Source organism: Artemia sp. Qi Xiang Cuo, chromosome 3 (genome assembly GCF_049724085.1).
Source record: "Artemia sp. Qi Xiang Cuo chromosome 3, ASM4972408v1, whole genome shotgun sequence".
In the NCBI taxonomy this organism is placed as follows: Eukaryota; Metazoa; Arthropoda; class Branchiopoda; order Anostraca; family Artemiidae; genus Artemia; species Artemia sp. Qi Xiang Cuo.
The window spans coordinates 2,611,341-2,683,429 of NC_142796.1; the positions used below are offsets into that span (position 1 = coordinate 2,611,341).

The 72,089-nt window shown below is 34.7% G+C and overlaps 1 protein-coding gene across 4 annotated transcripts; it reads left to right on the forward strand.

Moving 5' to 3' along the window:
• The first annotated feature begins 9,257 nt into the window (after positions 1 to 9,257).
• Positions 9,258 to 42,174, forward strand: LOC148953651 (uncharacterized). 4 transcript variants are annotated; one of them, XM_089086755.1, is made up of 4 exons: positions 9,270 to 9,292; positions 13,406 to 13,511; positions 19,545 to 19,992; positions 40,391 to 42,174. In XM_089086755.1, exons 3-4 carry the CDS (start codon positions 19,554 to 19,556, stop codon positions 41,101 to 41,103), a joined length of 1,152 nt encoding a protein of 383 aa, XP_088942881.1. In that variant the 5' UTR covers positions 9,270 to 9,292; positions 13,406 to 13,511; positions 19,545 to 19,553; the 3' UTR covers positions 41,104 to 42,174. The 4 variants fall into 4 exon arrangements, with proteins under 4 accessions (XP_088942880.1, XP_088942881.1, XP_088942882.1 ...); XM_089086756.1 differs by lacking the exon at positions 9,270 to 9,292 and adding an exon at positions 9,306 to 9,324; XM_089086757.1 differs by lacking the exon at positions 9,270 to 9,292 and adding an exon at positions 9,306 to 9,324 and having other exon boundaries at positions 13,406 to 13,500.
• The last annotated feature ends 29,915 nt before the right edge of the window (positions 42,175 to 72,089 follow it).

Consider the following 72,089-nt stretch of genomic DNA (forward strand, 5'->3'; position numbering starts at 1 on the left):
TTTATTTTTCTCTGGAGAAATTAGAATTGGACTGTAAGTTCTTTAATAAAATTCAGACTTGAGTTAACTTTTCATGATCAATGTATAACTTTTTCTATCTTCTATGAAAAATTTATAACAGTAATTTTAAATTTTTTCATCTCTTTGAGAAAAATCTGAACTGAAGTGGAAAATTTTTAAACTTTCTTGAAAAATAGAATTTATTAAATTTTTCCATCTCTTTGAGAAATTAAGAACTGAAGTGTAAGATTTTTATTTTTCTCTGTAGAAATTAGAATTGAACTGTAAGTTCTTTAATAAAATTCAGACTTGAGTTAACTTTTCATGATCAATGTATAACTTTTTCTATCTTCTATGAAAAATTTAGAACAGTAATTTTAAATTTATCCATCTCTTTGAGAAATATCTGAACTGAAGTGGAAAATTTTTCTTGAAAAATAGAATTGATCTGTAACTTATTTCTTCTCATTTGGATAGTTAGGAAAAGAACTTGAACTTTTCTTCACATCAATGAGAAAATTAGCTCCTTATCTTCATAGTGAAATATTCACGATCAATGTGTAACTTTTTCTATCTTCTAAAAAAAATTTGGAGGAGAATTTTAAATTTTCACAACTATGGTATAGCTTTTTCTATCTTCTACGGAAAATTTCAAATAGAACTTTAAATTTCCTTGTGTCTTTGTGAAATTAAGAACTGAAGTGGAAGATTTTTATTTTCTTTGGAGAAATTAGAATTGAACTGTAAGTTCTTTAATAAAATTCAGAAGATAGCTTGAACTTTCTATCTTCTATGAAAAATTTGGAACAGTATTTTAAATTTGTTCATGTCTTTCAAAAAAATCTGAACTGAAGTGGAAACTTGCAAGATATTGTGGCTTGCACAAAAGTTGTAAAGTAAATTTGTGGTGAAAATGATAGGTACCTTAACTTGCAAAAATGGGTTTAGGAGAGACACTAAGAAAAAAACTTATTCTGAAATGAATTTTGAAAAGTATTGCTTGGTGTTGGGGCATTCAAAAAGTTGTGAAGTATAGTTCTGGGTGAAACAGTTGGGTACTTCAACTTGTAAAATGGGTTTAGGAGGGACCTTAAGAAAAAAAGTTGTAAAGTAAAGTTGTGGTGAAAAGGATGGGTACTTCAACTTGTAAAATGGTTTTAGGAGGGACATTAAGAAAGGAATTGGTTCTGAAATGCTTTTTGAAAAGTATTGCCAGGTGTTGTGGTATTCAAAAAGCTGTAAAGTAAAGTTTTGGGTAAAGAGTAATGGTACGTCGGCCTGTAAAATAGGTTGAAAAGGAAAATTAAGAATAGACCTGGCTCTGAGATGCCTTTTGAAAGTGGAGTTGCATGTTTTTATAGCCAAGAGCATTCGTACAAAGTGGGGGGTGAAGAATAGAAGAACTGAACCTAGTAAAAATAGTTAAAAAGCGTAATTATAAATATAACTTGTTCTCGAATATCACTTGAGAAGTATTGCTTGGTGTTGGAGCATTCAAAAAGCAGTTTCTATCTTCTATGAAAAATTTAGAACAGTAATTTTAAATTTTTCCATCTCTTTGAGAAATTAAGAACTGAAATGGAAGATTTTTATTTTTCTCTGGAGAAATTAGAATTGAACTGTAAGTTCTTATATAAAATTCAGACTTGAGTTAACTTTTCATGATCAATAACTTTTTTTATCTTCTATGAAAAATTTAGAAGAGTAATTTTAAATTTTTCCATCTCTTTGAGAAAAATCTGAACTGAAGTGGAAAATTTTTTTTTTCTTGAAAAATAGAATAGATTAAATTTTTCCATCTCTGAGAAATTAAGAACTGAAGTGGAAGATTTTTATTTTTCTCTGGAGAAATTAGACTTGAACTGTAAGTTCTTTAATAAAATTCAGACTTGAGTTAACTTTTCATGATCAATGTATAACTTTTTCTATCTTCAATGAAAAACTTAGAACAGTAATTTTAATTTTTCCATCTCTTTGAGAAAAATTTGAACTGAAGTGGAAAATTTTTATTTTTTCTTGAAAAATAGAATTGATCTGTAACTTATTACTTTTCATATGGATAGTTAGGAAAAGAACTTGAACTTTTCTTCACATCAATGAGAAAATTAGCTCCTTATCTTCATTGTAAAATATTCACGATCAATGTGTAACTTTTTCTATCTTCTACAAAAAATTTGGAGGAGAATTTTAAATTTATGTCTTTGAGGAAACATCTGAACTGAAGTGTAACCTTTTTATATTATTAGGAAAAATAGAATTAATCAAGAACTAATTTCTTTTTCATTGAGAAAATTCAGAAGAGAGCTTGAGCTTTTCTTCACTTCATTGAGAAATTTCAAATAGAACTTTAAATTTCCTTGTGTCTTTGTGAAATTAAGAACTGAAGTGGAAGATTTTTGTTTTCTTTGGAGAAATTAGAATTGAACTGTTAGTTCTTTAATAAAATTCAGAAGATAACATGAACTTTTTATCTTCTATGAAAAATTAGGAACAGTATTTTAAATTTTTCATCTCTTTGAGAAAAATCTGAACTGAAGTGGAATCTTGCATGACGACTATAACTTGAACTATTCTTCACTTTGTTGAGAAAATTTAAAATTGAAGTAGAAATTTTTATCTTCCGGGAAAATATTCACAACTATGGTATAGCTTTTTCTATCTTCTACTGAAAAATTTCGAAAAGAAATTTAAGTTTCCTTGTGTCTTTATGAAATTAAGAACTGAAGTGGAAGATTTTTATTTTCTTTGGAGAAATTAGAATTGAACTATAAGTTCTTTAATAAAATTCAGAAGATAACTTGCACTTTCTATCTTCTATGAAAAATTTGGAACAGTATTTTAAATTTTTTCATCTCTTTGAGAAAAATCTGAACTGAAGTGGAAACTTGCATGATATTGTGGCGTGCAAAAAAGTTGTATAGTAAAGTTGTGGTGAAAATGATGGGTGCTTAAACTTGTAAAATGGGTTTAGGAGGGACATTAAGAAAAGAACTTGTTCAGAAATGCCTTTTGAAAAGTATTGCTTGGTGTTGGGGCATTCAAAAAGTTGTGAAGTATAGTTCTGGGTGAAAAATATGTGTAATTCAACTTGTTATAGATGATTAGTAGGGATATTAAGAAAAAAGTTGTAAAGTTAAGTTTGGGTGAAATGGATTTAGACTTAAAGTTGTAAAGTGTTTTGTTGAAGAATGTAAAGAAAATAAAATGTTCTGAGATGCTATTTGAGCCGTATTTTTAACTGTTGGAGCAATCAATAGATGTAAAGTAGAGTTTTGGGTGAGAAGTATGAGTACTTCAACTTGTAAAATGGGTTTAGGAGGGACAATAAGATAAAACCTTGTTTTGAAATGTCTTTTGAAAAGTATTGCTTGGTGTTGTGACATTCAAGAGCAGTAAAGTATAGTTGCGGGTGAAAAGGCGGGGAACTTCAACTTGTAAAATGGGTTTAGGAAGGACATTAAAAAAATAATTTGCTCTGAAATGGCATTTGAGAAGTATTGCTTGGTAGTGGATCATTCAAAAAAGCAGTTTAGTAAAGTTATGTGAAAAGGATGATTACTTTAACTTGTAAAATGGGTTTAGGAGGGACATTAAGAAAGGAACTTGTAGTGAAATGTCTTTTGAAAAGTATTGCCTGGTGTTGGGGCATTCAAAAAGCTGTAAAGTAAAGTTGTGGGTGTAAAGGATGGGTACTTCAACTTGTAAAATGGGTTTAGGAAGGATATTAAGAAAATAACTTGTTCTGAAATGCCTTTTGAAAAGTATTGCTTGGTGTTGGAGCATTCAAAAAGCTATAAAGTAAAGTTGTGGGTGAAAAGGATTGGAATTTCAATTTGTAAAATGGGTTTAGGATGGAAATTATGAAAAGAATTTTTTCTGAAATGACCTTTGAAAAGTATTGCTTGGTGTTGGAGCAGTCAAAAGCTGTAAAGTAAAGTTATGGGCGTAAAGAATGGGTATTTCAACTTGTAAAATGGGTTTAGGATGGACATTAAGAAAATAACTTGTTCTGAAATGCCCTTTGAAAAGCATTACTTGGTGTTGGAGCATTCAAAAAGCTGTAAAGTAAAGTTGTGGGTGTAAAGGATGGGTACTTCAACCTAACCTAACCTGACATTAAGAAAAGAACTTGTTCTGAAATGCCCTTTGAAAAGTATTGCTTGGTGTTGGAGCATTCAAAAAGCTGTAAAGTAAACTTGTGAGTGAATAGGATGGGTACTTCAATTTGCAAAATGGGTTTAGGACGGTCAATATGAAAATAAATTGTTCTGAAATGCCTTTTGAAAAGTATTGATTGGTGTTGAGTATTCACAAAGCTGTAAATTAAAGTTGTGGGTGAAAAGGATGGGTACTTCAATTTGTAAAATGGGTTTAGGACGGTCACTAAGAAAAGAACTTGTTCTGAAATGCCTTTTGAAAACTATTGCTTGCTGTTGGGGATTCAAAAAGCTGTAAAGTAAAGTTGTGGGTGAAAAGGATGGGAACTTCAATTTGTAAAATGGGTTTAGGATGGACATTATGAAAAGAACTTGTTCTGAAATGCCCTTTGAAAAGTATTGCTTGGTGTTGAGGTATCCAAAAAGCTGTAAAGTAAAGTTGTGGGTGAAACGGAAGGATGCTTCAACTTGTAAATGGGTTTAGAAGGGACATTAAGAAAGGAACTTTCTCTGAAATGTCTTTTGAAAAGTATTGCTTGGTGTTGGAACGTTCAAAAAGCTGTAAAGTAAAGTTGTGGGTGAAAAGGAAGGATGCTTCAACTTGTAAATGGGTTTAGTAGGGACATTAAGAAAGGAACTTGCTCTGAAATGTCTTTTGAAAAGTATTTTTGGGTGTTGAGGTATCCAAAAAGCTGTAAAGTAAAGTTGTGGGTGAAAAGGAAGGTTGCTTCAAGTTGGAAAATAGATTTAGAAGGGACATTAAGAAAGGAACTTGCTCTGAAATGTCTTTTGAAAAGTATTGCTTGGTGTTGGATCATTAAAAAAGCTGCAAAGTAAAGTTGTGTTTGAAAAAGATGGCTACTTCAATTTGTAAAATGGGTTTAGGATGGACACTATGAAAAGAACTGGTTCTGGGGCAAAGTTTATTAATATCTTTGGAGGTCGACCAGTCTATTCCTGGAGAATTGTTTCTTGGCGAAGTTTTTTAATGTCTGAAAGATGATGTCATGGTTGATTGACATAACATAACATAACATAACATAACATAACAACAACAATTGGGGTTGGAGTAGAGGACCTCACAACACTGTTCAAATGGAACTTGTGTATTATAACGACCACAGAGTTTCATCCTCAAATCCTCTTATTAAACATCTTTTAAAATCATCTTTTAAAATGTCTCTAACTGTTTTGCCGAAATAATTCCCTAAAATGTCTAAAACGGTTTCGCCCAAATAACCCCTAAACGTAATTTCAACGTGTTCCTTTTATTTTTGGCATCCCTGCGCTGTCACATTTGAAATTACTGGGAAACCCTTTCCCGCGTTAATCTATTCATCGCTAAGATCAAAACATTCGCCCGGAAACAATTCTCTTGAAAGAACTCCAAAGACATAAATAAACATTCGCTCGGAAACAATTCTCTTTGGATATACATCAAAGACATTAATAGACTTCGCCTAGAAACAATTTTTCGGGAAAAACTCCAAAGACATTAATCAACTTGACGTCACCTGTCAAACATTATCTCAATAATCCAGAAAACATCCATTAAAGTCAGAAAGTTCCTGTTTTTTCATTCTCACTGCCAAAAACCATTAAACAGACATGAGTTATTGTTGTCACGCGAGAAAAACATCAAATAACTTGACCGAAATACATAGTCATCCAAGAAACAACCATAAATGTGAGAAAATTCCTGTTTTTTCATTTGAGAAAAATTCTGTTTTTTCAGTCTCAGTGAGAAAACCATAAACCACGTGGTACGTACGGGAGTAGCGCCCCCTTTCTACTGAAATCTACTACGCTGAACAACATGACTATCTCAAAATTTTATTGGATGTGTTTGGGGGAATGATGGCCGTGGGGGGGGGGGGCTAGCTGCCCTCCAATCACTTTCGACCATTCAAAAGGGCACTAGCCACTCCAATTTCTAGTCAAATGATCCCTTTTGGAAGTTTCTAAGACAACTCCTTCTCCAACTCCTAGCCCTTTGAATTTCCAATTGAATGAGCCTTTTTTGAAGCTTCTACGACAACAACTTCTATAAAAACCTCATATGCCCCCAGGGCATAACTATAAACCCTTGCTCTGAGGGTTGTGGGGGAGTGTCCTCCTCAAAAACATATTTTTTATAGGGAAATAAACTACACTGAACAAAATGGCATCTCAAAATTGTGATTGGATGTGTTTTGGGGAGTTATGGGCGTGGGGGGGCTAGTTCCCCTCCAATCCCTTTCGACTATTAAAAAGGGAACTAGAACTCTCAATTTTCAATTGAATGGGCCCCTTTTGAAGTTTCTACGACGACCCCTTCTACATGAAATGTCTTACTCAAAAGGAAAAAAATAATAAATTATACATATTCCCAAAATTGTTCTTATATGCCCTCTGGGCATAACTTAAAACCGTTGCCCCATGGGTTTTTGGGGAGTTTCCCCCTCAAAAACATATGTTCTCCTTGGAAATAGAATCCGCTGAACAAAATGGCTATCTCAAAATTTTAATTGGATTTGTTTGGGGAAATGATGGGTGTTGTGGGGGGATGGGGGGCTAGTTGGCCTCCAATCACTTTCGAATATTAAAAAGGGCACTAGCTCTTTAAATTTCCAATCAAATGAGCCTTTTTTGAAGTTTCTACGACAACATCTTCTATAAGAACCTTATATGGCCCTCGGGCATAACTTAAAACCCTTACCCTGAGGGTTGTGGGGGAGTTTCCTCCTCAAATACATATTTTCTATCTGGAAATCAACTACGCTGAACAAAACGGCTATCTAAAAAATTTTATTGGATGTGTTTAGGGGAATGATGGGCGTTGGGGGGAGGGGGGCGAGTTGCCCTCCGATCACTCTCTACTATTAAAAAGAATACTAGCCCTTCGAATTTGCAATTGAATGAGCCTGTTTTGAAGTTTCTACGACAACGCCTTCTATAAAAACCTTATATGCCCCCAGGGCATAACTTAAAACCCTTGCCCTGAGGGTTTTGGGGGAGTGTCCTCCTCAAAAATATATTTTCTGTCTGCAAATCAACTACGCTGAACAAAATGGCTATCTCAAAATTTTGATTGAATGTGTTTGGGGGAATGATGGGCGTGGAGGGGGGCTAGTTGCCCTCCAATCATTTTTGACTATTAAAAAGGGCACTAGCCACCCCAATTTCCAATCGAATGAGCCTTTTTCGAAGTTTCTACGACAACTCCTTCGATACGAAGTGCCCGGCTGAAGAGAAAAAACCCATTGCGCCCACATCGTTCTTTACATATCTCTATGATATCTGCCTATGATATCTCTGACTTGCAAGCTACAATATCGGCACTTTGAAAGCAGAATAAATTGGCAATGGAATACGTTATCCTTCGCGTGACATATAAGTGTTCTTTCGGCCTTTCCTTAAACAGATACTAAAAGGATAATATTAAAGTATGTGCGTAGCACATCTGAGGACCCCTAGTCTTACTACGTTGATTTGTTCAGACGTGGCTAGAGCTTTGGGTACTCGTGCATCCCAAAACCTTTTTCAGTTCCTGTTCCTTTTAAGGTTCAACCTTGGGACTTAGCATCTCTAACTATTAAAGAAAACTATTTAACATTTAAAGTTTTTTACTGATACTGACAAAAATCCATCCCAATTTCTAACAGTTACTTCCTCAAGAAAACCATCATTTCATCGACAAAACCGTCATTTTATCGACTAAAAGCGACATTCCATTGACAAAATCCGTCATTTCATCGACACAAATCAGTCACAACGTCGACAGTCATAATATCGACAGTCACAATCAATACCCGTCACAACGTCAACAGCCATAACATCGATACGTCATTTCATCTACAAAAAACTATCGATGAAATGACGTGTCAATATTATGGCTGTCAACGTTGAGATAATGGTAGCGATTTTGACTGCTGATGAACTGATGTGTCGATGTTACGGCTGTCGAAGAGTTGACATGTCAACGATATGACGGATTTTCCTTGTCGACAAAATGACGTCTAGTGCTTGTGACTGTTATAAGAAATGGTAACACCCCCCTTGAATTCAGGGAAAAAAACAATTAGTAAGTTTGTTTGATAGGCTATGTCGTTCTTCTTTAAAAAAGGGAGGTTTTCAGGTCATAGCGAACTAAAATTAGAATTAAAATTCAAAAAAAATTCAACTAAAGTTACAAAGTTGAAATTAGAAATTATAATGAAAATTAAGCGAATTGAAATTCGAATTAAAAAATTTGAGATAAACTTAAAAGAAACAGAGCTAAAAATAGTATTTTTAACTTTGATTGGATGTGCCCCAAAATCACCCGTAAACAATTGGAAGTAAAATTAATCCACAGTTAGGAATCAAAAACCCAGAAAAAGTTTCGCCGCCAAAAACTTTGATATTAAGACCAAGAATCAACCCATTATTATAATGGCCTCCAGTCATTTCTAAGGCCACATTTTCCCACATATTCTTTAAGAAAAATCCTATGCGTCTTAAGTTAAAGTTACAATTACACGATGTGGAAAATTTTGTGGAGGTGATCACACGGTTTTCAACGTGGATTGAACAATATTATTTTCAACTTCAAAACGATGTAGGTCATCCTAGGTCAAAATATACATTTCGTTACTATAGCCGTTCGGACCTTGTCGCATCCAAAGATCCTTAATCGCTACCGAAGATCAACGACTCCGGTCTTTTTCGCATAACTAATGCAATTGTCGAAGTGAAAATGACTCCCGTCTGTTGAAATTGAACAAGCACTACCTTTAATTTATCGGCAGCGTTAATGTCAAAGCTGGAAATACCTGTAGAAGACATGCAGGGAACAGACCACTAGGTGGCATGCCTCTCGATTTTTCATGAGGTTTTTTTTGGGGCAGAGGCAGATCTTGCCAGATTTAAATATATTTCCTATAAACGTTCTAGCGTTGTTACTTTGGACTACCAAGAGTAAACTGCAGTAAGAAGGCCTGAACACGCTCTGAAAGGGGTCACAGGTTTTTTGACGAATTTCGCAAGTTTTTGGGCACTTTTTTCACAAGATTTGAAAATTCGTCGTGGCAACACTGGTTGGTCAGCTAAAATTACTGAAAGTAAGATAGCCTACTGCCCTACTGTGCTTTTTAATGGTTACTCTCCAGTATGAAGTACTAAATAAATCGAAAGCGGTTTCTTTTTGGTCAAGCACCATAATCAATTTTCTGACATTAAACTTCCATTCCTCTCTCATAGTCTCACATGTAGCCTAGGCCTAATAAGTTTCATGGTTGTGGTTAGTTTCCTGATGATGTCATTTGTTTTTGTTAAATATATTTTTATGTATTGGATTCTGCTGAAATTTACTTGTACCTGAGCAATACCAATAGAGTTTTAAATACAAATATAATTTGAAATGATTCTTTAAAAGCTGATAACAATAGAAACAAACAACTGGGTAGATAAATTAAATCTAATGAGTTTTTGCCTAATGTAAAGTAAGGATTTTGGTAAAATTCTACTTTAGTTACTTTTACCTATCTTGGAAAGGGCCAAGGTTAGGAAAATGAAACTTTCAGGATGGGTCTACAGGCTAAATATGTCCTGGGAAGGTATTTGAGTACTTATCCCTCCTTCTCCCTCTAGAGGATCCTGAAATTTGCCTACATGACAGGTCTATACCTATTGAAATTTTGATAAAACAATATTTTACCTTAATTTTCAGTTATATGATTCTTTTTCTCTGGCTTTAGTTCTGAAAATGCAATTCCTGTTATTTGAGTAGTATTTTTAGCCATATCAATGTTAATTTTCAAAATTTAGGAAATGTATTTGCATATCTTTAAAACTCTATAAATCAGGATTGAGCAAAGTTGTGAGGCTGAAAACAATTTTGTTGGACTGCATTTTAAGCAGAAGATCTATTTTACAAGGTTTCACTTTATAAGACACAGATTTTTAAAGGTCATCAAAGGTCAGGACCCTCTAGAGCAAGAAGGAGTGGAGGTAGGTACTTCAAAATACCTTCCCAGGACATACTTTAGCCTTTAAATCTATCCCTGAAAGTTTCATTTTCCTAACCAAACTCCTTTCCAAGATAGCCAAAAGTAGCTAAAGTAGAATTTTACCAGGATTTTCATTGCTGTCGTTTTTTTTTAATATATAGTTTTTGTTTTCCTAGGACTGTATAGGCCTGTTGTTTTACTCATCTTTGTGCTAAGATCTTACATCTTTTGACAAAGAATGCTTAAAAGTGAAATCTTAGCACTAAGATCTTACATCTTATAGCATTCTGCTATGTGTACAAAAAGGTACACCATTAGAACTGCCTTGTCTGAAACCCCTATATAGGAAACTTTCTGTTCCTTGGGTTGGACAGCAAGGGAAATATTTTGGCTTGAAAATCAAGAAAAGTGACAGCTACTATGCCTAAACAGCATCTTTTTTTTTCTTTTTTTCTTCCACAAATAGCTTGGCACTGGAAGTTGTTCAAAGGCTCATTTTAAAGGAAAGTAATGGGGTTAAAACCTTTTGTATTTAAATCAAATTATTTTAAAAATAGAATCATTTTTTTACAAATGATGTGTATATCATCAAAGTTCTCTCATCATTGTTCTATGTGGCATTCAATGGCATCTTTCACACTTTTGCTAACATCAGTGAGCTGTAAGATCTTAGAACAAAGATGAGTTAAAAGAACAAATCTTTGCAGAAAGATGTGAGATCTTAGATGTAAGATCTTAGTGCAAAAGAACAGGCCTTATGTAAGACCAACAAAAATTAGGAAAGGGGAGGTCTGGTGAGGGTATACTTTTGAAAATAAACCATAATATTTGGAAACAACCTAGCCTAACTTAAGGAATCTAATGGTACTACTATACTACCAATAAAATGGCTATCTCAAAATTGTGATTGGATTTATTTGGGGAAAAGAGACCATGCACTCCAAGGAGGGACTGGCTGCACTCCAATCAGTTTTGAGCATTAAAAAGAGAACTAGAATTATCAATTTTTAATAAAATCAGCCTCCTCCAAAGTTTATATGATCACCCCTTTCATAAAAAACACTAAAACAAGTAAACAAATTACAATCCCTGCTTCTAGGTTCAGGAGGTTTATGTCTACCCTGGAGGCATTGTTATATGATCTTTGGACCATTTTGAATAAAATAGATACATCAAAATTTCCATAAGATGCATTTGGGGAAAAGAGGGTCTGTGTGAGGGGGGGGGGCTAGTGGTCCTCAAATCACTTTTGATTCTTAAAAAAGACACTAGAGCTTCCAAATTCTAATTGTATAATTCCCCTCCAAAGTTTATTAAACCACCCCTTCCATAAACCTTATATGTCTATAATATTACATGTTATAATTCTTTTTAGTCTAAATTAGTATCAAAAGAAGGAGGTCTGCCAACTCCATTAACTTGAATAATGCCTTTCTCCTATTACCAAAATGTAGATCAGCTGTAGAATAGCAATAAGTAAAAGAGTATGATCTGCAAGAAGGATTATACTAGCCTCTGAGAAACAGGGTAAAAATACCTATGATTTGACAGTTTTTGTAAAAAAAAAAGTTTTTCTACTCCAGAAGTCCTAATTTATAGAATTTTGGTTGAAAAGGGTTTCAGTATCCAGGAAAACATCTTGGAATCTAATTGTTTGATGAGAAGTTTGAAGTTTTATGTGAAAAGGGTTCAAAACTCTGATTTTCCAAAATTAGAGCATTTTCACCTACAAATTCACACTGCAAAAAGTTACCTGTTTTCAACACAAGTTGGAACCCAATTCAACATGTGTCAAAATACTTGGGAAATATGTGTGGGCAGAACCTGGTGTATTTGACATGTATATTCACTCTGTGAGCAGAATATGGTGTATTTGACATGTGTATTCTTGTTTCTTTGTTTTGTCTAAAACTTCATTTAATGTATAAAAGTGTAAAATGCGATTCAAAAAGTAGAAGTAATAAAACTAACAAAGTTGTTTCAAGTATGTAATATTTAGTATAACAAAATTGGTTTAACAAATTTTAATATATAGTATTAAATACAAATAGTATTCAGTATAACAAAATTGTTTCACTAGCGTTTTGGAAGGGATAGGGTCTAGGAAAATGGGAGTGGAATTCAAGAAATTTAAGAAGTTTATTGTCATTATATTTGATTTAGTGGATTTTATTTTTATATGCAGATTCTTAGTTTCATCCAAAACATAAGTTGGGATTTTTTTTTTTTTTTTTTTGGGGGGGGTTAATTTTGATATTTCTATGACATGGTTCTAGGCATTTACCCCCCCCCCCCAGAAAAAAAGATTTTCCAAATTTGAGAATTTCTTTTTTAGTTTCATTGATAAGTGCTGAAGAAAGGGAAAAATGACTTCCATGTGAACCTCTGCAATTTTTGGCAGTAGCGGGCACTCATAAATTTGACAGGTTTATTTTCCTCAGTGGACCCTAGAATTTCGAAACCTACTATTTTTCATTTGTTTAACACGTTCAATGAAGATTTGACAGAGTCACCTATATTTCGACCGGTCCTTTTGCTGTATGTACAAAATTTTGACAAGGTTACTACAAGATATTTGCAAAAGAAATAAATCAATTTATAGAAGCCATTATCTATGTTTGAATTTGACTGAAGGAACATTTTTAGTGTTTGGTATTCAACTACATTAAACAAGAATTTTTGACACTTGGAACCTAGTTTTGACAATGTAATATTTGTTGCCATTTTAATTTAATTTTATCAAGAAATAGCTACTTTTGCTAGAACACAGGTAAAATCAAGTGTTTCTTAATACATTGGGGCTAGTCTCAAATCTCTGTTTTTAAAAAATGACCCAGTAACTGCAGATTGAAGATTGCATACCGGAAAAATTGTTGGGAGCTCCTTTTGTCAAAAATAGGAAACTGACTGAATTAAATGTTCTGATCTTATCTGGGTGCACCGGATATTGTGTCAACGTTTCCTATCCTTGAAATACAAAAACAGCTTCAAGAGATGTCGCTCCAAGTCACAGCTAAGCAGAGTTATTCCGATTTGAAGAAAAATTTCGACAGGGGTTCCAAAATTGCACTTTTGAATCATTGGTATCTTTACCCTAATACTCAATACAAGTAATGAAAATTAAAATAGAGGAGGCTCTAGTATAGACTCTTGTGATTCTCTGCAGGTTATTCTGTTAACTACTCAAGTTGAATGCACATGTACCATAAATTGCTACAAGTCACTCAATTAAGATTCAAATGTTAATAAGTTCTTTCCAGTAACAATAATATTTTCCAGTTAAAGTGACAACTGCTAATTGACAAATCTGAAAGATACTTTCTACAAATCCAGAAAAAAAGCAGCTGAAATCAGGTCTACTTCAAACACTACAGGTAACCAGTCTGTAAGTTCAATTGTAACAATTTCAGTTGTAACTTCTTACCCTCAACCAAATTTAGTACTATAAGAATTTTATCACCTTTAGGCTAATTCAATCATTTAGCCAAGTTCCAAGTATTTTTCATGTTTTTTTAAAAGTTTTCTTTTGTTTGAAGAGGCATTTCTCTTCCCTCCTTTCTGAAAAGGTGTTTTTTAGCATTGATTTGTTAATTAATTGAAAGATAAATGGCATTCTAACTGACTTAACTGATTTAGCAGTCTGAAGAGAAAACCCATCCACATGAAACAAATTTGATTGCATTCTACAATCATTTTTTTCAACTTTTTTTTTCACCTGTTTTAATGATTAGATCATACTTATTTAACGTCTAATCAGCATTATCTTATTTAGGCCTACTAATAAAAAGCAGATTGTCAGATCAGTCCATACACAAAACATCAACATTCATTGTTATTTAATATCCTATAAAAGTTCTTTTTTTAATAATAATAAAAAGATGATTAGTCCAATCTTAAAGTAAATCATCAGCATATAATATTCAAGAAACCATGTTTTTCCTGGCAAAGAACCCTTTGTAAACCTTACCAAAACCTGTGCAAAATTCTTTGAAAAATCCTTCCCATTAATTGCAGTTGTCTCCCAAAGACACATTATTACTCAAAGGTGGGCATTTCAATTCCTAGAGACTGCTCCTCCAAAGAGACATTTTATTTGGCACTCAATATGCTGTACCCTCTATAGCTAGAAGAAAGTTTTAGTTAATTCATGAGATATTGTACCCTAAACAATATCAAAATTATTAATCATTGTATTGATTGACTTTAACTAAACATATACCCTTCATGAGAAGGTGAATTAATTTTGAACATGGATTATGTTTTGTAGAAGTGAATTTAATTCCTGTTATTTGGTTTAACCCTATATGCCAAGCATCATATGTTTACTATGTGCAACTTTCTTCCATTTGCTTAAGAAGAAATTTACTCCTACTGAGTACTGATGCTAGAAAGTTCAGGTCACTTTTAGGTTACTCTTTCTATAATTTTGATAATATTACTATCATGAGAGCCCTTGGGTCTATTCAAATTTCACATAGCTTTTTTGAGGGTGAAATAAGTTTGCATGTGCAATTTTGATATTGATCAGAATTTTTAATGTTTATTTAATACTTTTTTTTCATTCTAGTAAAGAAGCTGTCGAAATGTTTCACATATACCTTACTTTGTTGTCCCTTTGCTTCACCTCATACTAATAGCTCTATTAAGGCCTTTGACATGCGTCTCTGGCTGGCTACTGGAGCTCTTATAAGTTAGAGGAGAAAAATACTTTCTGAATTAATTAAAAGGTCTACTAGACCCTCAATGACAGGTCATCAAATCAACATTTTTAACAATTTACGCTTCTTGTTTTCGAGTTTAAGTAGCTCAGATCATTTATTTCTTTAAATGTTGACTTTTGGACAGTTCTCAGAGCTTTAATCTGTTAAATTTTATATTTTATTGCTAAACCTTCCAAATTTCTAGAATTATCCTTTTTTTTCAATAATTTGAAGACTGGAATACCTGGCTAAAATTTAAAACGATAGAAACTTTAGAATGAAAATTAAAAACAGACAAAATCATTTGAACAAAAATTGGACCTCCAAAAAGTTTTGGACAAAACGGAAAAAAGATGAAGTTATTTGAACAAGAATTGAAATTGTGGATATTTGGGACACTAATTTGTCATGAAACCTCATCTAGAAGAAAATGTTAATGGTCTATAGTTTTTTTTTTCAAATTATTTGGTTGTTTTCATCTTTTGTCCCTAATTTTTCACCATCTTTGTTCATGTACTTCCATCCTGTCAAATTTTTGTGCCAAAGTTATCACCATTCTCATTCGCTTTATTTTTCTGTTTTTTTTGTTGTTTTTTTTTTCAAGTAATTTGTCTTTCTAATGTGTCACAAATGTTTTTATTATTATTATTATTATTATCAAATTTTCCAATATCCAGTTTTGCCAATTGAAATCACAGATTTTCATTTTTGCTGTAAAATTTTACTGGTTGAAAAAATTTCATTAAGATTTCAAAAATTTTAACTCTGGTTCAGTATGTTTTGCTTTTTAGATTTTTTTTGTAAAGATTTTACAGTTTTTGAATTTATACCAATTAATAGGGTAAAGGTTCCAATGATTCGACAGCTTTTGTAAAAACAAAACAAAAAAAAACACTTTCTACTCTGGAGGCCTTAATTTAAAGACTTGGTTTGAATATGGTGTCAATATGTAGGAAAAATATTACGAATCTAACTGTTTGATTAGAAGTTTGTAGTTTTATCAGAAAAGGGTACAAAAGTCCGATTTTCTTAAGTTGGAACAGTTTCACATATAAATTTGACAGAACAAAAAAGTTGCCTTTTTTCAATGTAATTTGGAACACAATTCAGCATATGTCGAAATACTTGGGGATTACTTGTGGGAAGATCCTGGTGTATTCAACATGCCTCTGTTTTTACTTTATTTCTTCATTTCTCTTCAACTTTTTTTAATCTGTAAATGTATAAAAACACTATACAGATAGTGGAAGCAAAAACTAAAAAAATTGCCTCAAGTACAGGGACAAAACGGGATAATCATATGGATTGTCATATGGATATGAATATAATGTGTGATATAATGGAATCACGTGTTGGATGTGAAATCACGGCTCAAAAGATTGAACCCAATTAAGTACAGTTAGTCCTGATGGGGTTCACCCTTGGACTTTGAAAGAGGCTCCTGCAGAACTTGCCCTCCCCCTAGCAAAACTGTTCCAGAAGTCTATTGATACCAAACAAGTCCCTCAAGATTGGCAAAATGCAAATATTACACCTGTTCACAAGGGTGAAAGCAGGAACTGTGCCGCCAATTACTGACCCATTAGCATCACCTCGACAGTCAGTAAAATCCTTGAAGGAATTGTGAATACTACTGTAATGAAACACCTGATTGACAACAAACTAATTACCGATAGCCAACATGGATTCAGATCTGGACGCTCGTTCGAGATAAATCTTATTGATACATATGAGTATGTCACTGAAATTCTAGACCGGGGTATCCCTGCTGGCAAAGGAGTTTGACTAAGTTTGCCATCACTGTTTGATGGCAAAACTCTTAGCTACCGGGATATATGTTGAGGTTGTTGAATGGGTGATGCAGATCCTCTCAGGAAGAAACCAGAGAGCTAAAGTGTTTATGGATAACAGGCAAGAATTCCTCTCAGAAGTTTCTGGAGTTGATAGTGGTGTGCCTCAGGGAATGATGTTGGGCCCATCACTTTTCAATATTTTCATTAATGATGCTCCACGAGCCGTAAGAAATAAGATGAGCATTTTTGCCGACGATTCAAAGCTTACTGGGCCCGTGGAGTTGACAGCGACAAGAGCCACCACACAGGAAGACCTGGATTCACTCCCTTTGGGCCCGTCAATGGTAGCTTGAGTTTAACATCCAGAAATGCAAGACAGTACATTTCGGGAAAAAGAATGAGAAGTGGCAGTACCATATGAGACCCTCGGAATAATTAAGCGTACAGTACATAGCAGATCATCCAAAGTCATGAAGAAGCTGTACAAGGGTATCATGCGACCATTGCTGGAATTTGGAATGTATGTTGCCACGCCCCTGAATAAGGGTGACCAACAGAAAACAGAGTCTGTTCAAAGGCTCGCAACCAAAGCTGTTGATGGATGCAAGAACCTCGACTATCCATCTCGCCTGAACGAACTACAGATCCCAACACTCGTCAACAGACAACGGAGCGGTGGTGTCATCATGGCTTACAAGCTACTGCATGCCAATTTTTCTTCTCAGAAGTTTTTCTAACTTGACGAATCATCCAGGACAAGAGGGCATTGTAAGAAGCTGCTCCAGAAAAGAGCTCACATCAGACTCCTCAACCACTATTTCTCCAATAGAGTGGTGGCCCCCTGGAACAGTTTTCCCAATGCAGTTGTCACTGCTTCCTCTGTCGATGCATTCAAGATCGCCTTTGATAAGAATTGGTCCACCAAACCATGGAAAACAGAATGGAACGCCGCCGGACCAATTGCTCCCCATCGTCACTGACCAGCGACTCTACAGGATTTTTTCCTTATTTTGCTGGACAATGTGATCTAGGGTAATAGTTTTTTGATATAGGTGTCTTTATAAATGCTATTTAGAATTGCCCATTTCCTCTCAGTTTTAATGGTCCAGCAAAGATTTCTTTGCTGTTCACAGTGAAAGTGTTGTCAAAATTTGGCTATTTCAAAGTTAATCTACCATTTTAATTCACTTCAAAAATTATTAATTTTGATTATCCTGTGTCTGTAAAGTCCAGAATTCTTGAAATACGCATGTGCTACTTAAGATTATTAGAAGTTTGTGACACCAAGGAATTTAACATGTTTCATTAGCATTTTGGGTGGGATAGGGTCTAAAAAAAACGGAAGTGGGTTTCAAGAATTGTAAGAAGTTTATTTTCATTATATTTAGATTGATAGATAGATAGATTCATTTCCATATAACAGTAAAATAATTACACAACAATCTCCAAATCTCGACAAAGGCTCCATGTCCTGTAATTCACTTGACTTAGTGGAGTTCACTTTCATATGTAAATTCTTAGCTTTATCCAAAACATGGGTAGGATTTTGATGGGGCATTTTTGATAGTACTATGACATACTTCAAGAGTCAGCAGGTCATCTACATATTAAAACCTTTGAGGGAATCTTACCAGTTCTATTAATCAGTACTACATATAAGAGTGGTCCTAACAAAGGACCACTAGGATAGGTCCTAACAAAGGACCACTATTATTTTAAAAAAATTTAAAAAGAACTTTTTAAATTTTGTTGTCATGTGAAATATTATTACAAAGAATATTCATCAAAACCTCTTGTTATTGAGAAAGTACACGTAAATTTCACAACAATTTTTTGTCAGAGAACCCTTGAATTTTGACACTAATTTTATCTCATCTGTTTTACATGTTCAGTGAAGTTTCAAAAGAGTCACCCATATTTCGACAGGGCCTGTTTCTGTCTGTTGAACAACAAGGTTACTGCAAGATGGTCTCAAAAGAAATGAATCTCATAATAAAAGCCAATATCTGCATTTGAATTTGGCTGAAGGAACATTTTTAGTTGGTCTGGTATTTGACTACATTAGACAAGATTTTTTTTACACTTGGAACATAGTTTTGTCAATATAATATTAGCTACCATTTTAAATCAATTATATCCAGAAAAAGCCAATGTGGCTGCATTTGAGAAGATCATATGTATCTTGATGCATTGGGGCTGATCCTAGATTTTATTGGAAAAAAAAAATAACCAAGTAATGACAGTTTGAACATTACATAGCTAAAAAATTGTTGGGAGCTCTTTTTGTATCGAAAATTTGATTGAATTGAATATTCTTTTCTTATCTGGGTGTATCGGACATAGTGTGTACGTTTCGCATTATCAAAATATAACGACTTCTTCAAGAGATGGTGTTCCAGGTTACGACTAAGCAGAGTTATCCTGTTTTGAATTAAAATATCAACAGTGGTTTCAAAATTGCACTGTCAAATCATCAGTGCCTTTACCCTACTTGCCATATTATTATTTTTAATATATTTTGATATTTTAATTTATAGTTTTGTGGCTTTTGATGAGATCAAGACATGTGTGGTGTGATAATTTCTTGATTTTTTGCTTTTTTCTCTATGTTTTGTGACTTTTTTGTTGTCAAGTTTCTCACATTATTTTTTTACCCATAGTTTCTGTTAAGATTTTTGAAAAATGAAGGATTTCTATTTTGAAATGATGGAAACAAGCTGAACAAATTTGAAATTTTTTTCAAACTGGAATTCTGATTTACATGAAAACTACTTTTTAATTATTAAATGGTAAATAATTTTCCCCCTATCATGTACTATTTGTAATAACCAAGCGCAAGCGGTTTCAATTGAATTTGTATCTAATTTAATGTTTTTGTCATTCGCCTCTTTTTTCTCACCTGTTTTATTTGTTTATTTCTTGTAGATTAGAATCATGCCAAAAATAAGATATAGCAACCATCCAATCATTGTTGTGCCCTTTAACCCTAACGATGATAAAACAAATCCGTATTCATTTGACGAAGAAGTTGATAGTTTCCACTCTGACCCAAGGTATCTTGAAAGGCTATTAATAGAAAGGCTTGATCCAGACCATGATGGAAGAAAGTACCCTAGCCAAGAAATCTATAGAGACTCTTACAGTGATGGTAATAATTATCAAGGTCAAGGGCAGAGGCCAATCAGTAGTGTTTGGCCATTTTCCTTGAAGGGTAATAAATTTGGATTTTCATTGCTTAAGAGGCAGGATGGATTGAGCACTCTGAATGAAAAACCATCGGCTTACAGTCTTGCTGCCGTTGGGATTTCAGTTTATTTGGCTTATACTCTATTTTCTGGAGGTTTTGGGAGATCAACAAGAAGAATTCTAAAAGGTAATTTTTCTATGTTTCAACTTTCCCAACGACTGGGAAAATGACATGGCTTAAAATCAACGTATAAACACATACTGAACAAGTACTGACAAAACCTATCCTCTCCACACAAAAAATGGGACCCTTTGTCCGCGTCTCCGGAGACGATTCCATACCTATGCGAACCTGGGGGACACAATCACAAGTTCTGTAGGTGATTATACTTGTTCCGTAAAAGCTGTATTAAATTTAATTTATTGAATTGGAGTGATTAAGTAGTACAACATTTCCCCTCTAGAGGCGCTGAGGTACGCGGGGTCACTTTTGGAGAGTTTTGTCAGTACTTATCAGTATGTGTTTATACTTTGCTTAAAGTAGAGGAACACTTACGAAGCCAGTTCCCTAACTTGAGTCTTACACTCTTATTCACTTTCACCAAGTTGAAAATTTTTAATTTGCCATCAGACACTAAGACAAAATGCACAGAAAAGGAGAAGTCAGTAAACAGTAATATCATTTATCAGTCATCTCTTTCCTGTTATAATTAAACAAAATAACAATAAAGTTAAACAAAATAACGATAAAGAAGTCTGTAACAAGTAACATTATTCATCAGTTATGCATAATATTAAGATCAGTTAACAAAATAGTGAAAAAATAACAATACTGTTAAGCAAAATAACAATAAAGAAGTCAGTAACGAATAACAATATTCAAATAAACAAAATAACAATACTGATGAACAAAATAGCGATAAAAGTCAGTAACGAGTAATATTATTCATCAGTTATCTTTTTCCTATGATAGTTAAACAATTTATTAACAAAATAATAACATAACAATAAAGAAGTTAGTAACGAGTAATATAGTTCATGAGTTATCTCTTTCCTTATACAGTTAAACAAATATTAACAAAATAACAATACTGTTAATCAAAATAACAATAAAGAAGTCAGTAATGAGTATTCAACACACCAAATAAAATGAAAAAAGGGGATAACAATAATAATAACTGAAATCAATGATAAATATATAATGGTACAAAATAAAAAAAAATAAAAATAAAATATCTACAAAAAAAAAAAAAGTTACGGCACACTTTCAGCTTGACGAACAGAATCTGGGAACGAATTCCAAACTGATGGGCCCATGTGTCTGGTCAGTTGACTCGCTCTCGTTGTGTTCCGTGGCTCAGATGCAAGGCTATCCGCACTCCTAGTCGAATAATCGTGGTAAAACGAATTAGCCTTAAAAATATTCATAAAAAAATCCGGTGCAAGACCATTCAGACACTGAAATACAAATACTCCAACTTGATAAACCCTTATTTCACCAACCTATAAAATTTTAAACTTTCTAAAAAGTGATTCAGTGCTATCAATACCACGAGCATACCTTCCAATCAACCTTATAGCCTTATTCTGCAGAACTTGAACTGTTCTAAAATTGCAACTAAAATTACTCGCCCAAATCAAACAACCATAATTCATATTAGGCGCTGTTAACGAAGAACACAATGAAGGCATAATTTACCATGGCAAAGAATTTTGAAAACGGTTCAAAATTATAAGGGCTTATGCCAGCTTGCATGCTATGAAGTTGCAGTGTTTTCTCCAACTCAAGTTTCGATCCAGGATGAATCCCAGATATCGGATCTCTTCGACTTGGGAGAGCAGTAGGCCATTGTAAATAATGACACCAGGGAGAGTGGGAGCAGAACTAGTCCTCGTAAACATCATAAAATTAGTTTTCGATACATTGACGCTAAGTGGGCTAGCACAAACAAATTCATGTGGGCCATCAAGCGCCTTATTCGCCTTGAACAAGAGCTCTTGCAGTGACTTTGCTGCAATCACTAAAGCCGTGTCGTCAGCAAACGAAGTAACTGAAGCCCCGGGAATGTAGAATCTCATTGTGTCTACGAATATCAGGTACAGGAGAGGACCAAGAACTGAGTCCTGTGGAATACCACACTTTATGGGAAGCGGCTGAGGAGAATTGTTACTCAAAGCCATTCGTAGAATCATTTAAATAAAGTGTGATTAACAACAATTAAAACCCTACCCTTAAGGTCTAAATAACCACCCATGAAAAATAATTTCTTAAACCAGGTAGGGTGGAACGCATTACTAAAAAAAATGCACGCAAATAAATCCTTTTAATCCTTCTCGAGTACCGAGTGAATATTTTCCAGCAGACATTGGACTACTTCCATCGTCAAATCTTCTTTCCGGAAGCCAAATTGACCCTCGTGTAAAACACCAATTTTCATCAGATATGATACTCGTAATGCCGGTGAAGTACAATCTTTTCATAAATTTTTTAACAAATCAGAAGAATTGATATTGATCTTCAATACGATATGTCAGTTTTGACTCCGCCTTTGTGCAATAGTACTACTAAACCTAGTTTAAGTGTATTCGGAAATATCCTCTTTTCCATAGAAATATTGATAAGGTATACAAGGACAGGAAGCAAATAAACCAGAACCGACTTGAGCGTTCTAAGGCTCATTCCATCAACTCCTGCACAGTTTGACTTAATCTTGCTAACACTCATGCGTACCTCTTTTTCAATACAAGGCTGGAAATTCATTACAATACTTCCTCCTCACTTATCCACAAAACTGCTCGATTCGAAAACATGGGAGCTCCTTGGTTCTTATTGAATCTTGTAGCCAATTTCAGAACAATATTGTCCAAATGCATCGCAGATTTCCAAAGTTTCTTCCAAGGTCCTATTATTTAGCACAATTTTTGGCTCCGATGGCTTCATAGGACCTTTTAGAACATCATTCACAACTTGCCATGTTGCTTTGGGGTTACCTTTACTTTTTTCAAATACATTTGTAAAATATGCCTTCTTTTTTTCCTTCTTAGGGCATTTGCCCTATTCCTTAGGTCTTTATACATCACATGGAGCTCATTATTCTGCGGATGATTCAGCTGCTCCTCACACGCCTGATTCCTCATATTAAACAGATTAAGCAGCTCATGATCACGCCACGGGTTTCTCGGTTTATTCTTTCTGGGGTTTGTTGCTTTAAGCAGACACGTGCTATCATAAATATTCGACACTATTTGGTTAAACTTTTCAAATGCTTCCGACGGATAATCTTCATTCAGTACTGTTTCCCAGTTAATAACACTAATTTGTTCTTCAAATTTTTTCAGATTAACTGGCTTCAGTTCACGCATTGGTATTTTATTCTTTCTGTTATTTTTCTTCACTTCAGAATTCAAATGCAATACAACCGCAAGATGGTCGGAGGCTGGGCTTATAACAACAGAGCAGCACGCTTTACTTAGACACAAACACATTTTCGATGAGCGTTTCCCAATGATCCTTGATTCTCGTTGGAATGCTCATGGTCGGGTATAAATCATTTGACATCATCAGGCTCAAAAAATCCAAATTTGGTCCACGCATATTTAACAAATCAAAATTAAAGTCTCCCATACATATAAACTCTTGACTAGATCTATTTACCTTTGCAGCAATACATTCAAATCCTTCAGTAAACTCTTCAAATGATGCACTTGGTGGCTTATATACAACAGTAAAGATACGAGCTCGATTTTCAAACTGAATTTCTATACTAAAGGTTTCTATCTTACCATCCCTCCAAATGTCCAAATCCTTTCTAATTTTCCAATTCAAATCCTGTCGGACAATGAAAGCCAGGCCTCCACGTCCCATTGATGATCGACTTCGAGCAATCAGTTCATAACCTGGAAAGTTAAAGGACGAGAGAAGGGTATCATAACCCAAAAATGTTTCACATAATGCCATTATATGTAAATTATTAGATCGGGAAATAAAATCAAAAATCTCATGGTAAGAAGACGTTAAATGACAATTCTATGTACATGCATGAAATCCAGACCGGTCTAACTCCTCCAAAGCTGATAACTGGCGATATTTACTATCAAGAGATGGACGAAAACTAATTTGCGACCCATCATTTCCAATATCCGTCAAAAAATAAACATCAACATTAAATGGATTATTTTGCAAATCACTCAATTTTCCACGTAAACTACTATTCATATCAACTTACGCAAAAAAGAATCCTATAATTCATCCCTTTTCCGCGCTCAAACGGGACGATATTTATGCTCATAAGAAATCAAAAATTAACCAACAAAATAAAAATATAAATAAAGAGCAATATAGAACATCTTAACGAGATAAACACTACCAAACTACTCATAGATAACAAACTAAACGCAATCTGAAAGCGAGTTTATTCGACGAGCAGCTCGCTCACCCGGAAGCAGTGCGAGAACCTGGCCACGATCTGACCATACATTTTTCACGCCAAACTTGTCTCTCGCGGTACTCAGGATATCACGACGGCGCTTGGTTAGAGACTCAGACAAAATGATTTTCGAACCAGCCAATTTTGATTTACTCGCAAACACTTTACGCGCCGTCTCACAGGTAGAAAATCTCACGAACACTGGTGCAACTTTATCGTTTGCCGACCTGGGATTATTCAATTTCGACCTGTAGACCATAGCAAAATCACAATCAGAGATACCGGAAAGCCTCAGCTTTTGCGAGGCTATATTCAGAATGGTCGAATTCAAGTCAACACCCGGCTGCTGCTTAATACCGTGAAAAACTAGAGTTCCAAGCTGTTTTTCTTGCTCATAATCATCAATTTTCACTTCTAATTTTGCAATTAGGTTCTCTAAATTTTCAATCAGTCGTTTGATATTCTTTACTGATACCAACAATTGCTCTAGCTTCGGATTAAACTCAAGCGACACTGACGAGGATATTTCACTCACGATAGTCTCAACAGAAGTTTTCAGAGTTCGGTCGTTTCCGCATTTATCTTTAACTTGCTTAGTAATCGCGCTCATCAATGATTATTTTGTGTTAGCGATATCTTCCTCAGTTGCGACTATTTTAGCTAGCAAATCCGCGGTAGATGGTTCAGAAGAAACTGCTTTCAGCGAAACGAAAGTTTTGGAAGCCGTCTTATAAATGTCCAGGTTAACGTCTTTAAACGCACTTCCAACATTTTTATCAGTTTTTGTAGATGCTTCGCAGTAATTGTCCTCAAACGAGATGAGACTATTCTCCGTTAGGCGCGACTCTGTGTGATCTCCATACGCAAAAACTAGGTAGTTGAAGATTCCTTTTTTATCCTTTGAAACTTGGATAATTCTTACGGGCCACAGCGGGAATTTTTTGAAATTTGCTAACGCAAGCTGGAACTGTTGGAATTTTGACATTACTTCGCTACTACGAGAAAAACCAAAAAAAAAGAAGAAAAATCAACTTAACTTTCACTGGGCAGGCCCACGACAGCATGGCTAATCAGCAATTGATGGCTGGTCCGGTGGTTCGCGGAACCAGTTTTGTTATTCACCACAATACTCTGGCATCCTTAATCAGCTAATCCAAAGTGATTCGAACGCCACGCAAAATAATAGGACGATCTATTGTTGCTACCGTAATATTAAATCCAAACAAAGCAATTAGTCCATATCAATAAGTCTACTTTTGAAAACAAAATATTAACAAAATACATTTAAACAAATGATACAATTAAACAAAATAACGATAAAGAAGTTAGTAACGAGTAATATCATTCTTCAGTTATGTTTTCCCTGTAACAGTTATGCAAAATATTAACAAAATAACGATACAGTTAAACAAAATAACCATAAAAAAGTCAATAACGAGTAATACTATTCATCAGTTATCTTTTTCCTGTTACAGTGGAACAAAATATTACCTAAAACGATACACTTAAACAAAATAACGATAAAGAAATAAGTAACGAATAATATTATTCATCGATTATCTCTTTCCGGTTCCAGTTAAGCAAAATATTAACAAAATAACGATACAGTTAAACAAAATAACGATAAAAAAAGTCAGTAACGAGTAACACTATTTATCAGTTATCTTTTTCCTGTTACAGTTAAAAAAAAATATTTACAAAATAACGATACAGTTAAACTAATAACGATAAAGAAGTTAGCAACGAGTAATATCATTCATCAGTTATCTCTTTCCTGTTACAGTTGTGCAAAATATTGTTACTCGTTACTTACTTCTTCTCCTTTTCTGTACATTTTGTCTTAGTGTCTGATGAGGAATTAAAATTATCAATTTGGTGAATGTAAATAAAAGTGTAAGACTCAAGTCGGAAAACTGGCCTCGTAAGGGTTCCGCCGATACGTAGCGTCAAGACAAAGTCCTCACCTATACATAGGCTACTCTTGCGTTTGATCAATTGGCTGTTTTCTGGTATTAGATACTCTTAACTTGTGCTATATTTATCTTAGCGCTTAGTAAAGTATCTCAAACAAAGTTAATCGTATCTAAACTATATTTAGTTAGTCATATTTCTTTTTCAACTTTCGAGGTTTAGAAAATAAGCTGTGCAATTATGTTCTTTTGGCAAATTTTTGGATTGTAGACAGAAATAGATCAATTTTACAGTGTTGTAAGCCAGTGTGCCCCAATATTCGGAATCAACAATATTTATCATCCTAGAAACGAGAGTCGGATATAGTGGGCTAGAGGGGTCCAGTGCCTTGAGGGGTGGAAAAACAAGCTAAAGAGCAAATTACAGTGAAAACTTTCGGAAAGAAGAACTAATTCAATGTTTGGAATTATGTAAATTATGATACCCGAGTGTTTTTTCAAGCATTGTTACACATTTTTAGTAGCCTTTTGCCTCTTGCATATTTTGCTTTAAGGGTTCATTTCTGGATTTAGATGATAGAGCGATGTAGTGAGCTTAGATGAGGCTTTGACGGTTATTTGTTGTCCATCTAGGTAGGTATACTAAGTAGCTCCTCCCCTGCGTTAGTAATTTTAAGAATTTCCAGGGTCACCAATTCACTAAATGAAGGGAGGCAACGATTTCGCTGTTTTTTTTTTAAGACACAGACAACAAATTTTCTTAAATTCATGGAATATTCTTTAGCATACAGGTCCAATGACATTATGACAACTTTGTTTCGTTTACTCAGTAGCAATAAAAGTCGTACATCATTACTGTGTTGAAGCACTTTTTAAATGAAGGTGATTAGCTTTAAGCTACCAAAACTAACATTAATTGCTGCCAGGTAAAGTTGGCATAATCTTAGCTGTGCTTACATCTGTCTTAAAATTTATATATAGCTCTTAAGCGACTCAGAGCCAGTGAAAGAGGGAAATAAAAATCTTTCTAATATCTAAAAGCCCGTCTTAATTGGCATTGTAGATAGTCATAATTGACGGACAACAGGGTGTAGGATGCTTCATTTTTGGGCATTAATGTTAAAAAGGGGAATATCACTAATAAAGTTCAAATAGAGCACCGTCCTATTTTTCTTACTCATAAAGTTCAAATAGAGCACCGTTCTATTTTTGTTACTTTAGCCTATACTTATGTTGCAGCGACAGCTTCATATATTTATTTGTATACATTTTATATTTCATTTGCATTTGCATCCGTTCATTCCTAAAAGGAGCTTTAAATTAAAATAAAAAATGCTCCAAATTTATTATTTCTGATTAGACAGTAGGTACATTGATGTGTTTTATATTATTAAATTAAAAAAACAAGTTTCTTCAACTGAAAATAATGAGTAGTATTAAAACTTAAAATGAACAGAAATTGCACGTTAGGTAACTGTCCCCTTTTCAACCCCTCATTTTTTACGCTAAAGTTTTTTAGTAATTTAACCAAACTTCTTATTGTGATTAAAGGGACTTCGTCTTTCTGGATTCGTTCTTAAGGAATTGGGACAAAAAGTCAAACTTTAACATCAAAACTGAGGGATTTAGGCGGGGGTAGTCCCCTTCATATATGGAAAAATCTTTGTTCGTTTTAAGTCTTAATGTTCTTCTTTAATTTCAGATGTAAAAATTAGTTCTTGTTAATTTGTGATTGTTTTTCAAATAATACTGGAAATTCTGCCTCCCTCCTCTGTGGAAACCTTTCCAACACGAAAAATTCCTCAATGAAAAATTTCTGCCACGTAAATAAATATCGCTCTGGGCAATATCATCCTCACTGAAACTTCTCCCAGAAAAATCTCATGCCGACCATTCCCCCTTGAAGATTCTCCTCACTTTCGTTTAGTTTTTTTTTTTTATTAATCTCTGATTCTTTTTCAAACCATGCCTCTCTCTTCAAATTTTTTTTCTGGAAACCTCCACACCCAAAATGGCAAGTTATCCCTCGCATGAAATTATCTCATTCAATTATTTTCCCTGGGAAAACTCACCCAGACAATTCCAACTCTGCAGAAAATTTCGCCTGGACAGTTCTCACGGAACATTTTCATATGTAAAATGGGGTCGCCAAAGAGAAAGTGAAACAAATAAGACGAATTCCTTATGTGAATTCTGGTAAGTCCCCCCCCCTTGTAGAATTTTCCTTGGAAAAATCCCCAAGAAACTGCTCTCCCAACAAAAAATTCTCCTGTTAGAAAATGGCTCCCCCTATAAATCCCCCTTGAAATGTTCTTGTATATTTCACAATAACCTCTACATATATGAAATAGGTAAAATTTCATTTGCCCTTTCTTCTGGGCCTATGGGAGATCATATCATCACCAGAGCATAGTTGTTGAACTTTTCAACTATGCTGAACATTATGTCTTTCTCAAATTTCAATCGTTCAATCGGGAAAAAAGGGCGTGGAAGGGGGACCGGTTGACAAACAATAATTTTGGTTTCTTAAAAAGCACACTAGAACTTTTAATTTCAGTTGGAATGAGCCCTCTCGTGATCTTCTATGACCATTGGTCTGATATCATCACCCCTGCTGAAAAAAAAATGCATCCGTGATGTTTGTTGTGACAAAAAATAAGAATTATATAGGCTATATATTTTTTTTACAGATTGGAGCCTGAAAACTCCTACTGCAAGGTTCTCTGCTTATGCCGAATCTGATGGTTTGAATTTAATTAAGAGCCTTTGACTTTTTGGAGGTATCTGATTTTCAAAATCAGGCAAATTTTTTAAGGCTTGTAGCTTTTGATGGGTAACATAAAATTTGAGTTGCGGTTACTATTAATCCAAGTCACTCCTCACAGTTTGTTGTTGTGAAATGTTTGATAATTATACTAGGTAAATATTTGTTTCATAAATGTTACCCTGTAAACTTGAATAAACTTATCAACTACCTTTTTACTGCGCTTAAGGCTATATTTGAGAAGGCGAAGCTTTGTTTTATCAATAAAAATATGCATTTTTCAAAAGTAGTAAAAATAAATTTTGAGTTGTTAAAACCAGCACTTCTAATAAATAACCTATATGTAATAAGTACAAACCGGTACTATTGTTTCCCCTTCAAATACATTCAACTTTGCCTCTAAACAATAATTGTAATATTTACAGTATTGACAGTGTAGCACGGTACGGCAAAATCTCCATTTGTCCACCTTGAGAATAAAAAAAAAAAAAAAACAGATCCTGCTTGCTTTACTAGAAAGTTCTACCAAACCAACTTCATCGGATATGTGCTACCGATCATACACTATTACCAGTGTTTCCACTTCAAATCTTTTGAAATCCCTAAGAGGTTAGTGGAATATCCCTAGAAATCCCGATTTTCAATACCGAAATCCCTATAGGTTTCCCCATTTTCTGACTTCTTTCCAAGTCTTTAGTAAAGCCTCGTTATGCTGACTTTTGATAACATTTGTAAAAGACGACTTATTTTACAATTCAAGACTTTTTACTTCTACCAAAATATCTTCTTTTGAGGTTTAAAACAATACTTTTTATTTATTTATTTATTAGTTAAGTTTGGTTTTGTTTATAGATTTCGGTGCCAGATTATAGATTCTAGGCCATATAAATATATTTCATTTATTTGTTTTTCTCTGCCATTTTTTTTTTCGTCTCTATTAGTATTTTTACAACACCCTAGTTTTATTTGAATTGGTACGATGGATTGGCATGAATGATATCCAATCAGTCGCTTTTTAAAGCATTATTTTTTTTTAAACATGTTTTGACTTTTTTTATATCGAGTCGTGATTAAGTTCAAAAAAAAAATATGAAAAAAAAATTTTCTGTCGACGGATCTGTCAAAAGGTGACTGAAAATATGCTTTGAGTAATATAGAAAAGATAAAATATAAAAAATACTTAGGCATTGTTCACATTCGTGTAGTAGCGTGTAGTAAGACGAAATAGATTAAGTAACAGAAATAGATTCAATTCCTTTTCTGCTACGCATGACCAATCAGAGGGCTTAATTTGTTGCGTCAGCAGCTCAGTAGATATGGTAGTGAATATAAATAAATATTTATTTTAAACGGTTATTTTTGGTAATTTGGGTTATAAGGCCACACTGCTTGACACATTGATGTGAAAAATGCATCAATTCCTGAGAATACGGTTATATTGACAATAGAAAAACGATAAAAATCAGCTTTTAGTCAGAATCAGATTCAATACCTTCTTCCTCTTTTCTGATGGGAGCTGAAACCTTGACTATTTTCATGTTGAGCAGTAAAATATCTCCAAAAATCCCTGGGGTACTTTATTGGGCCCGCTTCATACTATGTTTTGTCTTAAGAATCCCACGTAATGTTTTCGTAATAATCTTGTTCCGTCTATCGGTCTTTATGATTTTCACTGCATTAAAAAAGCTTTCGACGACAACGTTGGAGAAAGGAAGAGAAAGCACAAATATTACCGCCAATTTTAGGTTTTCGTATAGTTCGGATCTGGAAGAGTTTTTCTTCGAAAAAAAAAACAGACAAACACAAGTAGATAAACTCATCCATAATTTTCAATATTTTAAATATTGATAAGACTTTGCTTCATCCGCTCGTGTTCGATTTTTTTTCCATCCCATGATAATTTCCCCTAATTTCGAATGAAGGGTTGGAGAGAACGAGGCCGTAGTAAATGAGCTGATACAGGGTCAACCATTTCTGCATATTTATAAATGTCAAAATCGAAACGAAATTCAGTTTGAATCTCCTGTACAGCTTCGATGTAAGAAGATTGTGCGGCTCTGAGGATCTTTTCAACTGCGTCTTGGGGTACACCAGGATCTGATTTTAGCCCCAAGAGGGAGTTCTGCCCATTTGGATCCAGATAATACTTTCGAGGGGAAGGTAAAAACTTGGGCCATTCTCATTAAGTTGAAATGCATTTGTTGACTTCACATAGTCCTACTTTATAAAGCTCAAAGACAATTCCTTGAAAAGACATTCAGTCTCTAGTTTTAGGCGATAAAATGGTGGTTTGTCAACTTGAAAAGCTACATTGCATTCAGAAGAAATCCCAATGCAAAGGAAACAAATTCAGACATGTTCATGATTAGGTTCAGATTTCTGTATACAAGCTCATTGAGCTCTATTGGATAATCAACTAGTAGAAGTTTGCAATAGGCACTAAGAGCATTCAATTGTTTCGAAATCCTGCCCACAGCAGCTTTGACTGAAAGCCATCGTGTCCACACAAACTCCAGAATCTTATACATGTCAACTTGGCAGAACTTTTGAAATTCAAGGGAAATTGTTTTGCCTCTTGTAACTACGAACCTCTAAGAAACAAAAGAGCCTGTCAATTTAGATAGATTTTTTATACATAGTAGTTGTTCCATTTTGTCATTTATCAAGTTAATTTTTTTAATCAAAGTACTGTAACCTAATTTCATAACAACTTTACAGATATGTAGCACATAAGACAAGGGGATATCAATGAGTATCAACTGGCTTTCAATCACCTTAAAATAACCATCTTGCAAATGAAAACATTCCTTATTGACAAGAAAGTCATGATACCACTGAAAGAACAAAATGTGTGAAATGTCAGTAAAAGGTGACAGATCACCTTGTATCCCAAATTTATTCAATTTTTGGTGTCATAGGGTAGCAGCAGCTTTTGATCGCAGTTCAAATATCGAGAATCAGCATGAGGCAGGGACGCTGTGGAAACAGGAAAAGGCAGAGAAGTTTTAATGAAAATATCACACAAATTGCTATTATCTGGATAACTAACCAAGTTTTCGGTGAAGGTGCAGAAAATGATTATCTGACAAAAACATCTCATTTATTACTATACATTATTCAGTCTAATGTGCTCTAGAGATACAGAGGACAGTCCAGTAGAAGCAGAATATAAAAAACTATTTTCTTAATGTATATCCTGGTTATACTTAACAATACCTCTGCACCTTTGACTGCAGGGGTCCATAATTTGCACATATACCAGGTTTCATTCACCCCTCTTCTTTTGACTTCTAAGCCAATTTAGTTGTTATCGTCGTCTTCTAGAACGCTCCATTCATCAGAGGCAAACATTCAAACATAAGGAACCTCCGAATTGACTGTGCAAAAGATCCTTAACTCACTTTATGGCGCGTTCAGACTTTCACCTTTCTAGAAAAAAGGCTAAAAAATTATTTCCGTCTATTTTCTTTTTTGGGTTGGAAGAGGATCTTCTAGGGCTGAAACCCTAGAAATTCATTAAAAAATCCAGAAGACTTGTTAAAATCTCCAAATCCCTAAACAAAAAAATTTGCCCCTAAAAGACCTCAAAAATCCCCATTATAGGGGGGAAACCCCTAGAATGGAAACACTGACTATTACCTATAGTCAGATATAATATCTCAATATTCCATCTTTTGACTAGTATCATAGGCAGCACAATAGCGCTGCCTAAGTAAAGACCGATGTTGACCAGGGCTGTATCCAGGTTTTTTTTTTGGGGGGGGGGGATGTTTTACACAGGAATTTTTTTCGGGAGGGGGGGGGGAGGTTTACACAAAAATGAAAACCTCAGAAAACGCATAAACAATTTTTTTTTACCCATTTTTGTTTCATTTTGACGAGTCGGACAAAAATTTCAGGGGGTCCAAACCCATAACCCCCTTCCCCCTGAATACAGTCTTGATGCTGACACAATGATTTTTTTTCTCTTTTAGACCATGGCACTTATAGATGGAATTCACGTAGAAACTTTGAAAGGGGTTCATTCGATTAGAAATTGCAAGTTTTAGTGCACTTTTTAATAGTCGAAAGGATTAGAGGGCAACTGCTCTTTCCCTCACGCCCATTATTTCCCCAGGCAGATCCAATCAAAATTTTGAGAACTATTTCGTCGAGCGTGATTTAAAGATCCAATAATTATGTCTTTGAGTTTGACAGCCTCCCCCAAAGCCCTCAGGGCATGGGTTGTAAGTTATGCCCCGGGAGCGTATAAGGTTCTTATAGAAAAGAGGGTTGTATAAACTGTGGAGGGGGTTGATTTTGTTGGAAATAAGTTGTAGCGCTCTTTTCAAGTCATTATGATCGGTGGGCAATTTATTCCCCCCCCCCCACCCCACCTGATATGAGTGAGGTGGGGCTTTGGAGATGACTATGACATAAAAATGAACATAAATTAATTTAAAAAACTTTATCCTCGAAACAAGTTTTTCCGAGAAAAGTAAAGAGCTCTATTAAACCAAAAAGGAGTAGAAATAGAGTCAAATAATCTTCCAAGCGCAAACTATCACAAATCACCGTCAATAAATAAATGAAACCCAAAACGAACAGAAATTACAATAAAAATTTACGAGTCAAACACAAAACGAACAATAATTAACATATGTAGGGCTGACAACCCTTATGGCTTCTCAAGACTAGATCATAAGTTGCACTTTACTGAAAACAAAACACATTTCAACTGTTTTTACTTTTTTGATTTTAATAAATAAAAAAAATATTAAAACTATAATTATTAAGTATCAGCATATGTACATTAAACTGACCATGGCCATTTGATGTTGCTGTTGTTTTTTTTTCTATAAAGTGTAAACTGTGTTCTGGTCGCTCCAACGCTCCATTCATCAGAGGCAATCATTCAAACATAAGGAACCTCCGAATTGACTGTGCAAAAGATCCTTAACTCACTTTACGGCGCGTTCAGACTATAACCTTTCTGGAAAAAAGGCTAAAAAATTATTTCCGTCGATTTTCTTTTTTGGGTTGGAAGAGGATCTTCTAAGGCCGAAATCCTAGAAATTCATTAAAAAATCCAGAAGACTTGTTAAAATCCCTAAACAAAAAAGTTTGCCCCTAAAAGACCTCAAAAATCCCCATTATAGGGGGAAATCCCTAGAATGGAAACACTGACTATTACCTATAGTCAGATATAATATCTCAATATTCCATCTTTTGACTAGTATCATAGGCAGCACAATAGCGCTGCCTAAGTAAAGACCGATGTTGACCAGGGCTGTATCCAGGTTTTTTTTTTGGGGGGGGGGATGTTTTACACAGGAATTTTTTTCGGGAGGGGGGGGGAGGTTTACACAAAAATGAAAACCTCAGAAAACGCATAAACAATTTTTTTTTACCCATTTTTGTTTCATTTTGACGAGTCGGACAAAAATTTCAGGGGGTCCAAACCCATAACCCCCTTCCCCCTGAATACAGTCTTGATGCTGACACAATGATTTTTTTTCTCTTTTAGACCATGGCACTTATAGATGGAATTCACGTAGAAACTTTGAAAGGGGTTCATTCGATTGGAAATTACAAGTTCTAGTGCCCTTTTTAATAGTCGAAAGGATTAGAGGGCAATTGCTCTTTCCCTCACGCCCATTATTTCCCCAGGCAGATCCAATCAAAATTTTGAGAACTATTTCGTCGAGCGTGATTTAAAGATCCAATAATTATGTCTTTGAGTTTGACAGCCTCCCCCAAAGCCCTCAGGGCATGGGTTGTAAGTTATGCCCCGGGAGCGTATAAGGTTCTTATAGAAAAGAGGGTTGTATAAACTGTGGAGGGGGTTGATTTTGTTGGAAATAAGTTGTAGCGCTCTTTTCAAGTCATTATGATCGGTGGGCAATTTACTCCCCCCCCCCACCCCACCTGATATGAGTGAGGTGGGGCTTTGGAGATGACTATGACATAAAAATGAACATAAATTAATTTAAAAAACTTTATCCTCGAAACAAGTTTTTCCGAGAAAAATAAGAGCTCTATTAAACCAAAAAGGAGTAGAAATAGAGTCAAATAATCTTCCAAGCGCAAACTATCACAAATCACCGTCAATAAATAAATGAAACCCAAAACGAACAGAAATTACAATAAAAATTTACGAGTCAAACACAAAACGAACAATAATTAACATATGTAGGGCTGACAACCCTTATGGCTTCTCAAGACTAGATCATAAGTTGCACTTTACTGAAAACAAAACACATTTCAACTGTTTTTACTTTTTTGATTTTAATAAATAAAAAAAATATTAAAACTATAATGATTAAGTATCAGCATATGTACATTAAACTGACCATGGCCATTTGATGTTGCTGCTGTTTTTTTTTCTATAAAGTGTAAACTGTGTTCTGGTCTTGAGAAGTCATGGGGGTGGATAACCGTACTCTTGTTAATTTTTGTTTGTTTTGAGTTTGACTCGATTATTTATTTTAATTTCTTTTCGTTTTTAGTTCTCATTCAGTCTTTGGCCGGTTAACATCTTAAATAAAAAAGTACATTTCACGAATTACCTGTTTACTTGTGATAAGCCTAGGCATGGAGCCAATTTAATTTTGCATAGAATTAAATTTATTACGCTAACATCTGATTAAACAAGTAATGAAATACCTTGAAAAACTCTACCTGTATTTTGAAGATTGTGGTAATGCAATCATTCTGTTAGCATTGTTAATGCAGTGGGCTATTAGTGGCCAATGAAATGAACGGATAGATAATAACCAGTCCATGATGATGTCACAGTAACTAAGGAAAATATAAAGCACTTTTGAACCCAGTGGCATATATTGATTTGAGATTGCCTTCTTTTGGAATTTTATTTGCCGTAATTGTCCAAGAGAATGGGGAGAAAGAGAAATGATAAGAACTGATGGTGGGAATGAGAGTGTTGATAAATCCAAGGAAAGTCTAACGTCAACCCCTAAAACTAACAGGGGTTAAAAATCTCACGCCGGAAGATTCTATTCTGAATTCGATTAACAAAAGTTTACGACAAGAATGTGAGAAAACAGTTGCAGAAAATATTCTGGAGTTGTGGTAACTTTACAATCAGACTAGAAGAAATTAAAGAGTCCCTATATTGTGCGAAGACAGATTTGCAAAATATATAGATAACTGTTCGTGAATTTGGGGAAAGATGCACGCGTGTGGAAGGTTGTTTTGGAATGTGGTATACCGATCTATACTGATACTGATCTATGTGATATACTGATCTATCGTCGTAAGCAAAAATATCATTAAAAGAGTGCTGAATGAGGTATTGGAAATGAAAGTGAAGGATATTCCACAATTTTTGGTGATAGAAGAAGCGATTAATTTTATCAAGATCAATGTTACAGATTATAAGGATCAATAGGGCATGAAATAATGAAAAATGCAAAAAATTAAGAGGAAAGGAGTTGCAGTTTGGAAAACTAGTGATGATATTGATAGAGAGGTGCGCCAAATTAGAAAAGAACTGTCGTTGAAAAGAAAATATTTAATGGAGAGAGGTATTGAATAATGGATACCACCCGTGGTATCACCGGTTCTTTCTGTTAAATCTGCATTTTTTTATTTGGGAGTTGATATGAGTATGCATATCTACCGGTTTTTTTATTAGTTTTGTTTCATTTTTATTTTTTATGTTTATTTTATAAAGATAGTTATACTTCCTCGGATGTTGTAAGATGTAGAAGTTATTTGGGGAAGTTGGGGTTTTCTACTCGTCCTTTGACCTTCTCTTGCCCATATTTGTGCCTATATTCGGTTTTTATAATGGTTAATTTAATTAGTAAATTAAGAGAAATAGAAAGGAGTCCACTTGATGTGTGTGGATTGATAGATTTTGATGTCATCATCAAAATCACATCATCGGGATTTTGATGTAAGTGAGAACGTTGGATGTGTGGATTCCTGGTTTGCTTTTTTGTGCGAGATGAGTGATTGGAAAAATATGAGAGACAATGAAATTCTGTAACATGAACCGTGAAGGGAAAAACATATCATATAAATTCCTTGATGAGCTATGTTTTAAAACTGAGCCGAATATCCTGGTGCTAACAGAAACTTGGTTTTGGGATTATAATTCTGCTTTATTCGAAATAGAAGGTTATCTGTATATGCAAAATTGGGCACTACGCCAACGTAGTGGTTTAGCTGTATGTGCAAAAAGTGGATTTGGTGTGCAATCTAGGTCGGATTTTGTAGCTAATTATAAAATGAAATTCCAGTCTATGGTTCTTGATGTAAGTAATGCAAATAATAAGTCTATGGTTGTAGTGATTTAGAGGTCACCTTCAGGTAATGTCGAGGAGTTTACCGAACTAATAGATTAATTTTTGGGAAAGTTGCCACGTTCAAGAATGCCATGTTTTGTTTGTGGAGATTTAAATATTCATTTAAATATGGTTGATGAAAATAGTAAGGTAAGACATTTTAGTAACATAATATTAAGTTTTGGTTTTTATCCTGCAATTAACACATCCACACGAAGTGACAAAAACTTTGGAGTCTAAAATTGATAATATTTTTGTAAATATTAATTATTTGCGCCCTACAGTAGTTATTATTAGTTTATTTGACCAGTTTGGGGTTGCGAGATCTTTACCTGGAATAATTGGTTCTAAGACGAAGAACAAAAGTGTGTCAATGGTACCTTTTATAGATGGAAATGTGCTTTTGAAGTGTAAGCGGAAGCTTGACAGCGCAGATTCCGATTTTCTTCAGGGTAGTACAGACATTGATACCAAATTTGGTAATTGGTATGAAAAAGTAAAATTACTATTTCAAGAGTGTTTGGAGTTTAAAGAGATCAAAGCAAAGATATAAGTTATCAAACATTGGATTACAAAACCATTTCTAGCCTTAATGGAAAAAAGGCCAATGATTTATAAAAGGTGCGTGACTCAAGGTTCAGCATCTGATAAAAAATATTGTAAAGAATTTAATAGAAAGTTAAAAAGTCTTTAAAGAAATGAAAATGGATTACAATCAAAAGAAATTTAAAGATTATGAAGGAAGCCCGGCTAAAAGTTGGCAACTGATTAAGTCGGTAATAAGCCCAAATAGTGAATCAATAATTCCTAGTAATGCGCCATGGGAGTCGGACAGTGGTGTGGTTAACAACTTGTGTACCAACTTTTCAGAAGTAGGGCTAAAAATATCGACATCTGTGGAGTGTATAAATGGTGATAGTACATATCAGAATTTATATCCTGAAGCAAGTGACATAACGATTTATCTTCAACTAGTGAGATCGCATGAACTTGAGGATACTTTGAAAATTATGAAAAAATTGGCTGCTGGAATGGACTTTATACGTTTCAAATATTTCTAAAAATTTACCCAATTATATCTTCTCATCTGTTTTACTTTTAAATCAATGTTTTGAATTTGGAATGTAGCCTACCCTAATTGCTTGAAAAGTGTGTTGGCTATTCCTTTTTATAAAGGAGGTGATAAGGAGGATATGAACTGAAGTGATTTCTCGTATTTTTGAGAAATTGGTTTATAGACGATTGATGGAATATTTTGAAAAAAGAAGTTGTTACCCTCTAGTTAATTTGGTTTTAGAAAAAATAAGTCTACAGAGCATGCTTTATTATTTTTTACTACATTTGTTAACGAGTGCCTAGATTCAGGTTTAAAGGTGATTTCAATTTTCTGGATATTATGAAGGCTTTTAATTGTGTTGTTCATTAGACTTTATTGGTTAAGCTTGAAAATACTGGAATCCGTTTTAAAAGTTTGAAATGAACAGCTTCATTTCTTGAAGGAAGAATGCAAACAGTACGGCTGAACACAGTCCTCTTAGAAGAGATGGTAGTAAAGTGCGGTGTGCCACAGGGGTCTGTGTTGGGTCCCCTGTTATTTTTTGTATACATTATTGATCTAAATGGATGTCTCAAACAACTGTCAACGCCAAGGTGCAATGATGGCCTATTGTGAGCAATACTTTTAAGTTTTGCTGATGACAATCAGTTTACAATGATTGCGAAAACAGAAGCGGATTTAAAAAATGACATGAAACAAAGAATGGTGATAATCGAAAGGTTGATGTAAGTTGTTAATCAGAATAACTCAATGCTTATGTTATATGACATAATTTCAAATTACTATACATTGATTGAACAAATTGAGTTAAAAAATAGACGTATAAAACAGACAAGTATTGTAAAATATCTTGGTGTCGTGGTAGATGAATGGTTAATTTTTAAAGATCATATTGCTTTTATAAGTACTAAATTAGCCAAAACTGTTGGAATTCTCCGGAAGCTAAAGAATTTTTCCCTTCAAAAGGTTATTAGAATGATATATTTTTCTCTTATCCATCCATATTTGTTGTGCTGTGTTACGGTTTGGTCTTCAACATCCACTAGCCATTAATATCCACTCCTTGTGTTACAAAATGAAGCTGTAAGAGTTTTGACCACTGATTTGTCCCAGAATTCGGTAAGATCTGGGCATCACCAGTAAAAAATTTTGCCATATTTTGGTTTGTTTCAATTTTATGTAAATTTGTTTATGCATAATATTTTTCTAATTTGTTACCTGCATGTTTTTTGGAATTATATAAAGAAAGGGGATATAGTTATGAAACTGGTAATTATAAATTTGTTAAAACGCCGGTTCCGATTCCTATCGGATCTCAGTTTTCTATTGGGTATATTGGCCGTGAAGTCTGGAACAGGCTCACGGTGGAAGTAAAAGGTAAGAAGGCTCTTGAAGAATTCCGTGCTTCTTTGCAAAGTATTTGCTCTAACCAGTATGGTAAACATGTATAGAGTGACTGATTTGGGAGTGAGTATATGCTTGTAGGTGTTAAAAGAGAAATTGATTGGTGTGTTGATTAAAGTGAGTGTCGATATGTGTAAGGAAGCATGATGAATTATAGAGTTTGAGTTTGGGATTCCTTTAAGTTCTCCATAAATATATTATTTTCATAATTGTTGGTTTAAATTTAGTAGGGGTGGGGGAGGGGAAGAGGAGTCAGAGTTTTTTTTTTGAGGAAGTGTATTAGTAGCTGAAGTGTCCTTTTTGGGGATGGGGGCGTGTCAAACAAGCTAATAGGCGTTGGGACCTATTTTGATGGAAAGAGCTAATGTTTAGGTTTTTTGTGTTAGTATTATATGGAGATTTCAATGTTGTGTTGTTTTTTTGTGTGTGACCCATTTGTGAATAAAAAATAAAAAAATATTTATTTATATATTGATGAGGGTTTGTGGTTGTTTTACGCTTGAAAGATTATTTGACTTTATTTTCGCTCATTTTAGGTATATCGGAGTTCCTTACTTTTCGCTGAAAAACGTGTTTTATGGAAAAAGTTTTTTTAAATAAATCTTTTTGAATAATGTAGTTGATATGAAGTTTCAACTATTAGGCTTTATCGGGACGTCAAAAATTCAAAATACGTCTAAGCACACCAAAGCACTGGTAGTAGATATAGATTGTGACTCTTTTTTTTTTCAGAGGCAAAACAAAAATCTGGTCCCGTAGTCAGAGGTGAAGCAATAGAAGCAGCCACCGTAGCACCATCTATAGCCATATCTCAATTGTATGATACTTATGCAGAAAGAACCTCTTCTTTACCACCAATAAAGGTCAAGCTTACAAAAGAAAAGCAACAGGAACTGAAAAAAATTCTCAAATCTAATTTTAGTAGGGAGCATGAAACTACAGACGATTTTTATACAAAGATCCCATTGCAAGAACATGAGTTTCCAGTTCCAAAGGAAAATTTAGGTAATGAACAGACATCTTCTGAGCTGGAAGCTAAATTACCAATAATCCCCGATAAGCTTAACTCTTCAAAAATAATCATTCCATTTTCGTTACAATCAAATAGTGCTAGTAGAATCCCAAGCAATATCTATTCAAAAATTTTTGACAAAGTTCTAAGTTCAACAGAGTCAAACTCCAATCAACAAATTCATTGGATTAAGGATTTTAACTCAATACGGAAACGCATAAAAGCAAGTGAATCTCTGGAGTTGTTTTTAAACAACAGCAGAACAATGGTTCAACAAGTTGATAATCCTGCAGATTCTCAATCTCTTCCAAGATCTTCTTGGACAGATGATCCAAGTCATAGCGAAGAAGACTATCTAAACTCATATATTTCTCATCCCTTTTTTGAATTGGTAAATTCTTCAGCTAATAATCAAGAATCTTCAACAAGATAGAAAAAAGAAGAGGAGAATTGACAAGAGTATTCTCCACACTCCAAACATCTACTTTATTTTACCCACCACTCATCTCTAATGAGCTGTATCATTTTATTTTTGGTAAAACATGGAACCATAAAAGAACTTTGTCGAGCCGTTTAGCATAATTTCAGGTAACTCGATGATTCCAATTTTTCTGAGACTGAAAGAAACAAGTTAGTACCATGGTTTTGAATGAAGTTAAAGAAACAAGTCTAGTAGCATAGCTTTTCTACCAAAAATGTTATTTCTAGGATTCCAAGGCTAAGAATCGCAGTACCGTATAAAATTATTACTGTGCTGTTCTTTTTATTTAGGTGCCAGTATTTTCAGTAGGGTTTTTCCTTTTAGAAGGATGGTCTTCCTACTGTCCTTAGGGAGTGAACGCCTGCATTTTTTTTTTTACTAGAAATTGCCGAGCAATGTGTTCAAAATTAGCCCTGACATTTTATACATTCCTGAGTGCAGGGACGTCCTGAGGCTCATTTTATTGGGGGGAGGGGGATGGATCTTCATAAATTTACCGAATCGCTACCTGATTTATACCGAATTTTCTGCAGAAATCAAGAATTTTGCTCAATTTCAGCTTATTTTGCAAAATTTCTGCCAAAATTTCGCCTTCGGTGAAAATTTTACCGAATGCAAGAATATTTGCGGGGTGCCTCACCCCCCCCCCCCTCGGGAAGCCCCTGTCTGTGTGTGCTTTAAAGTGCCTCTAGGTTTGTTTTGTGGTGATTGGCTTTAACAGAACATGTTTATAGAAATTATTGAGCTCATGTCTACTTGTTTTTATCTTTTTTTATGCATAGACTAAGGATTATCAGCAATTGTATTGAACTTGTACTAGTGTTCACTCTTACAAGTTGCTCCTACTCTTTTGTCTAGACCCAATTTTTGGTGAAGATAGTTCGTATTTTATTATTTTTAAGTTGGTGAAGGTCCCATCTCTTCTGAACTTCTTTAAGAGTTGTTAAGTTTTTGTTTGTGGTTATAGTGCATACGAATGGATTGTTTTGTTCAGATTTTGTCAGAATTATAAGATTATTTATTTTGATGAAAAAAATGCAGTTAAGGTTGTTTTTATAGAGACCTGCTTAAAGTACCAGTGAAAATGGAAATGAAACAACGTCGTTTGAGTTGGTTATGTGGAAATTAAAAGAACCATTTTTACATTGAGGAATTATGAAAAGCTGAAAATTCAGATTTTAATGTAAAAGATGTCTATCAGATAGGCTTTCGATAGTAATGAGATCTAAATAAAAAAAAATTAGAAACATAAGTGAGAAATAAACAAATAATGTGCTAAAACTGTACAGCCTCCCCTTTTGTTTTTTGGACCGGTTCACCTCCCTCTGTAGTCAACGAAGCAGCATGTTTTCCCGTAAAAGTGTCTAATGTCCGGTAATTTTTATTTTCTCACGATTGATCCTTAGACAAATTATTATGGCTATCCGACGGCCTATAAGTAACTTCTGATAAAACGTCACTTTGCGAATTTCCCCAACGAGTTTTCATTAGTATGCGAATTGTTTTTGCAACATCTTGGTAATATTTTTATCAGCCTCCCTACGGGCCTGTCTTTCTTCCTCTACATTTTCCTCTATTATTTTGTATAATTTAGAGGTGTATTCTTTTCGCGGTCTAGAATTTTTGTTAATTAATAGAAGAACCCTGCCAATAATTTCCATCTGAAATTTTGTTAGTTCTTTATTGTTTTAAAACATAAAGTCGTGTGACAGATTCAAACTTCAGCGTAAAGAGCGAGGTATTGAGGAGGGGACAGCCCCTTTTATATACGGAAGAATTTCTGTTCGTTTTAAGTTATAATGTCGCTCCTTACTTTCAGTTAAAAAACTAATTTTTTTTATTTAATTTCTGAATGTTTTTGAATTAATGCAGTTTTGATTTTGGTTCACCCTACATGAATAATTAAAACGAAATTTGCATACTAATTTTACTTTTTTGGCTAAATGGCTATCTCGAAATTTTGTTCTGACGTAACTTAAGAATTAACTTACGTAACAAACTTCTGTATTCATATGTTTTATTACTTATATTAGGGAGTTTGCCCCTTAGTCGATACCTTGTTCTTTACGCTAAAGTTCGAATTTTGTTCGAATTACAAACCCCTGAATCACAAAGGCCGGGTAATTAGAATAGATAGCTCTTTTGAAACTACTAAAAAAAACTTTAGCGAAAAGGGCGAGGTATTGACTGGGGGGCGCACCCCCTCATATACGTAATAATTTCTGTTTGTTAAGTTTTAATGTTGCTCCTTACCTTCAGTTGAGAAAACTAGTTTTTTATATATTTAATTTCTGATCGTTTTTGAAATAATGCTGGGAAATCCGGCGCCCCCTTCATAGAATTGTCCCTTTCCCCCAAGGAAACATCCTCCGTGGAAGGATCCTCTCCAGTCACGCCCTGCTCGTACACCCCCCCCCCCCCCATCAGAAATAAATCCCTCCTGAAACGTCTTTATACTTCCCATTAACCAATACTATATGTAAACAATGGGCAAAGTTCATAACTTCCAGCCCTTCCCTCGGGAACTGTGGGGGACGTAAGTCATCCTCAAAGACATATTTATTAGATTTTCGACTATGCTGAACAAAATGGCTATCTCAAAGTTTTGATTGGGTTACTTTGGGAAAAAATGAGCGAGGGGGGGGCAAGTTGCCCTCCAATTCTTTTGGTCACTTAAAAAGGGCACTAGAACTTTTAGTTTCCGTTCAAATGAGCCCTCTTAAGATATTCTAGGACTACTGGATCGATACGATCACCCCTGGGGGAAAAAATAATAACAAATAAACACGCATCCGTGATTTTTCTTCTGGCAAAAAAGTACAATATTCCACATTTTTGCAGATAGGAGCTTGAAACTTCCGCATAAGGGTTTTCTGATACGCTGAATCCGATGGTGTGATTTTCATTAAAGTTATATGACTTTTTGGGGTTGTTTCCCCTTTTTTCGAAAATAAAGCAAATTTTCTAACTTTTGATGGGTAACACTAAACTTAATAAAACTAATATATTTGAAATCAGCATAAAAATCTGATTCTATTGATTTATCTATGGGTGTCACAATTCCGGTTTTAGAGTTTCGGTTACTATTGAGCTGGGTCGCTCCTTACTTACAGTTCGTTACCACGAACTGTTTGATTGTTTTTTTTATTACGTATATGTTTTTACGTATATGAGGGGGTTCTCCCCTTAGTCAATACCACGCTTTTTACGCTAAAGTTAAAATTTTGTTTAAATAACAAAGGCCGTTTAAATAGAATATAGAGCTCTTTTGAAAGCACTAAAAAAAAACTTGAGAGAAAAAACTGAGGTAATGACTTGGGGGTAACCCTCCACATATGCGTAATGATTTTTATTTGCTGTGAGTTCTAATGTTAATTATTGCTTTCAGTTGAAAAAACTTGTTTTTTATTATTTAATTTCTGATCGTTTTTTAAATAATGCTGGGAAATCCGGTGCCCCCTTCATAGAAATGTCCCTTACCCCAAGGAAACATCCTCCACGGAAATATTCTCCCGAGTAACCCTCTCCCCCCGCCCCGCCCCCCCACCAGAAAAAAATCCTTCCTGAAAATATCTGTATACTTCCCAATAACCAATACTATAGGCTATGTAAACAATGGGCAAATTTCATAACTTGCAGCCCTTCCCCTGGGAACTGTGGGGGATTAAGTCATCCTTAAAGACATATTTATAAGATTTTCGGCTATGCTGAACAAAATGGCTATCTCAAAATTTTAATTGGGTGACTTTGAGAAAAAAATGAGCGTGGGAGGGGGCCAAGCTGCCCTTCAATTTTATTGGTCGCTTAAAAAGGGCACTAGAAGTTTTAATTTTCCTTCAAATGAGCCCTCTTGCAATATCATAGGACTACTGGATCGATACGATCACCCCTGGGGAAAAAAACAAAAACAAATAAACACGCATCCATTATCTTTCTTCTGACAAAAAAATACAAAATTCCACATACTTGCAGATAGGAGCTTGAAACTTCTACAGTAGGGTTTTCTGATATGCTGAATCCGATGGTGGGATTTTCATATAAATTTCTATGACTTTTAGGGGGTGTTTCCCCTTTTTTCAAAAATAAGGCAAATTTTCTCAGGCGCATAACTTTTAATGGCGAAGATTAAACTTGATGAAACTTGTATATTTGAAATCAGCATAAATATCTGATTTATTTGACATATCTATTGGCATCAAGATTCTGTTTTTTGGAGTTTTGGTTACTATTGAGCCGGGTTACTATTGAGCCTTACTTACAGTTCGTTACCGCGAACTGTATATATATATATATATATATATACATACATATATATATATATATATATATATATATATACATACATATATATATATATAGATACACATATATATACAGATATATATATATATATATATATATATATATATATATAGTATATATATATATATATATATATATATATATATATATATATATATATATATATATAATATATATATATATATATATATATATATATATATATATATATATATATATATATATATATATATATATATATATATATATATATATATATATATATATATATATATATATATATATATATATATATATATATATATATATATATATATATATATATATATATATATATATATATATATATATATATATATATATATATATATATATATATATATATATATATATATATATATATATATATATATATATATATATATATATATATACAGTCTCGCGGTAACGAACTGTAAGTAAGGGAGCGACCCGGCTCAATAGTAACCAAAACTCCAAAAAACAGAATCTTGATGCCAATAGATATGTCAAATAAATCAGATATTTATGCTGATTTCAAATATACAAGTTTCATCAAGTTTAATCTTCGCCATTAAAAGTTATGCGCCTGAGAAAATTTGCCTTATTTTTGAAAAAAGGGGAAACACCCCCTAAAAGTCATAGAAATTTATATGAAAATCCCACCATCGGATTCAGCGTATCAGAAAACCCTACTGTAGAAGTTTCAAGCTCCTATCTGCAAGTATGTGGAATTTTGTATATTTTGTATATATATATATATATATATATATATATATATATATATATATATATATATATATATATATATATATATATATATAATAACTTTGGATTTATTAAAACTAAATGAAAAGGCACTATGCGTTAGCTGGTTGTCAATGAGACGTCTCAGGAATATCTCACGAACGACTAAGGGCATTTAGTAGAAACTTTAAAGGCTACTACTATTGCTACAACTGCTCTTACAATTGCACTAAATCAAAAGAATATTTATTCATCCAGGTTGTCGAAGTAACATAGGCTAGATACAATATTTCAGGAAGGGTATTAAATTTTATCTTTCAGGGAAGCCTGAGGAGGTGTAAAACTAAATCGTAGGATGCTATATGTTTCCGATTTTCCCAAAGGACGTATACTCTGGAAAACTGTCCAACATATAGATAGAAAGCCAAAACATATATTCTCATGAAGGAAAAAAAAATATTTACAATATATTTTTTTTACCAATTAAAAAGACTGCCAATTAAAAACGAACAGAAATCAATTTTAAAAAATCCAAAAATAAGTTTTTCAAAGAAATGTGAAGACCTACAAGACCAGAAAACAATTTGCCTTTACTGAAAACAAAATATATTTTAGATGTTTTCTCTTTTTTAACTTTAAAGTAATGTAAACTTTCTACATAAGTTTCTAATCTATATCCTACTCTACTCTTCAGATATCCCTCCGGGATAACCTGACAACCTGGATGTACTTAAGCTGTTCTGATTTAGCTCAATAGTAGTATTAGTAATAGAATTAGCACCAGAAGTGGCAGTAATATTAGCAGCCCTGCGAGTTTCAGATTAAAACCCTAAGCTGTCGCTGGTATTTCTCTATTATACCCCTTTGGTAACCCCCATGTACATAGTGTGTTTCTATTCAGTTCAAAATGGCCCTTACCGCTCTCTGAAAGTTTGGCTTATACCCTTGGCATTGGCATTGTTACTTCATAGTAGCAGAAGTAATGGTAAGAAATATGAGTAGTGTTAGTGACGTGAGTACTAGTATTACTAGCAAGCAATAATAGTGCCTTTTTTGTCTACTACAACATCCCCTCCTCATGCCCTGATAGATTCAACTCAATACTTTAAGCTATTTCTGATATATTGCTGAGACGTCCTGCTGATCACCTGTATTTAGAAAATGTGCTTTTATTAAGACGAACAGCCCCCTCAACAGTCTCTGGAAGTTCTATATTATAATTCTTTGAATTTTCCGTTAACCCTGTTAATATTATTACTACCAGCGCTAGTAGTAGTATATACATAGTGCTTTTTATTAGTTCTATATGCCTCTCAACATGCCCTGATAGTTTCAACCCAATATTTTAAGCCGTTCTTGATGTACTGCTGATACGGCTTTTTGAGAGCCCGTACACAGCGTGATTCAATCGAATTCAACATAAACCTCAAAATTTCTTGAAAATTTCTCCATAATAGTCTTAATAGTAGAAATAGTGGTCGTAGTATGCATACAGTACCTTTTGTTTGGTTCAAAATCCCTCTTGACATGCACTGAAAGTTCTAACTTAATACTCTAAGCTGTTCCTAAGATATTGATTCTATGCCCTTTTGAATTCCCCCTTAACATTCCCTGGAAGATTCACCTTAATACTGTTAGATCAATAAATGTAGTAATCGCTGTAGTAGTAGTAGTATTCTTGTAGTGTCTTTTGATTAGTTCAAAATCCGCCTTAACATATCCTAAAAGTATCTACTTAATCAACGCCCTTCCTGTGATATCGTTGCTAAATGATTTTGACAATCTTTAGGCTCATAGTGTGTTTCGATGTAAGTCAACATCCCCCTAAACATTTCCTGAAAGCTTCACCTTAATACCCTTAGCTTCATTAGTAGTAATAGTTGTAATAGTAGTAACAATTTGCCCTGGAAGCTTCAGCTTGATACGCTAAGCCGTTCATAAGATATTACTGATATGCCCTCTTGACAATATGTTTTAATTTGCCTTTTGGTCAAACAATTTTTTCCTTAAACCTTCCCTGAAACTTCCAACTTAATTACCTTGGCCATTTTTTAGATGTGCTCTTTTGACAACCTACATGCATACAGTTTGTTTCGATTTAGCTATCGTAATATTATGACTAATTTTCCAATTTTAATACCCAATATTTTGTTCAATTTCTCCCTTCATAGCCCTTGTAGTACTAGTATCATAGTAGAAGTAGTAGAAGGAGCAGCAGTAGTAGCAGTGGTATTAGGCACATATTGCCTTTTGGTCAATTGAAGATCTCCCTCATGGTCCCCTGGAAGACTCAGCTTGGAATAGTAATCTGCTCCTAAGATATTACTGATACCCTCTTTCTATAATCTGCATGCACATAGTATGTTTTGGTTTAGTCCAACTTTCTCCTCAGCATTTCCACACATTGTCACCTCAACATCCTCAGCCTTAGTAATAGTCGTTACAGAGGTAGTAGATGTGGTAGCAGTTTTAGCAGCAGTAGTAGCGTGCAAATCTTACCTTTTATGATCAATTGATCATTCCCTTTATGCTTCCCCAAAAGTTCCAACTTAATATATTCAGTCAACCTGAGATATGCACTTTTGACGACCTATACGCACATAATCTGTTTCGATTTGGGTCAACACCTCTCTTAAAAGTCTCTGAAAGTTTCACCTGAATACCCTTGGTCGTATTGAACACTAAAGGCCAAACATGCCGTCTTTCCAAATAACTAAAATCATAGGCAGCGCGCTAACGCTGCCTAAGTAAAGAACGATGTGGGCACAATGTGTGTGTTTTTTTTCCTTAGCCGGGCACTTCGTATCGAAGTAGTTGTCGTAGAAACTTCGAAAAGGGCTCATTTGATTGGAAATTGTAGTGGCTAGTGCCCTTTTTAATAGTCGAAAGTGATTGGAGGGCAACTAGCCCCCCCCCCCACGCCCATCATTCCCCCAAACACATCCAATCAAAATTTTGAGATAGTCATTTTGTTCAGCGTAGTTGATTTCCCTATAGAAAATATGCTTTTGAGGAGGACACTCCCCCTTAACCCTCGGGGCAAGGGTTTTAAGTTATGCCCTGAGGGCATATAAAAACGATGTTAGCACAATGTACTATTTATTATTTTTTCCTTTAGAGCAGGGTACTTCATATTTAAGGGGTCGTCGTAGAAACTTCAAAATGGGCTCATTCGATTGGAAATTGAGAGTTCTAGTGCCCTTCTTAATAGTCGAAATTGATTGGAGGGCAACTAGCCCCCCCCCCCACGCCCATCATTCCCACAAACACATCCAATTAAAATTATGAGATAGCCGTTTTGTTTAGTGTAGTTGATTTCCAGATAGAAAATATGTTTATGAGGAGGACACTCCCCCACAACCCTCAGGGCAAGGGTTTTAAGTTATGCCTTGAGGGCATATAAGGTTTTTATAGAAGCCGTTGTCGTAGAAACTTCAAAAAAGGCTCATTCGATTGTAAATTCAAAGGGCTGGTGCCCTTTTCAATAGTTGAAAGTGATTGGAGGGCAACTAGCCCCCCTCCCCCACGCCCATCATTTCCCGAAACACATCCAATCAAAATTTTGAGATAGCCATTTTTTTCATTGTAGTTCATTTCCACATAGAAAATATGTTTTTTGAGGAGGACACTCCCCCAGAGCCCTCAGGGCAAGGGTTTTAAGTTATGCCCTGGGGGCATATTAGGTTTTTATAGAAGGCGTAATCGTAGAAACTTCAAAAAAAGCTCATTCGATTGGAAATTCAAAGGACTAGTGCCCTTTTTAATAGTCGAAAGTGATTGGAGGGCATAGCCCCCCCACCCCCGCCCATCATTCCCCCAAACACATCCAATAAAAGTTTTGAGATAGCCATTTTGTTCAGCGTAGTTGATTTCCATATAGAAAATATGTTTTTTAGGAGGAAACTCCCCAAAAACCCTCAGGGCAAGGGTTATAAGTTATGGCCTGGGGGCATATAAGGTTTTATTGAAATCTTTGTCGTAGAAACGTAAAAAGGGCTCATTTGTTTTGAAATTCAAAGGGCTAGTACCCTTTTTAATAGTCGAAAGTGATTAGTGATATTTTTGTTGTTGTTGTTGTTTAGACCAGGGCACTTCGTATCGTAGGAGTTGTCGTGGGAACTTCGAAAAGGGCTCATTCGATTGAACATAGAAAGGGCTTATGCCCTTTTTAATAGTCGAAAGTGATTGGAGGGCAACTAATCCCCCTTCCACTCCCACCCTCCCATTTGCCCATTATGTTTAAAAACTAAATGTTGCTTTAAGATTAAATCAAAATGCACTGTGATAATGCTAATTCCCAATAAGGCATCTCAGCAGTATCCCAAGAACGACTGAGAGTATTATGTTCAAACTTTCGTTGCTACTTCTGCTCCTAAGATTTAACCAAATCAAAATAGCGTAAGTGTATCCAAGCTATAAAAAAAAATAAACAGATTTTTTTGTGAATAGTATCAAGTTTTCCATTTCAGGCCAACTAGAGGAGGTATGAAACTAAATTAAACAGTACTATTTGTGTCCAGATTTATAAAAGGGTGTATGTTGTTAAAAATTGCTGACAATGTTTTCCAGCATATAAATCACAGGCCAAAATATCAAGTCTTAAAAAACTAAAAGATTTAAACCATTATTTTCTTTTTCCCTGAAAAGTCTATGTAAACATAAAACAAATAGAAATAAATTAAAAAAACTTTTTTCGCAAACTAAGTTTTTCAAAAAAAGGTAAAGAATTCAATTAAACCAAAAATTAGCAAAAATGAAATCAGGTGATCAACCAAGCATGAAACTATCGCAAATCAGCATCGATAAGTAAATGAAACCCAAAACGATCAGAAATTACAATAAATAACCGAGTCAAACTGAAAACGAGCAAAAATCAACATAAGTTGGGCGCAAAACCCCTATGCCTTCCCAAGGCCAGAACAAAATTTGCACTTTAATGAAAAAATACAAATGAATGTCCATTGTCAGTTTAATATACATATACCGATATTTAGTAATCAAAATGTTAATATTATTTGATTTATCAAAGTTATAAAAGTAAAAAAAATTATATTTTCTTACGCAAAGTGCAAATTTTGTTCTGGCCTTGGGAAGGAGTAGAAAAGGGGGTGCCAGTCCCACGCCCACACCATATATGTGCATAGAGTCCCTAGGGAGAACAAGTGGTTAATGGGGACAATGACTTAAATTTGCAAGGTCGATTTATTTGTTTTTTTGGCAAAGCGCACGCTCTCAGCGAATGTCAAGGTCGATTTATTTTTTGTTTTAGGCAAGTGCACTCTCTCAGCGAATGTAAAGTGGTCCAGAAATATGAAACAGGATTTGTTGTTGTTGTTGTTTTGGCCAAGTGCACGCTCTCAGCGAATGTCAAGGTCGAGTTATTTGTTTTTTTGGGCAAGTTCACGCTCTCAGCGAATGTCAAGGTCGATTTATTTGTTGTTTTGGGCAAGTGCACGCTCTCAGCGAATTTCAAGGTGTCCAGAAATAGGAAACAGTATTTGTTGTTGTTTTGGCCAAGTGCACGCTCTCAGCGAATGTCAAGGTCGATTTATTTGTTGTTTTGGGCAAGTGCACGCTCTCAGCGAATGTCAAGGTTGAGTTATTTGTTATTTTAGGTAAGTGCACGCTCTCAGCGAATGTCATTGTGTCCAGAAATAGGAAACAGCATTTGTTGTTGTTCTTGTTTTGGCCAAGTGCACGCTCTCAGCGAATGTCAAGATGTCCAAAAAAAGGAAACAGCATTTGTTGTTGTTGTTGTTTTGGGCAAGTGCACGCTCTCAGCAAATGTCAAGGTGTCCAGAAATAGAAAACAGTTAGATCACGTGTGCCTTTCTCAGCCAATCAGAGGGCTCGGTTGCATATTAGCGGCGGAGTGAATATAAGGAAAGGATTTTTGGTATAGTTTTTTTGTTAGTCTGTGAATAGAATTCAAAGGAGTGAGAAAAGTTTGACTTTACTCATTTGGATATATATGTTTGTGGTGATGATGAGTGGAATGTTTACCCTATTAGAAGTTGATAGTGGAGTTGATGGCAATAATACAAGAGCACCAAACATTGCGGTGGAAATCACGAGAGGATCACGGCTTTGTCTGGAATGGGATGAAGTATATGCAAGATATGTGATATCCTTGAGCAAATTTAAAATGGAGGATCATTTATGTTTCGCCGCTAAAGTTGATATAGCACATGTGAATAGACTTCAATGTGCTTTAAGTGCATTAGTGAAACATATCGAAGACAATAAACTCTATCGCTAATTGTACATGCTTAGTATTATTGTTGTAATTATTCAATAAAATTGTTTCGAAATGGAAAATGTTCCCTTTCTTTTCGGTGCAGGTTAGGCTAGGACCAGGCTAGGACCAGTCTAGAGTCAGCAGTCAGAGTGAAAGGATTGAAAAATGAATAAATTTGAGAAAGAGAGAATTAGATCAAATCTAGTGTTTATGGAAAAACATTTGATTTTGGATGATGATTTTCTCGAGTTATCTCTTCAACGCAGGATATTCTCTCGTCAGGGAACACTTGACAATATAATGAGGAGTGATTCTCCCCATTGGACTATTGTATGAAACTTTTAAAATGTGACTCAAGTGCTTATAGTTAATTTATTGATATATTAATAGGAACAAAGCAGAATCATATCGTCGATATACTTTTGAAATCATTGCCAATAGATTCAATGTAGATGGCTCCCCCGCCATTCGAAAGAGGTAACGTCACAGAGCTACTCCTCTCCCATTCCTCCACCCTGAATTTATGGAGCGAGGACGCTCAGTTTCGTTTTAGCTGTGAGTGAGTCAAGTGACATTGGAAACCAGAAAATGTTCTATACATGTCCATTGTGCATGTACACTCTTGGCAGTTGGACTCAATGTGAGAATTGTACAATTATTGATGACTAAAGTGAAAAGTGCAAATTATTTAATCCTTGTAAATTACATAGAGGCTATGCAGTACAAATTAAAGGATGTAACTCTCGTCTTGAGGAGGTGTGTGACTCTCACCCTATAGGGCACCTGTGTTCCAACTGTCCCTATGATAAATGTGATCAGTGGGAGAATACTAACCCCGCTATGATTGGAAAGAATCCTAAACGTGATTTTAGTTTATTTCTAAGAGATTGGTATCGTCGTGGATTTAAATTATTCTTGGAAGAGGAATCTGGTCTACGATTCAACTGTTGGGCTAACAAGACAATTTGGTTTCTACGCCATCGTTGTGACGACACTGCCTACTATGACTATAAACCAAGTGATTTTTTTTGCAGTTACTGAATGTGATTCACCATTTGAAAACACTGTATGTGATATTGCTTCAAATAGACAGATTGAAACTCGTGAATTTCATAATATGAATGCAAATAGTATCATTGACTATACAAAGAGATATGTCAAGAGTGAAGTTACATTGTACTGTAGAAAATGTGACCCTGACTTTGCACTCACTCAAGATCAATATACAGTGAATCCAAATGATTTACCAGCATTAGTGGTTCACGACAGCTGCCTATACATCGAAGAAGAAGAAATCTAAAGTGAAGATTTAAAGACATTGTTGTATATATAAATGCATTTTATTAATAAACAAATTCACAAACAATTTTTAAGCACTTTTCTCTTAGGGCACTGAAATCAATACTGTATAGGTCTGAGAGGATATTTTCCACTAGAAAGTCGTTCAGACGTGGATTGTCACTATAAATGTGGAGAAACTGCTTGTAAGTATATACGCGACATCGGAACACAAAATATAGTAGTGCATGGAAGCCACAGCTTTTAGTCGTTATATTTATATATATATATATATATATATATATATATATATATATATATATATATATATATATATATATATATATATATATATATATATGTATGTGATATATATATATGGAGATGTCTTTCGTTTCCGACCTGAGTGGAAACTGATAAGTAGAAGGCTATCTTATACTCGTGACATGACACCATAAATGGGCATAGAGTCCCTAGGGAGAACACGTGGTTAATAGGGTCAATGACCTAAATTTCCAAGGTTGATTTATTTGTTGTTTTGGGCAAGTTCACGCTCTCAGCGAATGTCAAGGTGTCCAGAAATAGGAAACAATATTTGTTGTTGTTGTTGTTTTGGGCAAGTGCACGCTCAAGGTGACTGTTATAAGCTTTCAGAAATAGAAAACAGTTGGATCACGTTTGTCCTTCCCAGTCAATCAATGAGTTGGTTACGTACCGCTTCTGGGCCATTCAGAGGACGTGTTACATATGGTTTTCCCCTTTACATAACAATTCACCCTTGAGATTTCGTATATAACGGGCTAGTAATGTTATTATAGTATAAGAAAGTATTTTGACATAGTTGATGACACAAGAATGGATAAATTTGACTCTTTTGAAGCCTTGGCAGCCACAATTAGCAATGTAAGTTCTGATTTAATACATTTTCATTTTTTATTTTCAAAATAAAATTATTTTCCTTGATCACCCTCCAGTATATTCAGTTAAATCCCCTCCCTCCTCCCACCCTAATACAAACATCACTATGCAATCTTTATACTCGATAGAAAACATAAAATATGTTCTTTTTACCCTCAAAACCTAACCTCTCCCCCATTGTTTTACAACCGAAATTCTAGAAAAAAGAAATAATTATCTTTCCTGCTATATTTGGACTTTTCTCAATTGTAATCTTTTCTCTAACTGAGACATCCGTCGCTGTTGTTATTAACCCGCACTGGTTTGACACAAGGCTCCAGCGCGAGGCCTATAATTAGCTCTGACCCTTTTTTAACGCACTTCCTGTTCGTTAGCAGTTTAGTTTCCAAAGATTTCACAGATTCAAAAGGATGCGACTAAAAACATGTTTTTATTTATTGGATAACTGAAAAAAAACCATAGCTTAGATCAATGCTTCGATGTTTGACTAAATATTCACATTTTCAACGTTTAGTATTAGGGTGGATTTTCTTCAAACAGCTTAGAAACAAACTAGGCTGAATTTTGAACGGCTCAGTGAGCCGTAATTCTCAAATTCAAAAGGATGCGATATCTTTCGGGGGGGGGAGGGGGTATTTTTCCATGTCTTTTCTCAGGGATATTTTCCGTGGGGATTATTTTCCTCGGACCTGTTTTTTCTGGGGGTGGGGTAAATACCAGCTACCGAAAAAGGATATGGAAAGATAAAAAAAAAATACCGCTAATACTTTAAATGCATCAAACAAGGCATGCTCAATGCATATTAAAACCAGAAAAGAACAGAAACGCCAAAAAATAAGAAATTCTTCAAACAGCTTAGAAACAAACTAGGCCGACTTTTATAGGCTGAATTTTGAACGGCTCAGTGAGCCGTAATTCTTCTTTCTCAGATTCAAAAAAGGATGTGACTAGTATATTTCATGAAATTTTTTTATGTTGTGCTTTCTTAGAAGTAACATAGAAGTAACATTCAGAAGTAGCAAGTTTTGCTTAACACTAACAAACCTACTCATCAAAGTAATGATATTTTACTTTAATACTAACATACTTTTACTGAACACACACAAATTTCTCTTAGAAATAATATTTTTCATCAATGATAACACTTTTTTTGTTCGAACTAGCAAGTTTTCTACCAAAGCTACCAAATTTTTTCGTAGAAGTAACATTTTTTTATTGTGATAACAACTTTTCTGTCAGAAGTAGCAAGTTTTGCTTAACACTAACAAATATTCTCATCAAAGTAACAATATTTTACATTAATACTAGCATACTTTTACTGTACAAACAAAAATTTCTCTTTGAAATAATATTTTTCCTCACTGATAACACTTTTTCTGTTCGAACTAGCAAGTTTTCTACCAAAGATACCAAATATTTTCGTAGAAGTAACATTTTTTGATTGTGATAACAACTTTTCTGTCAGAAGTAGCAAGTTTTGCTTAACACTAACAAACCTTATCATCAAAGTAATGATATTTTACTTTAATACTAACATACTTTTACTGAACAAACAAAAATTTCTCTTAGAAATAATATTTTTCATCACTGATAACTTTTTTCTGTTCGAACTAGCAAGTTTTCTACCAAAGATACCAAATATTTTCATAGAAGTAACATTTTTTTATTGTGGTAGCAACTTTTCTGTCAGAAGTAGCAAGTTTTGCTTAACACTAACAAACATTCTCATCAAAGTAATGATATTTTACCTTAATACTAACATACTTTTACTGAACACACAGAAATTTCTCTTAGAAATAATAAAATATTATTTCTAAGAGAAATTTCTGTGTGTTCAGTAAAAGTATGTTAGTATTCAGGTAAAATATCATTACTTTGATGAGAATGTTTGTTAGTGTTAAGCAAAACTTGCTACTTCTGACAGAAAAGTTGTTATCACAATAAAAAAATGTTACTTCTATGAAAATATTTGGTATCTTTTTTAGAAAACTTGCTAGTTCGAACAGAAAAATGTTATCAGTGATGAAAAATATTATTTCTAAGAGAAATTTTTGTTTGTTCAGTAAAAGTATGTTAGTATTAAAGTAAAATATCATTACTTTGATGATAAGGTTTGTTAGTGTTAAGCAAAACTTGCTACTTCTGACAGAAAAGTTATTATCACAATCAAAAATGTTACTTCTAAGAAAAAATTTGGTATCTTTGGTAGAAAACTTGCTAGTTCGAACAGAAAAAGTGTTATCACTGACGAAAAATATTATTTCTAAGAGAAATTTGAGTGTGTACAGTAAAAGTATGTTAGTATTAAAGTAAAATACCGTTACTTTGATGAGAAGGTTTGTTAGTGTTAAGCAGAACTTGCTACTTCTGTCAGGAAGTTGTTATCACAATCAAAAAATGTTACTTCTAAGAAAAATTTGGTATCTTTGGTAGAAAACTTGGTAGTTCGAACCGAAAAAGTGTTATCATTGATGAAAAATATAATTTCTAAGAGAAATTTGTGTGTGTTCAGTAAAAGTATGCTAATATTAATGTAAAATATTGTTACTTTGATGAGAATATTTGTTAGTGTTAAGCAAAACTTGCTACTTCTGACAGAAAAGTTGTTATCACAATAAAAAAATGTTACTTCTACGAAAAAATTTGGTAGCTTTGGTAGAAAACTTGCTAGTTCGAACAGAAAAAGTGTTATCATTGATGAAAAATATTATTTCTAAGAGAAATTTGTGTGTGTTCAGTAAAAGTATGTTAGTATTAAAGTAAAATATCATTACTTTGATGAGTAGGTTTGTTAGTGTTAAGCAAAACTTGCTACTTCTGACAGAAAATTTGTTATCACAATCAAAAAATGTACTTCTATGAAAATATTTGGTATCTTTGGTAGAAAACTTGCTAGTTCGAACAGAAAAGTGTTATCAGTGATGAAAAATATTATTTTTAAGAGAAATTTTTGTTTGTTGGTCTTTTGGGTGTGTCGGGGGGCCTTTGGGCTCGGTGCCCTTTGGTGGGAATTGTGGGGACCGGGGGGCCTTTGGGGGGCCTGGGGCCTTTGGGGACCGGGGGGTTCCTTCGGGTTGGGATATGGTCGTCGGGGTCCTTTGGGGTTGGGCTAGGGGACCTCAAAACATTGTTCAAATGGAACTTGTATATTATAACGACCATAGAGTTTCACACAAGTGTTCCCTGACATGCTGAATCTGAAAGTGTGATTTCAGAGAAATTCTTTAATCTTTTAGAGTTAGCTTATCATTTAGGGTTCTCTAACGTGTTGAACCTGAAAGTGTGTTCCCAGACATGCTGAATCTGAAAGTGTGTTCCCTGACATGATGAATCTGACAGTGTGATTTCAGAAATTTTTTTTAACCTTTTAGGATTAACTTATCTTTATAGTGGTGAGTATTTAGGGTTGGGTTCCTTCGGGTTGGGGTATGGGCGTTGGGGTCCTTTGGGGTTGGGCTAGGGGACCTCAAAACATTGTTCAAATGGAACTTGTATATTATAACAACCATAGAGTTTCACCCAAGTGTTCCCTGACATGCTGAATCTGAAAGTATGATTTCAGAGAAATTCTTTAATCTTTTAGAGTTAACTTATCATTTAGGGTTCTCTAACGTGTTGAACCTGAAAGTGTGTTCCCAGACATGCTGAATCTGAAAGTTTGTTCCCTGACATGATGAATCTGAAAGTGTTATTTCAGAATTTTTTTTAACCTTTTAGGATTAACTTACCTTTATAGTGGTTAGTATTTAGGGTTCTCAAACATGCTGAACTGGAAAGTTTGTTCCTTGAAATGTTGAACCTGAAAGTATAATTTTCATGGCGATGAAGTATTCTAAAGAATAAAAACGACTGAGGCTTAAGATATTTATTGCCTAAACATATTTAATAACATTTGAAAAAATACATAATGACATATTTAAAAAAAAATACATAATGACATATTTAAAAAAAAGGGCTTAATCCATTTGATATGAGGAAGAGCAAGTTTAGGTCTTTGGATATCTGATGCATTTTTCCTTGTCAGGCATCTTTTCCGGTATCCATTGAGCGAAATATCTAACTTCATCTTCTGGGTCATGTATTGAATACAGGTATTTTTCACATTTGAAGTCTTCTAAATTGAATAATGCTATGTCTTTATCACATTTTCCTAGTAAGAGTTTATCAGTTGGCACGTTTCCCTTAACATAAACAGCTTGCACACCGAAAAAACTACATATTTCCTGAATTTTCTCTTGCATATGTTTTATTTCATAGCCATTTTCATTATGTGGTCTTACGGTTTTAACATAAAAGCCGTTTCGATTTATAAAATTTAGTGTTGAACTCCATCTGTTTTTCTCTTACTTATACATATTGTATCTGATGTTCCATTTATAGCTATGAATTTCACGTCGTTGATTGTCTAGGAGTAAGAAGGCTGCTTCGAAAATAATGCCAGTTGAGGAATATTTCAGACCAATATATTCTGTGTCAATCACCCCAAACATTGTTATAGCTGAAAAAGGGTTTAAATTAAATAAATATGCAATGTTTCTGAAACTCTAACTAATTCATCTCACTTTCTTAGAATAAATCATAAGTGGCATCCTTTTTTGAATCTAAGAAAGATGAATTACGGTTCACTGAGCCGTTCAAAATTCAGCCAATAAAAGTCAGCTTAGTTTGTTTCTAAGCTGTTTAAAGAAAATCTCCTTAATACTAAACGTTGAAAATGTGAATATTTAGTCTTTACTTATTTAGCCAAACATCGAAGCATTGATTTAAGCTTTGGTTCTTTTTCAGTTATTCAATAAATAAAAAAAAGTTTTTTCTAACTGAAAGTAAGGAGCGCCATTAAAATTTAAAACGAACAGAAATTAATCCGTATATGAATGGGGGCTAAATAAAAGTTAGTATGGAAAATAATTTCTCCCTTTTTTACAGAAGGAAAATTAGTACCCCCATCCATATAATTTTGTCTAGAAAAGCATTTATCACTAAGAAAGCACAACATAAAAAATTTCATGAAATATACTAGTCACATCCTTTTTTGAATCTGAGAAAGAAGAATTACGGCTCACTGAGCCGTTCAAAATTCAGTCTATAAAAGTCGGCCTAGTTTGTTTCTAAGCTGTTTGAAAAATTTCTTATTTTTAGGCGTTTCTGTTCTTTTCTGGTTTTAATCTGCATTGAGCATGCCTTGTTTGATGCATTTAAAGTATTAGCACTATTTTTTTATCTTTCCTTATCCTTTTTCGGTGGCTGGTATTTACCCCTCCCCCAGAAAAAACAAGTCCGAGGACATTAATCCCCACGGACACTATCCCTGAGACAAGACATGGAAAAATACCCCCTCCCCCCCCCCCCCCGAAAGATATCGCATCCTTTTGAATCTGAGAATTACGGCTCACTGAGCCGTTCAAAAGTCAGTCTAGTTTGTTTCAAGCTGTTTGAAGAAAATCCCCCCTACTACTAAACGTTGAAAATGTGAATATTTAGCAACACATCGAAGCATTGATCTAAGCTATGGTTTTTTTTCAGTTATCCAATAAATTAAAACAAGCTTTTAGTTGCACCCTTTTGAATTTGTGAAATCTTTGGAAACTAAACTGCTAACGCTAACGAACAGGAAGTGCGTTAAAAAGGGTCAGAGCTAATTATAGGCCTCGCCCTGGAGCCTTGTGTCAAACCATTGTGGGTTAATAACAACAGCGACGGATGTCTCAGTTAGAGAAAAGATTACAATAGAGAAAAGTCTAAATTTATCAGGAAAGATAATTATTTCTTTTTGCTAGCATTTCGTTTGTAAAACAATGGGGGAGGGGTTAGGTTTTGAGGGTAAAAAGAACATATTTTATTTTTTCTATCGAGTATAAAGATTGAATAGTGATGTTTTTATTAGAGTTGGAGGGGGGAGGGGATTTACCTGAATATACTGGAGGGTGACCAAGGAAAATAATTTTATTTTTAAAATAAAAATGAAAATGCATTAAATCAGAACTTACATTGCTAATTGTGGCTGTCAAGGCTTCAAAAGAGTTAAATTTATCCATTCTTATGTCATCAACTATTTCACAATACTTTCTGATACTTTAATAACATTGCATGCCCGTTATATACGAAATCTCAAGGGTGAATTGTTATGTAAAGGGGAAAACCATATGTAACCAGCCCTCTGAATGGTTGAGAAGGGGGATGTAACCGACTCGCTGATTGGCTGAGAAGGAAACACGTGATCTAACTGTTTTCTATTTCTGGAAACTCATAACATTCGCCTCGAGTATGCACTTGCCCAAAACAACAACAACATCAAATGCTGTTTCCTATTTCTGGACACCTTGACATTCGCTGAGAGCGTGCACTTGCCCAAAACAACAAATAAATCGACCTTGGAAATTTAGGTCATTGACCCTATTAACCACGTGTTCTCCCTAGGGACTCTATGCCCATATATGGTGTCATGTCACGAGTATAAGATAGCCTTCTACTTATCAGTTTCCACTCAGGTCGGAAACGAAAGACATCATCCCATATATATATATATATATATATATAACGACTAAAAGCTGTGGCTTCCATGCACTACTATATTTTGTATTCCGATGTCGCGGCTATACTTACAAGCAATTTCTCCAGATTTATAGTGACAATCCACGTCTGAACGACTTTCTAGTGGAAAATATCCTCTCAGACGTATACAGTATTGATTTCAGTGCCCTAAGAGTAAAGTGCTTAAAATATGTTTGTGAATTTGTTTATTAATAAAATGCATATATATATACAACAATGTCTTTAAATCTTCACTTTAGATTTCTTCTTCTTCGATGTATAGGCAATTGTCGTGAACCACTAATGCAGGTAAATCATTTGGATTCACTGTATATTGATCTTGATTGATTGAAAAGTCAGGGTCACATTTTCTACAGTACAATGTAACTTCACTCTTGTCATGTCTCTTTGCATAGTCAATGATACTATTTGCATTCATATTATGAAATTCACGAGTTTCAATCTGTCTATTTAAAGCAATATCACATACAATGTTTTCAAATTGTGAATCACATTCGGTAACTGCCAAATAAAAATCACTAGGCTTATAGTCATAGTAGGTAGTGTCGTCACAGCGATGACGTAGAAACCACATTGTCTTGTTAGCCCAACAGTTGAATCGTAGACCCGATTCCTCTTCCCAGAATAATTTAAATCCATGACGATATCAATCTCGTAGAAATAAACTAAAATTACGTTTAGGATTCTTTCCAATCATAGCGGGATAAGTATTCTCCCACTGATCACATTTATCATAGTGCCAATTGGAGCACATGTACCCTCTAGGGTGAGAGTCACACACCTCCTCAAGGCATGAATTACATCCTTTAATTTGTACTGCATATCCTCTATGTAATTTACAAGGATTACATAATTTGCAATTTTCACTCTAGTCATAAATAATTGTACAATTCTCACATTGAGTCCAACTGCCAAGAGTGTACATGCACAATGGATATGTATAGAACTTTTTTGGTTTCCAATGTCACTTGACTCACTCACAGCTAAAACGAAACTGAGCGTCCTCGGTCCATAAATTCAGTGCGGGGAATGGTGAGAGGAGTAGATGTGTAACGTTACCTCTTTTGAATGACGGGGGAGCCATCTACATTGAATCCATTGGCAATATTTTCAAAAGTATATCCACGATATGATTCTGCTTTGTTTCAATTAATATATCAATAAATTAACTATAAGCATTTGAATCACATTTTAAAAGTTTCATACAATAGTCCAATGGGGAGAATCACTCCTCATTATATTGTCAAGTGTTCCCTGACGAGAGAATATCCTGCGTTGAAGAGATAACTCGAGAAAATCATCATCCAAAATCAAATGTTTTTCCATAAACACTAGATTTGATCTAATTCTCTCTTTCTCAAATTTATTCATTTTTCAATCCTTTCACTCTGACTGCTGACTCTAGACTGGTCCTAGCCTAACCTGCACCGAAAAGAAAGGGAACATTTTCAATTTCGAAACAATTTTATTGAATAATTACAACAATAATACTAAGCATGTACAATTAGCGATAGAGTTTATTGTCTTCGATATGTTTCACCAATGCACTTAAAGCACATTGAAGTCTATTCACATGTGCTATATCAACTTTAGTGGCGAAACATAATTGATCCTCCATTTTAAATTTGCTCAAGGATATCACATATCTTGCATATACTTCATCCCATTCCAGACAAAGCCGTGTTCCTCTCGTGATTTCCACCGCAATGTTTGGTGCTATTGTGTTATTGCCATCAACACCACTATCAACTTCTAAGAGGGTTAACATTCCACTCATCATCAACACAAGTATATATATACAAATGAGTAAAGTCAAAACTGTTCTTCTCACTCCTTTGAATTCCATTCACAGACTAATAAAACTATAGCAAAAATTTTTTCCTTATATTCACGCCATCGCTAATATGTAAGCAAGCCCTCTGATTGGCTGAGAAAGAAACACGTAATCTAACTGGTTTCTAATCCTGGAAACTTTGACATTCGCTGAGAGCGTGCACTTGCCCAAAACAACAACAACAACAAATACTGTTTCCTATTTCTGGACACCTTGACATTCGCTGAGAGCGTGAACTTGCAAAAAAAAATCACTTGACCTTGACATTCGCGGAGAGCGAGCACAAAACAACAACAAATACTTTCTCCTATTTCTGGACACCTTGACATTCGCTGAGAGCGTGCACTTACAACTAAAATAACAAATAACTTGACCTTGACATTCGCTGAGAGCGTGCACTTGCCCAAAACAACAAATAAATCGACCTTGGAAATTTAGGTCATTGACCCCATTAACCACGTGTTCTCCCTAGAGACTCTATGCACATATATGGTGTGGGCGTGGGACTGGCACCCCCCTTTCTACTGGAAGGCATAGGGGTTTTGCGCCCAACTTATGTTAATTTCTGCTCGTTTTGGGTTTGACTCGGTTATTTATTGTAATTTCTGTTTGTTTTGGGTTTCATTTACTTATCGATGCTGATTTGTTGTAGTTTCACGCTTGGTAGATTATTTGATTTTATTTTTGCTCATTTTTTGTTTGATGGAGTTCTTTACTTTTCTTTGAAAAACTTATTTTGTGGGAAAAGTTTTTTTTAATCAATTATATGTAAACAATGGGCGAATTATATAGCTTACAACCCTTGCCCCAACGGGTCTAGGAGGTTGACATCTCCAGAGACATTGTTACTAAATCTTTCAACTGTGCTTAAGAAGATGTCCATCTCAAAACTTTGAGTTGTCTATGTTTGGGGAATTAGTGGGTATGAAAAGAGAGTTTTTTCCGCTCCAATCACTTCTTACTTAAAAAAGTGGCAGCAGAACTTTGTATTTGCAATCCAATGAGCTTCCCAAATTTTAATAACCCCTTCAATACAAAGTGGCTTTGTAAAAAAAGAAATGATATATTTTGTCCAGATCGCTCTTTACTTATGCTAAGCTATTGCGCTACCTATGATATATTGGTGTTTTGCTTCATTTAACGAATAAGACTTGTGTGGAGATGAATAGAGTGTACATGTAACTGAACACCAAGCAACTGAACCCCCGTGAAACTCAACCCTCGAGCAACTGAACGCCATTAAGCGGGGCCCCGTGCAACTCAACTTCATTTAACTTGAACCCCTGTGTAACTAAACCCACGTGCAACTGAATTCCTGTGCAACTGAACCCTCGTGCAATTCAACACCCATACTAAATTTACTGGTATTCTAAAAATATGAGGGAATATCTTGGGTTAAATAAAAGTTAGAATCTTTATCTGTTCTACCTTATTCTAATTGTTTTTTTTAGTCATGAAATAAATGCATGTCAAGATCATTCATGAAAAAAAGCTCTGTTTTGTTGTCAAAAAAAAAATCGTACGTCATGAACGTTTAAAGTCAGAGTTCTTTCTTTGTTGTTATATGTCTGTTCATTGGGGATCCTTTGGCCCTGTCTCTGTCTACATACTATGATGGGTTTTATCACTTTTCTTTTGTTGTTTTTTCTACTTTGTGATATTTTCTCGGCTCGTATTGTGTTACCGTTTGGTTTGAAAGACGTTAATTACCTATTTTGATGGAGAGCCGAAACACGAGCTATTTTCGTTTTGTAGGATTATTTTGGTATTAGTTTTTTTTTAGATGAATCAGACCTTTCCTAATCGCTGAGTAATAATTATCTGCGGTAAAAATCCCTGAACTTTGTGAATTTAAATTTCGAAAAGGGCTCAAGATTTCAGACGGTTTTTAGGACTTGTGTTCTATCTTTTGGTTGATGCGACAAAAGTGGCCAAACATACTCTAAAAATTTTATGCGGATGAGCGAAGAAATGAGTTTTTTCATACCAAAAATCGATATACTTTTTGAAAAAACTAAAAAAAAAAAAACATTTTCTCCTGAATCTGTTGTCTTCGTCAAAGTCCCCTAGGTTCACTCTACTCGCACTGAATGTTAATGATCAGTCGAAGAAAATGTTCCATTTTGGGGCGTCAAGAACCGATGCAGCCAAAATTCATTTAAAACTTTTTAGTTAATACATCACTTGCGCTTTATTTAAATTAATTGAAAAGTTTCTTTCGAAAAAAATTAATTTTTTCGAAGAAAAGTAAAGAGCTTAAACCAGCAGAAATAAACTATAATAATTCAAACTCAAAATGACAAGAAATTATTATTAAAGAATAAGTGAAATCCAAAACGAGCAGGAATAAAATAAACGATCATAGAAAATATTGGGGTATTGGGGGAAAACAGAAGACATGGGTCAATGTTTTTTTTCATCCCTGGAAAAATAGTTATTTGAATTTTTGACTATTTTGAACAAGATATCCATACCCAAATTTCAGTCACATGTACTTAGAGAGATTGCAGCTAAAATGGGCGTGAGATGTGGATGGGAGTAGTGTATGCCCAATTTGTTTAAGTGAACCCATAGCCACTACTCCTTTCTTCCATTAATGGTTTAATTGCACAAGAAGAAGGTTTAACGGCGCATCCCTCTTTTCGTGACGCCATGATTCCAGGTGACGCAATTTTGTTTCAATATTAGCAAGATTCCCACAACATGTCCGTGTTTCCAGGTGTTCTATTAAAGGAAACACAGCTGGCAATATTCCTACGACACACTCTCGCATTTTAAAGGGCCAGATAGGAAATTGGCCCGGGATTTTAAAGGGTCAGATAAGAAATTAGCATAGGATTTTAAATGGTCAGATCCGGAAATTAACATAGGATTCTGGGAGTCAGATAAGTGGAGCCCCTCAAGCCATCGCACCTGTTTCACCTGGCAAGATTCCCTTGACAGACCCTGTTTCAAGGTGTTCCAATTTTATTTCAGTATTGGCAAGATTCCCGCAACAAGTCCCTGTTCTTAGGTATTCTATTAAAGGGAACACAGCTGGCAAGATTCCCACGACACACCCTCGCATTTTAAAGAAACAGATAGGAAAATTAGCATCTGATTTTAAAGTGTAAACTTTCTTTGTTCACTTCTCTCTGAATTGTCTATTTCTCTGTACAGTGAGACTTCTTCTCTTTAGGGCCTTATGGTAGCGTTGGCCTATTATCTGGGTTCTACCGGTGGAGGATGCCTAGAACCTCTAACCATCACATAGTCTGTGTTTAGAGTATAAAACGTTTATTTATACATATAATACAGTGAAGGTACATATGACGAGGACAGATACAGAATTCGAACTGCTCAAATAATCTAAATTGGTAACTTATATTCAGACACATTTGGCCACTTGACAGAACTGTAAACATCTGATAAAGAGAATTTCTAAGAAGTGGGGTTGTGAATTGTTGGCAATTTGCATTTTAGATAATGGGTTCATTCCGGGTACAAGTGACCATGGGAAGAATTACACATACGAATCTCCGACATATATTTAGAATCTTAATTATTGGTTTTAAGCAAGAAAAACCTATTTCCAAAGTTTACAAAAGGGTCAGATATGAAATTAGCATAGGATTTTAAATCTATTTTACGACACAGATAGGAAATTAACATGAGACGTCAGATAATTGGAGCCCCTCAAGCTTTCGCAACTGTGTAATGTGGTCCCTGTTTCCAGGTGTTCCAATATTTCCCCTAGCAACCAAAATCAGACGCCATTTGTCAGGATGCGTAGCCATTTGTGTTATAGAGTCTATTGTTTTTTCTGGAAGGCGCCCGAGTTCCTGTTTATTATCCTTCCTTCGTTCCAGTATAAATAGAAGCCCCATATACGAGTATAGACGTCTATTGAATTTCTGGAAGATACCCAAATCTCTATTATCATTCTCTTGTCCCTCTATAAATAAAAATCCCATGAGGGAATCCTCGCTTGTAACTTAACGATAGCACATACCTTACGCAATGACGGCACACATCTTACGCAATGACGGCGCGCATATCTCATGTAACGGCAGCACACCCATAACTGTCACATAATACTTTTTTAACATTCTATTTTTGACCGAAATGTTCAAAGCGTTTCTTTTTTTTCCTTAGTTATTTGTCCTTGCTATGACTTGAAAGGTCAATTTCCTTCCAATCGAACTGCACCTTAAGCGGAAGGACGAAAAAGCTATTCCCTGTATTCTGTGTCGAGAAATACTTTCTAGAAATAACACCTGAGATTCCTTTGACGTCACACCTCTGTCTATTTCATGACACACCTGGCAGGATTCCAAACGTAACCCATGTTTTTTGTGCACCTGCCAAAATTTGTATCGAAGACCAATATTTATTTCCAGACATTATTGCTCCTAATATAATTTTAGCAATAAAAGATGGAAGGGATGCTTAAATTGTGTAAACACCTCAGTATTAGAGACTCGTCCTAAACAACACATCTAAAAGAATAAGGTTATTGTAAATAATATTTCTATTTATTAAAACAAAGAAAAAAGCAGCTAAAAACAACACGACAAACAAAAACCAAACGTGAAAAAGCTTATAAAGAATAATGTATAAACCAAAAGGACCATGCATTAAAGAAAAATACATCCTAGCAATCATTTTTAGACGGGCAAGATTTATATTAGATGCAGTTTAAACCATATTGAGATATTTCCAAGAGCTATTAATGAAAATGCCTCGTTTCTTTGGGTCCAAACCACACCCTCCCCCACTGTATGGTATTGCTGCCTCTGAAACAGGAGGTTCAATATCCATATAGATTTGCGGTAATTCTAAAACATTTTACTTTTAGCTTTTTGGCCTTCTTTGGCTAGAATTCTAGTTTCGTACCACAAATCGGCTGAAAACGCTGCTTTACAGTACTACAGTCTTTTTTGACTAAAATAAATGTCTGTGTTAACAGTTTATTTTGTAGGATTAGCAACACCTTTTAGAAGCGAACGCGCCCCGTTCGGTATTGCTGCCTCTGAAACAGGAGGTGTAATATCTGTATAGATTTGCAGTAATTCTAAAACATTTAACTTTTAGCTTTTTGGCGTTCCTTGGCTAGAATTCTACTTTCGTACCACAAATCGGCTGAAAACGCGGCTTTGCAGTAGCACAGTTTTTTTTTTACTAAAATAAATGTCTATGTTAACAGTTTATTCGGTAGGATTAACGACACCTTTTAGAAACGAACGCACCCCATACGCTACTGCTGCCTCTGAAACAGAAGGTTCAACATCCGTATAGATTTGCGGTAATTCTAAAACATTTAACTTTTAGCTTTTTAGTCTTCTTGGCTAGAATTCTAGTTTTGTTCCAAAAATTGTCCTGAAAACGATGCTTTGCAAAGACACAGTCTTTTTTGATTGAAATAAATGTCTATGTTAAAAGTTTATTTGATATGATTAGCAACACCTTCTTGAAATGAACGCGCCCCGTTTGGCATTGCTGCCTCTGAAACAGGAGTTTCAGTATCCGTATAGATTTGCGATAATTCTAAAACATTTAACTAGCTTTTCGGCCTTCCTTTGGCTAAAACTGTAGTTTTGTACCACAATTCGATTGAAAACCCCTGCATTGCAGAGACACAGTCTTCTTTGGCTAAAATAAATGTTTATGTTAACAGTTTATTTTATAAGATTAGCAGTACCTTTTAGAATTGAACGCACCCCGTACGCCGCTGCTGACTCTGAAACAGGAGGTTCAATATCCGTATAAATTTGCGGTAATTCTAAAAAACATTTAACTTTTAGCTTGGACTGTCAGTAAATCCAAAGGAGAGGCATGTTGCATTCATAGCCACAAGTTTGTCAGCCCCCGTACAACATGACTCCATTCAACTTAACCCTCGTTCAACTAAACCCCTGTTTAACCCAACCCTTCTGATCTGGATGAAAATAAACCCATGTTTTTAACCGTGCAACCGAGCCTGTTTAACTGAACCCTCGTTCAATAGAATCCCAAATTTTTGCATAGCCTCCGTTTGTCTCAGTCTTCACGCAACCCAGGGGGTTTTTCCCAGCAAAAATATCAAAACGCTCAAAGGGGAAATTCTATTTCGAAAAATTGTTGTTCTCAAGGCAAATATGTAATTAGGGAAATTCTGAAAATGTAGTGTTTTCGAGGCCAAACTATGCAATGGAAAAAACAGAATATGCGTGAATAGAAGGAAGGTATGGTACCTAGCAAGCAATTCTAGGGAGGGAGGGTTGATATTAGATATAAATTTAAAGCGTATTAAGACGTATTTTTGAAGGGTTTTTTTTTAAGGAAAATATCCGTTTCTTTGAGTGCATGTTAGATATTCACTCCTCCCTCCTCCAGGTAAAAATTCTTTTAAGGCCCCCACCTTAACTATTAAGTTTTAGAACATGCTACTCCATGAATTCACGCCAGAGTGCCATTATTTGATTGCCCCTCTGACATACCATTCATCATTCCTAAGACATTTCCAGACATTTCATATTAAAAATTACACATTTAATCCGGTGATTCAAATTTTGCACGAGCCAAGCCTATCAAAATAACCTCCAAAATACCCCCACACCACCGCGACATTACACGCCTGGCATCCCCCTGGAACACCCCTTCATCACCCCTTTCTTGTTAAAAATTATGCTTATAATCTATTGATTCAAGTTTTTTTAAAATTATAATCATGCCGTCTGGATGAAAATAAACCCATGTTTTTAACCGTGCAACCGAGCCCGTTTAACTGAACCCTCGTTCAATAGAATTCCCAATTTTTGCATAGCCTCCGTTTGTCTCAGTCTTCACGCAACCCAGGGGGTTTTTCCCAGCAAAAATATCAAAACGCTTAAAGGGGAAATTCTATTTCGAGAAATTATTGTTCTCAAGGCAAATATGTAATTAGGGAAATTCTGAAAATGTAGTGTTTTCGAGACCAGACTATGCAATGGAAAAAACAAAACATGCGTGAATAGAAGGAAGGTATGGGACCTAGCAAGCAATTCTAGGGAGGGAGGGTTGATATTAGATATAAATTTAAAGCGTATTAAGAGGTATTTTTGAAGTTTTTTTTTAATGAAAATATCCGTTTCTTTGAATGCATGTTAGATATTCACTCCTCCCTCTTCCAGGTAAAAATTCTTTTAAGGCCCCCACCTTAACTATTAAGCTTTAGAACATGCTACTCCATGAATTCACGCCAGAGTGCCATTATTTGATTGCCCCTCTGACATACCATTCATCATTACTAGGACGTTTTCAGACATTTCATATTAAAAATTACACGTTTAATCCGGTGATTCAAATTTTGCACGAGCCAAGCCTATCAAAATAACCTCCAAAATACCCCCACACCACCGCGACATTACACGCCTGGCATCCTCCTGGAACACCCCTTCATCACCCCTTTCTTGTTAAAAATTATGCTTATAATCTATTGATTCAAGTTTTTTGTAAGCCAAGCCTACCATAATAACCTCCAAAAGTAACCCAGCCACCACGGCATTACACGCCTGCACCCTATCATCCACGTAACATAGAACAGTGGAATTTGGAATTTCATTACAAGAACGTTATACTCCAAGCAATTCACGCCACAGTACTGCACTATTAATGCTCTGCGGCACCCTGCGATACCCGTCATAAACATTTTAAGTGTCTTCTAGTGTTTAACACCCTCAATATATAAATTTTCTATTGCTATTATTTTCCAACGATTGCCAGCCCTGTGCCACACTATTACTGCTCAGAAGCATCCCTCCGTCATCACATCACTATTCCTAAGGCATTTTTGCAGACATTTCTTCTTAAAAATTATGCTTTCAACCCACGGATTCAAGTTTTTTTTCGTAAGCCTGCCCCAAGCCACGCCTGATTCAAGTTTTTTCGCAAGATAATAGATACTATAGAGTTGAATAAATAAATCTTAAAACGAGAAAAATATAAATTGAATATTCTAGTTAAGCTTAAAACGAAAAAAACACTTAAAGCAGGAGTTTAGTTACTGCCCTTTTTTCCTCAAGCAACTTGGCACGCCACACTAAGTGATTTTAAATTAACCTAACTTTTTGCAACTCTCTCTCACTATGCCCGTGTGTCGGAACGCGTGTGCTGCCATCTTTTACTAAAGGTGAAAGGATGGCAACAGTTGAAGTAGTGGAAAGGTATCGCCATCTATGTTTTTTTAAATGTAAAAACTCACTGAGAGTTTCTTTTATGTGGCTAACCCCGTAGTACTCTATGGTTGGTCCTCGACACTAGTTTGTCATTTCTTGTATCCCATGGAAGTTTTGGTATCAAGGACATGAAATTAAAAAAGTTTTTCACCTCTTGGACCAATGTTTCTTATGTCCAATCACACCTAAAAACTTTGGTTTTCTAAACTTGTTCATTATACTTCGAAGTTTTGGAACCAAGGCCATGAAATTCAAATGTTTTTTTTGTGTTCAGTTTTGTTTGGTTTCGCCTTAATTGTTTTTCAATTTTTTTTCTATTTTGTTAGGTTTCATTTCAGAAGATATTTTTTCAGTCCTCTGTTTTGTTACGTTTTACCTTAAATGACATTTTTAAAGTGCTCTTCTTTGTTATGTTGTATCTTAAATTTTTTTTCAAAGTGTCTTCTGTTTTGTTACTGTTCACTTTAAAAAAAATCATAGTGTCTTCTGTTTTGATAGGTTTCACCATAATTTTTTTCCGTGTCTTCAGCTTTGTTGGGTTTTCCCTTAAATGTTTTGTTTTCAAAGTGTCTTCAATTATGTTAGCTTTCACCTTAAATTTTTTTTTTCTTATCTTAAGTGTTTTTTTTCGATGTTCTTTTCGTTAGGTTTCACCTTAAGTTTTTTTTCAAGGTGTCTGCTGGTTTGTTACGTTTCAACTTAAAATTTTTTTTTTCAGAGTTTCATGTGTCTTATTAGGTTTCACCTTAATTTTTTTTTCAAAGTGCCTTCTGCACTGTTGGGTTTAACCTTAAATGTATTATACTCAAAGTGTATTCTGTTATGTTACGTTTCACCTAAAAATTTTTTTCGAAGTGTTCTATTTTGTTACATTTCA

Coding starts and splice junctions, on each gene's coding strand:
- LOC148953651 (XM_089086754.1), top strand. CDS start 9,272: ATGGTTACTCTCCAGTATGAA. Junction 9,293..19,544: donor TGGTTACTCTCCAGTATGAA/GTACTAAATAAA, acceptor TATTTCTTGTAG/ATTAGAATCATGCCAAAAAT. Junction 19,993..40,390: donor AACAAGAAGAATTCTAAAAG/GTAATTTTTCTA, acceptor TTTTTTTTTCAG/AGGCAAAACAAAAATCTGGT.